This window comes from Malaclemys terrapin, chromosome 1, assembly GCF_027887155.1.
Source record: "Malaclemys terrapin pileata isolate rMalTer1 chromosome 1, rMalTer1.hap1, whole genome shotgun sequence".
NCBI classification, from domain to species: domain Eukaryota; kingdom Metazoa; phylum Chordata; order Testudines; family Emydidae; genus Malaclemys; species Malaclemys terrapin.
The window spans coordinates 64,157,718-64,229,806 of record NC_071505.1 but is presented as its reverse complement, the minus strand read 5'-3'; the positions used below and the strand labels follow the sequence as shown (position 1 = coordinate 64,229,806).

General features: G+C 42.5%; 1 protein-coding gene and 2 long non-coding RNA genes across 4 annotated transcripts; 1 reads left to right on the top strand and 2 right to left on the bottom strand.

Moving 5' to 3' along the window:
* Positions 1-33,432: 33,432 nt before the first annotated feature.
* On the bottom strand, positions 33,433-53,527 carry DYRK2 (dual specificity tyrosine phosphorylation regulated kinase 2). Its single transcript, XM_054025935.1, has 3 exons — positions 52,616-53,527; positions 51,806-51,942; positions 33,433-39,543 (listed from the first exon to the last, which is right to left on the bottom strand). The coding sequence occupies exons 1-3, from the start codon at positions 52,668-52,670 to the stop codon at positions 37,942-37,944; spliced, it is 1,794 nt and encodes a 597-aa protein (XP_053881910.1). The 5' UTR covers positions 52,671-53,527; the 3' UTR covers positions 33,433-37,941.
* On the bottom strand, positions 46,571-51,276 carry LOC128835987 (uncharacterized). Its single transcript, XR_008444724.1, has 2 exons — positions 51,215-51,276; positions 46,571-46,878 (listed from the first exon to the last, which is right to left on the bottom strand). It is a non-coding gene; the product is annotated as an uncharacterized LOC128835987 (long non-coding RNA).
* LOC128835982 (uncharacterized) lies at positions 51,889-56,178 on the top strand. 2 transcript variants are annotated; one of them, XR_008444722.1, is made up of 3 exons: positions 51,889-51,966; positions 53,853-53,970; positions 54,490-56,178. It is a non-coding gene; the product is annotated as an uncharacterized LOC128835982 (long non-coding RNA). The 2 variants fall into 2 exon arrangements; XR_008444721.1 differs by lacking the exon at positions 51,889-51,966 and adding an exon at positions 52,223-52,427.
* Positions 56,179-72,089: the final 15,911 nt, after the last annotated feature.

The window sequence follows — 72,089 nt, the reverse complement described above, 5'->3', positions numbered from 1 at the left end:
AACTGAGTATTGTTTTAAAAATGCTCATTCCACCAGGTCTTTCATGCCAAGCCAGATCTTTCATTCCCACTCATGGTCATGCATGTACAAAAATGACAAATGAAATCAGCAATTGTTTCTCCAACTCTTTGTTGGGCATAAGAGTGACTTTTTAAAGAGGGATTAAATAACTAAACAAAACCAGTCACAGTTCAATATTTGTATTTATGAATAAAAAAACAAACATTTAATTTCTGCATTATTTCCCCCTATTCCCACACCAATTAATGAACACACATCAGCACAATGAATGGTTTGTTCTCCAAAGTGTTCTATTTTTGGCATAGTTCTGATATGCTTGGCACTGCTCATACTAATTTAGAACTTGCTCATATGTTAACTGCTCTAACTAGCCATTACTCTTTTATTTCCTAAAAGTGAAATCCGAGACGTTACTAGTATTTCAGAGGGAGGATAGTGCTGCTTAAAAATTGTTACCAAAAAATTATAAGGTAATGAAAATATAGCACTCTTAGAAGAAGTCTCATACATTTGTCGAAGCTTCTTTAATCAGAAACAAACTTGTCATTGTAACCAATGAATTGGACAACTAATTGTTCATTTCTTTAGGCCTTTTGTGTTCTCCACACCCACTCATAAAAGGGTGACAAATGGGTGGAACTAGAACGGGGGTTGTGTTAGAAGGGAAACAGCAGCTCATTACCTGGCCCCAGAGTCCCTGGATGCCCTACAGATGACTATAGCGGATCAGAGGGCACTTCAGGGGGTAGAGCAAGAGAACAGCTGCCATAAGCCTCCTGGGGAAAAAAAACTCCACAGCCAAAAGCCATAGAAGGTTAATGCTGGGAGCATGGACAGCGAGTTCTATGGGCCTGTGGTGCCTGGGCACCAGGAATATTCCTGGCCTGGGGACAGGCTCCAGCAATGTTTGAGGCCGGGTCTCTCCCTTGGCCCCGCCTTCCGCACCCAGGTGCTCCACCCCTGCGATTTAAAACGGCCCAGGGAAACTCCATCCCAGAGCCTGCACCTCTCACCCCCTCCTGCATCCCCACCCCCTATCCCAGCCCGGAGTCTGCATCCAGCACCCAAACTCCGTCCCGGAGCCTGCTTCTCCACCCCTTCCCACACACCCTTTCCTGCCCCCCAACTCCCTCCCAGAGCCCACACCCAAACTCCATCGCAGAGGCTGCACCCTCACCCCCTTCCCACACACCCTCTCCTGCCCCCAAATGCCCTCCCAGAGCCTGCACCCCCACACCCTGCCCCAGCCCAGAGCCTGCACCCAGCACCCAAACTCCATCCAAGAGCTTGCACCCCAGACTGCCTCCCACACCCAAACTCCCTTCCAGAGCCTGCACCCCGTGCCCCTCCTGCACCACAATCCCCTGCCTCTGCCCAGGGCCTGCACCCCAGACCTCCTCCCCCCACCCAAACTCCCTCCCAGAGCCTTAGGCGGGGGGGGGGGGTGGAGTTCGGGGGAGGCAGGCTCTGGGCGTTCTGGGCACCACCAAAATTTCTACAAACATGCCGCCCCTGACTGGTAGGACTGCCATTAGGCTAGGTCTACACTACCTGCCTGAATCGGCGGGTAGAAATCGACCTCTCGGGGATCGATTTATCACGTCCCGTCGGGACGCGACAATCGATCCCCGAATCGGCGCTCTTACTCCACCAGTGGAGGTGGGAGTAAGTGCCGCCGACAGAAAGCCGCAGAAGTCGATTTTGCCGCCGTCCTCACAGCGGGGTAAGTCGGCTGCGATACGTCGAATTCAGCTACGCTATTTACGTAGCTGAATTTGCGTATCTTAAATCGACTCCCCCCTGTAGTGTAGATGTACCCTTAGTTAGCCCACTGCAACAGGAACTTGCGGGAGAATGGGCTCCAGTGCAGTTATGATTGGGGAGCTAATGGGAACTTGATTTGGTTAGAATTGTTCTACTCTGGGGGAGCCAGGAAGCTGGCAACAGAAGGGGCTGCAGGGAAGGAGTCTGCAGTCACTCCCTGGGAGAAAGGAGGCATGTCTAGGGCTAATGGCAAGTAGCCTCTGGTTACTCCTGGGAGGAAGGAGTGTGACTTGGCAAACCCAGAGAAGGGGGAGAGCCAGAGAGGCAGGCAAGGCTCAGGGGAAAAGCACCAAGATATGGGGTAGGTCAAATCTTGGCTGCTCATGAGAGGGCCCCTGAGCCAGGGCCCAGAATAGATGGTGGGCTCGGGTCCCCCTACCAGCCACTGACGGAATGGCACGAGTGGGACAGAGAACAGGAAAACAGCCTGATTCCAGTTGTCAAGAGGGACTTTGATACCCTGGAATTGGGGAACATGTATGGTGACCTAGCCGGAGTGCTGAGTCACGAAGAGGAAGCTTCAGTTCCTGGAGTGAGAGGGGTCCACGGGGTGAGAGGATGACAAGAGAGACACTCCCAGAGGAGGGCACAATGCCTGGCTGTAGCTAATTCCCAAAGTGGCCAATAGGAGGTGCCACCAGCAGTGAGTGCACCCCACGACATTTGGTGGAGAATGTGGGCACATAGTTGCCCCTATAGGGGAGGTTGAAAGACACTGGTAGACTGCGAAAAACTGTATGAGGCAGTTACCCCTGATATAAGGGGAGAGCAAAAGGCCACAGCAGGAAAGAAGAAAAGAAAAGACAATGGAGCAGCAGTATGTGGAAGCTTTTTTGCAGAGGGCACTTATACGTTCCCAGGCTGGACTACAGAGTCGCCACCCCTGCAGAGGAGGACTGACAAAAGCAGGGATGGATCCAGGCCCTGCTGGAGAACCAGCAGAGATGGGGGAAGCCTAGGTGTACCTGCAAAACTATTTGGCACAACTATGTGGCAGAACAGCAGCTCTATTTATTTAAGCTCCTGCGAGAACAAGTTAGTAGAGGCTGCAGGGAGCGAGACTGGAAAAGAGGTACCTGGGCCAGGAGGCCCGGTCAAAGCAGTGTTATGCCTGTGGACAATGAGGACACCTGAAAAAGGAGTGCTCCTACTAGGATAGGGGAGAGGAAGCCCAAATAGTCCATCATGTGGAGAGAACAGGAGAGGGAGGGGCGTGTTTTGCCTGTGGTCAGATGGGGCACCTAAGAAGGAAATGCCCATATATGAGCTTCAAGGTGAAGGCTAATCCAGGAGAGGTGGCTAGACAAGAGAATGTCAAAGCACAGCCTACTGAAAAGGCAAGGAAAAGCGTTTGTTGTAGGTGCCGTGAAGTCAGCCATATAATAAGGCACTGCCCTCTTAAGAAAGGGCAGGGCAGAAAAGGGGAAGACACAGATCCCAGGGAAATAGGAAAAAAGAAGGAGCTGTGTGGGGACCGAAGTATGCCAGAGACTGTCAGGGTAGACGTGGTGGTAATGATCATGGACCTGGCAGGTGGTCAACCCACACACCCTGTAGGGTAGTAAGGAAGTAACAGATAAGATGATTGAGACAGAGAGGGCCCAGACAGGCACAGGAACTAACACTGAAACAGAGCAAGCTACGGTGGGAACTCAGACCTTGAGTGAAAGGGTGCTTGGGGATCTTAAGGGGCAACTGAAGGAACTCCAGGGGAAGCTAGTAGCGGCAGAGCAAGCCCTGCGAACAGCTGAAGAAGACCTGGAGTTCCAAAGGGAAAAGTTTAGGGATGCCATGGAGGACTATCATAATCTGTCAAGTATCAAAGGGGTAGCCATGTTAGTCTGTATCCACAAAAACAACAAGGAGTCCAGTGGCACCTTAAAGACTAACCACTGGTTTTTTACCCATGAAAGCTTATGCCCAAATAAATCTGTTAGTCTGTAAGGTGCCACCGGACTCCTTGTTGTTTTATCATAATCTGTGTCTCCTGGTGGATGAAGTGGAACAAGAGAGGGATGATCTGCAGGCAGAGCCCAGGCAAATGCAGGGCAAGAGACATCCACTTCCCTGAGGGTTGCAGACTTGAGGGGGAGAATACATGATGGGGTATGTATTCATCCCACAATTCCTGACTGGAATCACTTTATAAACAAAGATACTTTTTCCCCTCTGCATTTAAGAGACTAAAGCAAATAACATACTAAAAATAGTAAGAGACTTTGTGATTCTGCTTTGTTGGGGTGTGTAGCGAAGAGGCATGGCTGGCCTCAGAGATTGACAATGTGGGACGTCCAGATGCCCCCAGGTGGGCAGAACCAGGAAGTCCACACTCTCCACGCTGGAAGCAGAGGGGCAGGAAAGGAATTGGAAGTATAAAAGGCAGGCCCTGTAGCTCAGTTGAGAAGCAGCTGCCAAAGGAGACGGACGCGTTCTCCCTACTGCGGATGCAGGAGCCCACAGAAGACTTCTGCTGTCCCGAAGAAGGCCCTGAGCTACCCAAACGGCCAGACACACCTGATGCTGAGGAGTTGCTGGGGCTGCCGCTTGCAATATACCCTGGGGAGATGGAGGACAACCCAAGGGGGAGTATAGGAAGCAGCCCAGAGCAACCGTCTGGATGTGGTGCTGCCAGAGACACGGTCAGCGTATTGCAGGTGGATTCCCCACTGGCAGACCACTCTGCCACTCTTAGGACCCTGGGCTGGGACACAGTGGAGTTGGGCAGGCCTGCGTCCCCCTGCCACCCCACCCCTGGAGTGACAGTACTCCCCCTCCTTAGGTCAGGAGGCCTGTGCTTCATGGGCACCCCTTGCCTGAACATCCTAGGCTGTTTGCTGCGTGTGCCACCCCTTGCCTGAGCCCCATAGACTGTGGTTGGTGCTCGCCCTTGGGGGGCCCCTCAACCACTTGATGCTCGACCCTGCCTGAGGGCTGGAGCACTAGACTGCAAGGTGCTCCGCCCTGCCTAAGGGCCTGGGCACCTGAACTGTGCACTTTTTTCCCCTACCTGAGAGCTGGAGCTCTAGACTCATTGGTGCTGCATCCTGCCTAAGGGCCTGGGCCCTTGAACTGTTCGCTGCTCTGCCCTGCCTGTGGGTTTGAGCCCTAGAGACAGCTAATTCCCCCCTTGTACAGACTGCCGTTCTAGGTGCGTGACAGAAAAGAGGCATGGCCACCCTCGGAGATTGACAATGAGGGATGGCCACGCAAGCCTACATGCCACGGGGTGTTATTGCATGTATCATGGTAAATGAGATATGTAATAGCCATGTATTACTGTTCTGGAATATTACATGCAATGTTGATCATTCCATGACATAACCTATAAGCCTAGATTGCAAAGGATTGTCAACAGTTTTTCTAGTTTCTACAGAAAGCTTTTATAGAATATTCGACCTCAGCAAAATGTGTGTTCTGAACACCTAATCCAGAAGGCTACAGGATTAGCAAATCATAAACCCAGAAGGAGCAAGCAATTTCTCAACATCCCATTTGAAAATGTCAGCAGCTGCACAGTTCATTACAATGGTAGTAAATCAGCACCAACTCCCAAACAGATTGACTACACATATCTATAGCCATCCAAAAAATAACCCATGTTAAATTGCATAAACTCCCATACAAATTATTTTGTTACATGAGCAGAGAGGGCATCAGACATGGAAGGTAAGTGAAGTTGTAATTTATTTAAATGTCCTCCTGCACACTGGATTCATCTACAAAAAGAGCAGTGTTCATGTGAACTGGAAGAGATCAACAAGTAGAAATGGACTATAAATAAAAGAAAACAAATGTTAACATTACAGCCTGGGAGCTAAAAGTCAGCCCTGGAACAAGTGGACACGAGTCTTTTCAAGTCAGTCAAATTACAGCAAATAGTCAACAGATCCCTGGAGTTCCACCTGTCCTGCCCTGCAAGGGATTTCTTGTCCCATAGAGTGAACTGCATTGAAAGACAATGAGCTCTTGCACCCCACACATGTGCGCGCACACGCACACATCCTGTAACAGGCTAGGAGGATTGCTAAAGTTACAGAATGGTAGTTTCACTGACCAAACTGAGTAAAATAAAATAAAAAAGTAAACAAATTGCATTTGGTCAAGAGGAATTTTCTGTTTACTACAATAGTTAAGGACCCAATTCTACAAAGACCTGCCATGTGCTTAACTTTACATCTACATATAGTCCCATTGAAGAGCCCCAGATCTTTCTCCATAGCCCTTCTACCCCTCCAATCATGGTGGATGCAACATTTTACCTGTCGCTCAAGTCTATATTTTGGCTTCAGCTTGGCCCTTTCTCTGGTCCATACACCCAAGCCATGTCTAAATCTTGCCATTTTTTCCTCCACATCTCCAAAACATCTTCCTCTCTGCCCACACTGCTGCAGTTTTGATCATCTCAAACAATTTCTGAAACCTCCCCGCTCAAGTCATTCAAAGACAATTTTCCAGCTTGTCACTCAGACCATATTACCCACCCAACTCCTTTAAGACCCTCCTTCAGCTCCCCATTTTCCACCACATCAAAACACAAACTTCTTGTCTCATGTCCTCACCATATGCCTTCCCTATCTGCTCTGTTTTCTTATTGTGAGGTTAGCTCCCACCATTGCTCCACCAAGGATACCAGCCTTAATCACCTGATTCTCCGTTTCTTCTGCAAGCACCTTGCGCTTTCTCCCATGCTATCCCTTGCAACTGGGAACATCCTAGTCAAAATCCATAAAAACACCACCACCCTTATCCTCCCCACAGCTCATCTTCGCTGTCATGCACACAGAAGATGGCAATCCTGATAATGGCTAGGCAAGCAGAGAGTAGTTATCACTGCCAAGAATTGCACACACTCCATTATTTCTCTCATCCTGTTTGCCTTCTCCACATTCCACCTCCCCCCAAGCCTGCTTGCTTGCCTTATCTACCTGCTAAATCTTGTTTTAGCTCTTTGATGCAGGGATTGTCATTTTCTATCCGACTGTTTAGCACTTAACACAATGCTAAGTTGGCTAACACACACAGTTGGTTGGTCTATAGACACTACCACAATCTACGTTTTTAAGTAAATTATCTATTACACTGCTCTACAGCCAAAATGCTTCTGAAATAAATGTAGTCAAACTTTACTAATTCTGGGTCACTGAGAACGAAAATGATGCTTAAAATTGTTGATTGGCTCTAGTTTTCAAGATATGCTATTGGGTCAGTATATACGACCCTTGACTTGGGAATGGCGGAGGATAAGTGAGTTATAAAGGGAAGTGATCTCAATTTAAACCAGAAATGACTAAAATACATCCTTGACTGGATCTATGAATAAATCTATGATTGGGTTTGGACAGTACTTGCTTTTTAGGCAAAACAATGAATGATGCAATCTGAAGCTGGTATTGCGTCATACACGATATGAATTGCATCGTGTTATTCCTAGGATGATGCAATCATAACGAAGCTTACATCACTCTGCTGAACAAATTGCCCTATATCAGCTCTAGAAATCATACAGTGTCGTGCTCTCTTATTTGTCAGTGTTTGATTTTGCAAAGGGACACATTTCTGTTTAGCCAAAGTGAGCAGAGATGCCTCGTACTTGTGTGAACAGTGCAGATAACTTCTGCTGTTTGTGGTGAAGTGACTTTTGCATCACAAAAGCGCAGTATAACCACTATGGTTAAGAAAGCCTATCACCTTTATTTTGGCTGCAAAATTGGAGATCAGGACAAGAGGTGGGCCCCACACATATCCTGCAACACTTGTGCAACAAATCTTCGCCAGTGGTTGAACAGGAAAAGGAAATCTATGCCTTTTGCAGTGCCAATAATTTGGAGAGAGCCAACAGATCATACCAGCAATTGTTACTTCTGCCTGGTGACTCCAGTTGGGAAAGGTGTGTCAAAGAAGAAAAAGTGGACTGTGCATTATCCAAACATTCCATCAGCTATACGCCCAGTACCCCATGGAGAAGGACTGCCGGTTCCTGATGCACCAGAATCATTCTCACTTGAGTCGGAAGAGGAAGAGGATTTCTCTTCTGGTCCTGAACCATCAATGTCACAGGACCCACATTTTCTCCCATCCTCCTCCTCTGAACCACACCTCATAACATAAGGTGAACTGAATGACCTTGTCAGGGATTTGGAACTACCCAAGAGTAAGGCAGAGCTGTTGGGCTCCAGACTACAGCAGTGGAATCTCCTGGCAGGTGATGTTAGGGTTTCCATGTTCCGTGACCGTCAAAAGGATCTTGTCCCATTCTTCTTCATGGAAGGTGATCTTGTAGCCTGCAACAACATCGATGGTGTGATGGCAGCCCTCAACATCGTTCACGATCCAGATGAGTGGAGACTGTTCATTGATTCATCGAAGACGAGTCTTAAAGCTGTTTTACTGCATAATGGCAATGTTTTGCCATCAATTCCAGTTGGTCATGCAGTCCATATGAAGGAAACCTATGACAACATGAAACAACTTTTGAGGTGCATAAACTATGACCAACATCAGTGGCAGCTTTGTGGCAATTTGAAGGTTGTTGCTCTCTTGCTTAGTCTGCAGACTGGATACACAAAGTACTGCTGTTTTCTCTGCAAATGGGATAGTCGTGCAAGAGATTCCCACTACATCAAGAAAGATTGGACACTCCGACAATCATTGGAGCCTGGGAGGAAAAGTGTTCAGCATCCACCGCTTGTTGAATCAAGGAAGATTTTGTTACCACCCTTACACATCAAGCTGGGTCTGATGAAGAACTTTGTCAAGGCCATTGACAAAACACAAGCAGCTTTCAAGTACCTCCGTGGAAAATTTCCAAGGTTAAGTGAAGCTAAGATAAAGGAAGGTGTCTTTGTTGGTCCTCAGATTTGTGAACTTCTTCGAGATGATGCATTTGCAAATTTTCTCGGAAACAACAAGGCAGACAACTACAGGTTGTTGGTGGAAAACCTCCTCAAGGCATACAAAAGCCTTGGTTGCAACATGTCACTAAAGATACATTTTTTGCACTCTCATCTAGATTTTTTTCCACCGAACTGCGGAGCAGTGAGCGACGAGCACGGCGAGTGATTTCACCAGGACATTGCAACAATGGAGAAACGCTATCGGGGCAAATGGAGCCCATCAATGCTTGCAGACTATTGCTGGACAGTGACAAGAGATGCTCCATTTAATGAATACAAGAGACAAGCCAAGAAGCGCCGAGTAGACACTGAATAGGGCTAAACTATGTACATAATAGTTTTTTGCCTTTTGTTTCATATTAAATTTTATTTATATAACACTTTTGCTGATTTTTAAAGTCTTACATAAACAGGACAGGTGAAACATTATCATGTAAAGCAACCATAAACACATGGAAAGACCTAGGTTTACAATTTATGATTAAAACTACTATCTACACAATATACATAGACATAAAATGTAAAAACTTAAATATCTTAGAAACAGTAGCCAATCAGTTGTTTTAATTGTCATATTTGAATTCAACACATCAAAATACATAATAAATAGCACATTTTATCTCGGAAGCAGACGACTTCTCAAAAATTGTAGACCAGTGTTATAGTTATAGATAACAGAATTTAGATAAAAGGGATTAGATCTAATTTTTTTCATTCTCTCTAACTTGCTAGTTGAGATGTTTTGTGGGTAGAATCAGTTCAAGGTAATGTCTTTAACAGGTGCCTGAGAAAGACTTCGGAATTTGGGATCATGATTTAGATTTCCACTTGTGAATAACGTATATAGAAATCCCTAGTAATAAATCTAAATGTCTATACAACACTGAACAGAAGTGATTTATAAAGATTTCTCATCAAAATTCACTGAGATCATGCATCAGTTTTATATTTATTTAAAAGAACCATGACCTTCACTCAAAGGCTTATTACATTTTGTATAGAAAATGAAACTGCATTAATTTTAGGGGGTTTATAACAGTTATAAAGATAAGTAATGTTAGGGTGCACTCAATTGTGATATGGCAGAACACAATAAAATGGTTAATACAGGGATTTCGCAAAGCATTCTACATTTTAATTGCATGGGAATGAAAGCATTTTAAAAACACAAAAATGAACAACTTGGGAACTTCTTCCCATAAGTACGTGAACCAGGAAGACTGCTTTACGAATTTTGAGCTTGCTAAATTACATTAAAAAAAGAAAACGAATGAAGGAATGGAAGGGCTAAGGATTTGATAATGGGATGTGTTGTGTAGTAATACTACAGTATATGGTGTACATTGCCCCAATATAGGTATACCTTGGTTGTCCTGAGACACCATAGAGAAGTCAAAACCTGAACGTGCGCGTCTGTGTGGATTAGCCAAACAATGCACACACTGCAGTGTTTCACTATACTTATAATTTCAACAAGCTATTTTATTTAAAATTTTAAATGTTGAAAGTTATTTCTGAAATATTCATCCATCATATAAAGTAATTCCATTTTTGTTGAACTGTATCTTTCAAAATCTGTTGCAGTTTTGCAGATACTGAGGTAGTTCACTGAAAATTCCCCTTCCTTTCCCCAAAAGGATCATAAGGATCTGGGTGGAGTGTGGGGGTCCTTCCATAGCTAAGGCACTAGATCTGCCAAAGTCAGGTGAACAATGGGAGTGGGGTGCCCAAGAGGTAGCTTCTGCCACCACTAAGCAGACTGGGACTTGACAGATTCTCCTTTGAACCTCTGCTACTGATGCTCAGCTGAGCAGAGTGGAGCTGGTGGGTTTTTTTCTGAACCCTCCTACTTGCATTCATCTGGAAGAGGGAGAGGGTGAGGATTTTGGCAGATTACCCAGCCACTCATCAGGGTAGCATGCCAGCCAGATTCCAGTTTTTATCTGACCCAGTTTAACTTTTCACCTTCAGGTAACCTGCAATTCAATCCAATCCAGATTGACCGTTGCCAAAAGTTATCACGAGGGGGCTGGCTCTTTGACAATCCATGTGAAATTAGTTCCTCACAGTTTATTCCCTAGTGGGTCTATGTCCATAGCACAACTGACACCTTTTCAGGTGGTTTCAATAAAGAGACCGTGTTGTATAGGCAGCATAAGTGAAGTGACTTTTTCTCCCCCAATCAATTATTTCAGTCCTGACCTAGAGAACCAGGCAATGTTGTTTGTGCAATACTTCTTGTGAACAGAGGACTTCAGTCTCCAGTGATATTCTCTATCCTCCCTTCCTATACATCATGCTGGTACCATTCATGAGCACTAATATCACTTTTAAAGTTTTAGAAGAAGCAAATCAAAAACATTTGGGAAAACAGTATGTTTGCCTCTCTTTCTTCGTTGCGTTCTTACGTTTACCATGAGGTAGGTTAAAAAAGGTAACATACAGCTGATAGAGAATTAGCTAGTTTTCTTCCCACACAAATGTATGATTACAAAACTAGGTTTGCACTGGAGATTCACTGGAATTTTCTAGTTTAACTGAGAACTAGGTTATGCCATTAGGCTCAGAGTGTAGCAAAGAGCTATGTTGTACTGTCCCATGCAGAGAATTCTTCCCAGAACTCCCAAGTATACAGATGCTGCAAACCCACTGAAACAATGCTTTGTTCCCCATGCAGCTGGCCACTTCTGATGACCAATGTGTGCAGATGGAAAAAATCCCTCACCTCATCTCCTCCCTTCTCCCCGGCCTTTGGGGAAGCCATCTGCCCCATGAAAATAGTGAGAGATCAGTCCCCGTATTTACAACTGCCATGGTGACAGTGCCTGTGAAATGCCCAGGGAGATTAGAGAGGTTACAAAAACAGAAAAGCCAATAATAATGGGGGATTTCAACTACCCCCATATTGACTGTCACCGCAGGATGGGATGCAAAGATTAGACACCATTAATGACTGCTTCTTGGAGCAGCTAGTCCTGGAATCCACAAGGAGAGAGGCAATTCTTGATTTAATCCAGTTGGCACACAGCATCTGGTACAAGAGATGAATATAGCTGAACCGCTTGGTAATAGTGACCATACGGTAATTAAATTTAACATCCTTGTGGGGAGGGGGGAGGAACCAAAGAAACCCACCTCAGTAGCATTTAACTACTAGAAAGGGGACTACACAAAAATGAGGAAGCAAGTTAAATGGAAATTAAAAGGAACAATCACAGGAGTGAAATGTCTGCAAGCTGCATGGAAACTACTTAAAACCCCCATAATAGAGGCTCAAATTAAATGCATATCCCAAATTTTAAAAAAAAAGTAAGAGGACCAAAAAAATGCCACCATGGATAAACAGCAGATTAATAGAGGTGGACAGAGGCAAGAAGGCATCCTTTAAAAACTGGAAGTAGTAACCTAATGAGGAAAATAGAAAAGAGCATAAACTCTTTGTGACAAGGGCCCTGCGTGCCAAGCTGGGTCGCTGCCGTTGGCCCCATATGGGGTTGGTATACCCAATCACCCAGTCGTCCAGATTCCCTGTTAAGCGGGTGATTACAGCACATGGGTTCTGGTCCCCTAAAGGGGTAAAAAAACCCGAATAATCTGTTTGCCCTGGACAGGCAAAAAAAAAAAAAAAAACAGTCCAGAGCCCTGCAGCCTCCTGGCTGGGGCAAACCGTAGCACTTGGGGTGTAGTAGGGGAACCTGGTCCCTCCCTCTCCACCAGGTCTGACCCAGGGCCCTATGAAGCCAGAGAACTCTCAGTCAGGGCCAGATTAACTTTTTGTTAGCCAGCGCCAAACATATTTGTGGGTCCCCATGGGGCAAGGTGCAGGGGGCTGGGATGATCAGCCTCCAGAGTGAAGGTCGGGCTGGTGGCAATGAGGCACAGCATGGCGGGAGCAGCCCCACTCTGTGCAGGAGGGCACTGTTTAAAAACCTGCAGCTGCCAGATGCACACTGGCCTGCCCAGCCTTGTGCTGCCAGCATGCCCCTTCCCCTTGAGGGTGGGCCTGCACCACACCGCCCCCCTGCCCAGTGCCCAACCCTTATGCCCAGTGCCTCCTCACCCAGAGACCTCCACCACAGATCTCTATGCCCAGCCCTCACCCCTCCCAGAGACCTCCCACACTGGCCTCCCACCACAACTGCACAGTACCCTGCACACCACACCGCTCACCCAGCACCTCCTGCCCATAGACCTCCCCACTGCCCACCACCTTCCTCACAGTTCCACCATCACAGCTGCACAGCACCCCAAATTCCTGAGGGGATTCTGCACCAAAATATTAAAAATTCTGTGCACAATATTTTAAAATTCTGCAAATATTATTTGTCAATAAATAAATGTGGAGGCTCCAACATGGCAGTGGGGAGCACAAGCCACTGATTGCATGGAGGTGGGAGCGGGACTGTGGCAGAGCAGGGGTGGGAAGAGGCGGGGCGGGGGCGGAGCAGGGGCAGCTTTCCTGGCGGGCTCAGCCAGCTGGGGAATTGGGCTGACTAGGGCCCCTTCTGACTCTGGGCCCGGCACCATGGCAGGTACTGACCAAGGTATCCACTTCTACCTCCCTTGGGTCACTTCCTACCACTAAGTGTATCCTGGGCGTCTCCTCAGCTGGTGGTGGCTTGGCTTTCCTGTCAGTCTCTGCAGTCAGCAAGCAGTGTAGTCTGGGTCTACCAGCTCTACTGCCTGGAGCGTCGCATGTATTTCTGCAGGGACCTGCAGTACACATCCTACTCCCTGCGCCGACCACCCGACTGAGCTGGGCTGCCTCCTTTTATCTGGCTCTTCTGCCTGGAGCATGCACTGTAGGGGAAGTGGGCGTGGCATCCTGGGCCCACAGTGATTGGTCCGCCCCTGTTGGTCCTCTGCGGGGTTGGTACACACAGTCACACTCTTGCAAGTCAAGTGTAAAAGTATAATTAGGCAGGCCAAAAAAGAATTTGAAGATCAACTAGCAAAAGACACAAACTAAACAGCAAACTTTTTTAAGTACATCAGAAGCAGGAAACCTGCCGAAGTCAGTGAGACTACTGGATTGAGGTGTCGAAGGAGCACTCAAGGAAGAAAAGGTCATTGCAGAGAACATCAATGAATTCTTTGCATCAGTCTTCAGTGTAGAGGATGTGAGGGAAATTCCAACACCTGAGCCATTCTTTTAAGCTGACAGCTCTGAGGGAAGATTGAGTTATCAATAGAGGAGGCTTTGGAACAAATGGATAAATTAAACAGTAATAAGTGACCAGGACCAGATGGTATTCACTCAAGAGTTCTGAAGGAACTCAAATGTGAAATTGTGAATTGTGGTATGTAACCTACTACTTCAATCAGCTTCTATACCAGATACAATCAGAGGGTTACAAGGGACTGAAAGGGTCATCTAATCTAACCCCCTGCCAAGATGCAGGATTTGTTGTGTCTAAACCATCCAAGACAGATGGCTATCCAGCCTCCTTTTGAAAATCTACAGTGAAGGAGCTTCCACAACCTCTGTAGGCAGTCTGTTCCATTTTCCTACTGTTCTTACAGTTAGGAAGTTTTTCCTGAGATTTAATCTAAATCTGCTATGCTGTAGTTTGAACCCATTGCCTCTTGTCCTGTCTTCTGTGGCAACAGAGAACAACTTTTCTCCATCTTTTTGTGGCAGCCTTTCAAATATTTGAATACCACTATCAGATCCCCCCTTAATCTCTTCTTTTCCAAACTAAACATAATCAGTTCCTTCAGCCTTTGCTTATATGGCTTGCATTTTATCCCTTTGATCATCTTTGTCACTCACCTCTGGATCGTTTCCAGTTTCTCTACATCCTTTCTATACATTGGTGACCAAAGCTGGACACAGTGCTCCAGCTGAGGCCAGCCAGTGCCAAGTAGAGCAGTACTATCATCACCTGTGACTTGCATGCTATGCCTCTGTTAATGCAACTTAAAATTGCATTTGCTTTTTTTTGCAATAGCATCGCATTGCTGACTCATGTTGAGGTTGTGATCCACCACAACTCCCAGATTCTTGTCAGCAGTGCTGCTGCCATGCCAGTTATCCCCTATTTTCTATTTGTGCATTTGTTTTTTCTTAAGTGTAGCACCTTACATTTGTCTTTGTTGAATTCATTCTGTTGTCTATAGCCCAGTTCTCCAATTTATCAAGATTCTTCTGAATATTAGCTCTATCCTCCAAAGTTAGGCAAACCCCCATAGCTTTGTGTCATCTGCAAATTTGATCAGTATGCTCTCAATACCTATATGCAGGTCATTAATAAAGATGTTAAACAACGCCGGACCCAGTGGAACCCCACTTGAGATCTCCCTCCAATCTGACATAATTTCATTAATAGTTTGTGTTTTTTTAACCAATTATGTATCCACTTAATGGTAGTTCCACCGAGCCCACATTTCTTCAGCTTACTTATCATAATGCATGTGGGACTGTGTCAAAAGCCTTGCTGAAGTCCAGGTATATTATATCCACTGCATTCCTCCTATCCACCAAACCAATTACCCTGTCAAAGAAGGAAATCAAGCAGGTTTGGAATGATTTGTTCTTAGTAAATCCATGCTGGCTACTAGTGATTACCCCATTCATCCTCCGGGTATTCGCAAATTGAATGTTTTATACATTGCTCTAGTAGCTTCCCAGGTATTGAAGTCAGGCTGACTGGTCTATAGTTCCACAGCTCCTCCTTTCCCCCCTTTTTAACGATGGGCACTAGCCCTTCTCAGTCTTCTGGGACCTCTTCTGTCATCCATGACAAATATTATTGCCAGTGGCGCTGAGATTTCTTCAGCTAATTCCTTCAGTACCTTCAAGTGAATATCATCCCCACTGACTTGAATTCATTCAAATTGGTCAGAAGATCTCGGATGTGTTCTTTACTTATCCCAATCTGCATTCCTTCCCCTGTATATTCCATGGTAACTTTGCTAGTTGTCCAGTCACATGTTATTTTTTGTGAGCAGACTGAAGCAAAGCAGGCATTGAGCAGCTCTGCCTTCCTATCATCTTCCATTACCAGCTCACCTTCTCCATTGAGCAGTGGATCACATCATCCCTGATCTTTCTTTTTTGCCTGACATATTTGAAGGACCCCTTCCTGTTATCTCTAACATTCCTTGCCAGCTATAACTCATTTATTGCCTTGGCTTTCTTGATTTTGTCCCTACATACTGGCACTATCCCCATGTATACTTCCTTGGTGACATGCCCCTGCTTCTTTATGCATCCCTTTTTGTTTTTAGATACCTAAAAAGCTAAAAAGCTCCTTGTGCCTTATGTGGGCCACAGGAGGAGCTGAGGAAAAGCTTCCTTGTGGCCTCTCTGAAATCCCTGATACAGTTGCATAATATCTGGACAAAATCTGTCCTCAAATTGTTATTCATTGGTACTATCTCTGGTTTGTATTTCTTAATGCAGCAGGTGCAATATTTTAAAGGATAGTGTGAACAATTCTACTGCAGACTTTCAGCAACTAAGATCTGCAAGCGTATCTGTTTACTGAATACTAATAATCTCTGTGGGTTAGACAGCTTGACTTTCTAATATCCGTGCTCATCCAGCGCTGATAATAGTAACTCCATTGGGAAAAGAGTCATCTCTACTAAATCTAAAAATCCGACTATTTCACCTTCTTTTCCTTATTACAAACTCAATTCCATATTTTAAAAGCCATCATCCATCTCTCAAGATATTTACCATATTCTGCTTTCATCAGCATGGTTTCTGAGCACTTGTGTCAAAGAGTTAGTCTGAAAAATAGAAAAAAAAGATACCAATTGAATTATGATCTAAGAAAAGGGGGGGAAACACATTGGTGGTGCATTGGATTGCTGAGGGGAACGGTAATGGGACAGACAGACTCTCCCCTTGAGATTGCCTTCTGAAATGAATGGCTGTTCAGTGGTTCAGGTGAAGTGAGTTTGATGGTGTGATGGAGTTTACAGACCCTTCTCTGCAACTAACAGAGTGATGGAGCAGTACTGGGCCAAAAAGGCCCTGGTCCTCCTGCAGAGCATGCTCCAAATGGAGGACTGGCTTAAAAGGGGAGTCTGACAAGTAAGCAGGGGGAGAGTGAAGGAGAGGCTGTCTGCAGGAAGAAAGCCAGTTAATGCTTCTGGGACAGAGAAGTCCATAGAGGAAGGGCCTGCCTGGATTGTGGGTAAGACCTGGCTGGGTAGCCAAGGACCAGACCCCTTTTTCTCTCCCCTTCTCCCTGACAAGGAGGAATAAATGGACACTGAAAATGGAGCTGAGAATCCCCTCCTGACTAGCTGAATAACTGAAACTGTTTGAGCAACCCTTTACTGAGAGGGAAGCAGAGTGCTGTGACCATGCCCAAAACTGAGGAGAGGACAGGGGAGGTCAGAAGTGGCCCAGGGGAGGCTGGTCTGGTTTATCAGCTAGAGGGAACTGAGACACTCCTCACCCCTTCAGCCTTGGGCACAGACCTGGTAGAGAAGGAAACCCAGGGTCCCCCAACCCTTCCCTCTACCCTTTGTCTGACCGGGACAACCTGGGGATCATGGAGGGATGACAGACCATAACTTGGCTGCCAGGCCCTCAAATTGTTCAGCAAGGCCACACCAGGACTTTGGGGATGATTAAGCCATAGCCTGCCCACTAGGCCTGCTGGTCCCTAAGTATAGGTGGTCTCAGCCAAGTTCCTGTTAGGTGGTTGTCCACCTCACAGTTGACACTTGGCACTATCAGTGAAAAGGCCAATAGTTGAACAGGCCAGGAAACTGATCTACTATCATCTCATTCTTAGAGGAAGATTGTTCAGAACAGGGTGAGTCTTCTTGGTCAGTTTTGTGGGGAAGCTTTCCCTGTCAATGGCTGGTTGGGCTGCACCTGTACTGGGGATAAATAGACTTTGTTCTCCAGGGCTGTCAAGCCAGCATTCCTTGTAAGAATTAAGTTAGTGACAACAGTTTTTTAAAAAAGAAAAGAAGTCCCATGAGCAAGGAATAGCTTTAAAATAGCAACATTTAAAAAGCAGGAGATTCAAATCTTTTGTATTACAACATCTATAAATTGCTCAAAGTCCAAGTTACATCACACACAGCCACGGCAGGGGAATCCAGTTACAAACAAGGTATTTCCAGAATTGTAATGCACACTTCCATTTTATAGTGCATATAGGATGTTTCTGGCTAAGAAGATACTATTACTATCCGAATAAGAACTAAGACAAGGCTAAACTAAAACAAGGATCTATTTGTAACATTGATGGGCCCAAAGATTTCTTTAGGAGAACTCACAACAAAGCGGAGGCCACATGAGTTGTCCTACTAGTCCTTGGCTTCCAGAAGCAAACCATATGAATTCTATAGTGCATTATTGATTTAGGCCAGATTTTTAAAAAATAAATCCATATTTAGGTGCCTAAATAAGGTGCCTGGTTTTTAAGTGCTGAATATCGGCACCTCTCTTTGGAGTCAATGGGTGCAGAAAAATGTTGAAAGTTCAACCACTTATTTAGGAGCCTAAAATGTTAGAAATTTTGTCATTGAGTGTTTAAGTAGGTGTCATCTACATGACATAACCTAATTCAGAGCCACTATGTCTTTCTAAATAAAATGCAATAAGAGCATAAACATGACAACTTGAAAACACTTAAGGGTTACATTTGCTTTCTATAACATAAGGCTGTCCTGAAACAAAGTGCATTTCTGTAAGAATTGTGCTGTGACCTTCCTGTGCCCTGGTTGTCCTGGAGATTGTCCATTTCCACAACTGATAAGAATAGAGAAGCAGTGCTCCACTTCATTTACATACAAGAACCTGAGTTTGACCTGGGAATTCTGAGAATAGAGAATTAGAAGTTTGCTTAGGAAGTGCTCCTGAAAAAGAAGAGTTCTGCAATCTATGCACAGAAGGAAAAGCAGCAGCTAAGGCTGGGAACTTAAAGACACACCTGGCATGTACCAAGGCATGTTTATCCAGGTATTTTAACTGGCAGAGAGAAACTATTTTGAGAAAATCTGGAAAGGCCCATTTATTTCAAAATGGACTGTTGCCAGCTCCTATGATTTTCTCATAAGTCTCATAATATTTGTTATTGTTTTGTTAAGTCTGAGCTCCTGGAGTCACGTGATTCCATACCCTGGTAGTTGCAAAGAAAACCTTGAAAACATGAAGCCTAAAGGCTCAACAATCAAGACAAATAAGAAAAACTCATTTCTATAGGTCTCAATTTTAAAGCCAGACTTATAGTTTTTGAACATTTGAGGTTGGCAATACTCCAATCACAGCCCCTATGCAGTCAATGAGTGTAGGTCTGCACAAATTAAACACATAGGATCCTGGCCTTAATGACAACATCACTACATCTGAAAAGAAAAAAGGAACTTTGGTCTTCGGTCTCTGCCAAATTCCAGCCCATGGCTAGGAAAGTTACCTCCAATAGATTTACCTTTAACTGTAGAGAGATGAGGATGTTCCTGTGTGTGTGGTATTACTGCATTTCTTCTCTTTTTAGGCTGTCCCCACCTTCCTTCCTGCATCTACACTTTACGCTTTCTCTGGATTATTTCTTTTTGTTTTATATTACTAGTTTTCCTTTATAGATTTTTTCTGTTTATTTTCCCCTGTCTTGTGTTACGGAAGACAGCACACTAAGGTTTTCCCTTTATCAGCCTTGGTTATTAAAAAACAAAGAAAATTAAAACAAACCACTAAAAATATTGAAGAATCCAATTTTAATATAAAAATACAAATTAAATTATATATACAATTAATAAAACATACAATTTACTCTAAGTGGGGATGGAGCAGTTCGCCTTCCATTTTAACTACTACTGCATTGGTACCTGGCCCAGTGGAGCTCTTACTAATCCTGCCCTTCCAAAGCAACTAATATTGAGGTAGAAACAGGGGGAGGTGGGGGTAGGCATACCCAGCACTCCCCAAGCACAATGACAACATCACTCAATGCTAGCATTGCGATGGATCCCTAAGGCCGATGGACAGGCAAAGTGATTCACATGACTGAGCACCTGAAGGATGATAACTAATTTGTATGTTCATAAATGGTGACACCAAAGAACATTTCTTTAGCCACAGAACAAATCCAGGACAGTCAGCAAGAGTGCACCAGCTGCCTACCAACCAACCATGCTTTTCAACCCCGTCTGGGGGGATCACTTCTAAGCATAAGAGGCAGTTCAGTCTATCCGTTTAGTCCCTACCTTCTTTATTCAACCTGCCAGTCTGTTCCAATAGCCCTGGCAGCTTTGCGAGGTGGGTGCCTAGGGTGACCAAATAGCAAGTGTGAAAAATTGGGACGGAGGTGGGGGGTAATGGGCGCCTATATAAGAAAAAGCTCCAAATATTGGGACAGTCCCTATAAAATCGGGACATCTGGTCACCCTATGGGTGCCATTAAGTAGGAGTTGGACTGAGACCATCAACTCATTTCACATAGGCCAAGTTACCTTTAGAGTAAAAGGACTTCAATATTCACTAGGAACTATCTTTACTGTATGACTCTAAATCCCATTATGAAGCGCCTAAGCTAGCCAACTCCCCTGATAATGGATATTCTATCATGTATACTTCTCTAGTTTTTAACTTCCATGTTACATGAAGATCTCTATTATACTGGATCAATAAGGATTCCTCAACCCATCCTGCCGTTACCATGTACGTTTTCAGATTAGTATAGACCATAATGAAATGGACACAATAAACAGATTCCCTGCATCATAATTCAATTAGGCCTTTCATCGAGTGAGTTTACGATTATCTCCTATGAGATGGGCTAAAATGATCTGGGCTAAAAGAGGGCACGCACCACGTAATGAGGCTTCCACTTTTCCATGATGTGCATTGTATTGTAAGAGGGAACACAAAGAAAGAAAGTTATGAGATTGAAGGCAGGTCTTTAGACACTTTATTTACAGAAGAAGCTGAAAGATGAGTGATATCAGGCAAAGTGCTACTTCACTAGATGAAAAGCAGACACAGCATATTACAGTAGAACCTCAGAGTCATGGACATCTCGGGAAGGGAGGTTGTTGGTAACTCTAAAATATTCGTAACTCTGAACAAAGTGCAGTTCGGGCTCTAGATCCGGCAGCTGACACTCCAGGCCAGACTCCAGCAGAAGCTGACCTCCTTCCTCAGGGCTGGCAGCTTCCTTACAGGCAGCTTTTTTCCCTGGGTTGGACCGAGTTTGGAAGCTTGTCCCCCTCCCAGCCAGGGGAAGGGGGGAGAGATGAAAACAGCGCATCCCCCACCCGGCCGGAGGGAAAGAGGGGTGAAACAAGAACAAGAAGCAATGGGTTTAAACTGCAGCAAGGGAGGTCTAGGTTGGACATTAGGAAAAAGTTCCTAACTGTCAGGGTGGTTAAACACTGGAATAAATTGCCTAGGGAGGTTGTGGAATCTCCATCTCTGGAGATATTTAAGAGTAGGTTAGATAAATGTCTATCAGGGATGGTCTAGACAGTATTTGGTCCTGCCATGCGGGCAGGGGACTGGACTCGATGACCTCTCGAGGTCCCTTCCAGTCCTAGAATCTATGAATCTATGAAAGTGGCGCAGATCCCAGTGCTGCTCTGCTGGCAGCCCCAGTGTCTTCACTTCCTAGCTGTAAGTGGCTGCATCATGTATGGGGGTGGGGGTGGGGTGGGGACAGTCAGCCCAGATGCAGTACAGGCACAGGGCAGTATTTGCTCCCCCGTCCCTCCCCCCCCCCCGTTGCTGCCTGATTGGTTACTTCCTGTTTCACAGGATGTCCAGTTGACCAGTCAATCCGTATTATCATTATCTTTGAGGTTCTACTGTACTTGGCATCTTTTAATAACACTATTCTCTCGGACAACATGGGTCACCTTGCCAAAGTTAAGTAAGTTTGTTGGCAATAGGTTACACCCCACTCCCAAATTATTCCTCTGAAGCCAGAATCAGTGCTGCCTATGGTTTTACAGCTAACAGATTGCCTTCTGGAAAACTCAGAGTTAAATTTCCCTCAGAGAAGTGTTTACAACAGTTACCAAGGAGATGTACTGCAAAAGATACTAAGTTAATATTTCTCTTGAGAATAAGGAACAGAGTGCTGTAAATAATTGAGCAACAGGACATCATGGTGGCAAATGAAATTCGGTGTACAGAATAATTAATAAAAAGAATCTAGCTCTTATATACTATTTTGTATCTTCTGCAAAGTCCACATGCCAAACTGCTCTAAAAAAGGTATTAGAACTAATAGTTATAGACTACCTTGTTCACTTAAAACAGTGTGTGAATATTTTGCATGAACCCTTAACAAATTTACCTAATTTCAAAAATGAAATGTTGAACAACACTGTGATAAGAATTTTAACATATAGGCTTTCACACAAGGCATCAGGCATATGCAGAATCTGCAACACAGTTAAATCATTTAGTAATCAAATCTCTAATAGGACATCTTATTAGCCCTTCCCTTATGGGAACTGCCGGTTAAGCATTTTAAATATACTATATCATTTTAGATAAATATGTAATAAGAGTGGAGAGTTATTAATGTATCATAAAAAAGGCCATTCCAGCAAGATCCGTTACCTTATTAGGCAGGAATATCAGTCTTGACGTTACAGTTATTTATATGATTTTCATTTAGTTCCAATTTTAAATGAAAGTTAAAATATAATTCGATTTAATTCACCCAGAGGGTGAAATGGTTCATTTAACAAAGGGCATTCTGGCTTTATTAAATGATAACAAAGGAAGCTAGGAGTCGCTGGTATTTTACAATACTATTCCAAGTCCCAGGAGATTTAAGTCAAATATGTTACATACATTTAAAGGAGTCAGTTCTAGAACCCCAGTAAATGAAACCATAAATTACACTTTAATACCTGGAAGTGCTGCCTTACTCAAATGGAATTTGTCACTCTCAAGATCAAAACAGAGAAAGTGATACTAAAGGGGCTTTATGGACAGCAATTCACAAGATTGCATCATTATATTATGCTTTAATCTGTCACATTGGCATCACCATTTAAAATAAAGAGCTACATAATGTATTTCACTCAAAGTGAAGTCTAGATATAAATAATTCGCTACACTTTAATCCTCAAATTCAGGGAAAATAATGTCAACTAAACTTGGCAAATACACGTGGAAAAGAAGCATCTACAAAAATTATTGAAACATTGAACACTCAATGTGATTGTCATGGGGCTTGCACATAAAAATCAAAATGAATATTCCTTTTTATCGCGATTCTACAGAAAAGATGTTTTAAAAGGCCTGCTCTCTAAGAACATTAGAAAAGTGAAACTGCTCTCCAGTAATGCACAAATACCATAAACCAGTGATTTGACTGGATAAATCACAAATAAAAGACGGTACCTGACAGCTCTCCATTTAACTACATAGGCAGTGAAAGCAGAGAGCCATGAAGAGTCTATTCTTATAAATGTTGGGCTTTTGATAAGTGTTCCCCTAACTGGACTCTAGACATAAGTGCTTTACTTCAAAGTCATTTCACTCCAGTCCTTCTGTAGGGACTGAGGTGGCTTGCTAATATTCTTATGCTGAAGCACTGAAAGGTTAAAAGACCTGCAGCATAGGTACACATATATTAGGTATATAACTGATCTATTATATTGTACAGCCAAGTATTGCTGATACATCTATACTATTTTAAACATGAATTTTCATGACCTTTAAAAATAAAGGCTGCTAATATACTTGTACTAATATATGTGGGGCCTAGTTTTTAGAGCTGGCCTCCAATTTTGTGCCTGAACTTCATTGTGGGCAAAAGAAATCTTAATGTAAATTCTAACACTGGAATGTTTAGGGTGAGATTTTCAAAAGCACTCAGCAACATTGGCCTAACTCTGCTCCCCTGACTTCAAATAACTACCCAGTTGTACCCACAAATCAGATAATTAGATTATGTAATTTGTGTGTACAATTAATTTTGCCCATTTCCTCCCACAACCACATGGAATGTGTAAGGGTATTGTTTCTGACATTCCATAACTTGTTCACCCAAATACATTCATCTTTAATAAGGACAGAATTTCCAAGTGTATAGTTTGTGTCACATAGAAATGAAGGCAGCTTTGGCCAATGTAAAATCTGTCACTGAAAAATAAAATAAGGGGTGATTTAATTCAAAATGTTTCCCTCCCTTTTTCTTAGTTGTCCTTTGATACTGTAAGACAGTAAACCTCCTTTAAAACATTGTTACAGTACCTATGGCTGACATCACTATTCTGCTAGATATGTTTCCATGGAAGAGGCATCCACAATTATTTATGTGCATTGAGTATAGTGTTTTAAATGGACTTGATTTTCAAGTGAGAATTGATTTTCAAGGGAAGGGGATTGGTTTGCTGGTTTCACTATGAAAACCTGGACAGAGGCAAGAGTGCAGGTAAACAGTCCTATCACGTCAAAATATTTGTTTATAACGAGATGGTTTCTCTTTTGGCTCTGGTGATTGTACTAGAACTGGCATGAGAAAAGCTATATTTTGTATCTTTAAAAAAACCCCGAGCTTTCCTTGTGCTTTTTCACACCCCATAATCTTCAACTTGTTTGGTGTTAAATCAATAATCGAAGAGGTTATTAATCCCATGATCAGTCAATATTCTGAGCACTTCTGTCCATCCATCTCAAGGCGGTATCCTTCTATTCACCTTTGGAAGCTGGTACATTACTATTAGCATGTCATTTTTCAATGCAACAGTTAACCTATATTTACAAAATAGTACAGTTCAGTTTGCGGTGGGATCAGAGAATGAAAGACCTCATTCTATATAAGTAGGTGCAAGTGGACAAGGTTTGAGTTGCTATAGGAAACATAAAGCTTAGCTCACTGACTTCTGAATTTAAAAGTCTTCTATGTACATCACTGCAGTTAAAATGGGTTTCCTTATCTCCCTCCACTCCAAGCCCTGCACAGAGGAGACTTGCCATGCATGCATTTCCCCTGGACTGCACAGAAATGAGGGGTGGAAAGGTATGTAAGTCACCTTCATGGTACTATTGTCCACAGAGGGACACTCCACAGGGAAACAAAAAGCTTCCCTGCATCAAAACAAGAAATTCATAGTGGGTTTTCTGAAGCAAGGGATTATTTCCCCATCCCCCACTAGTTTTTTACTTTATATTTCAAGCCTGTAATTATATCTATCCAGGTATTTATAAAGTCCTCATCATGATCATATATGAGCGAGTATATTAGTAAGTAAATTTTTCCTGAGAACAAGTGAAAACATGAAATAAAAGACCTCTGTGATATGGAAGTGTCAGTTTCTGGAAAACAATGATTCCACATCCCCAAGTTTAGACACTCTTAATACCTTAGTAATTGGGGAAAATATCTGGTACTAGAGAGTCTATAGTTAGCAGACAATAAAAAAAACAATCTGGATCAGCATAAAATAAGGGCTGCTATATGCACTGAAGCACACCATCCTTGGGAAGCTATTCTTGGGAATTAAAAGTAGACACAAGTCAGGCTTGTGGGCAGCCAGCATCGCCATAAATCAGTTTCCAGGTATCTAAATCTGGGTACACAAAATTAGAGGCCACTTTTGAACCTATGAACCTTGGTAGAAAATCATGCCCCTGCACATAAGTAACAAGCTTTTATAACAGTTTATTTCTAAGCCAACACTTCTTCACATATGTCAAAAGCACTTGTCCTCAGCAAAGACAAAATTCATGGACTAGTCAGAGCTTTCACATTATGTTAAATGCAAAACCTAAACAAGAAGTGTCAGAACAATTTGTTGTTGCATGGAAAAAATACTTATATGCTAAGAGAACTCAAACAGGACTTCATCAAAAACTTCATCTTTGGCCCAGAAACAAGAAAGAAGAACTTCGGTTTAATTGATATTTTCCCCCAGAAATGTTGAGCATCTGAAAGCGGGGGCCTAGAGTGTTGGCTCAAGAATTTCATTGTAACTGAAAGCTAGAGTCCAAAAGCCTTAACAAAACACTTCATTTTGATTTTTGATTCTCCCTGAAAAGAAACTGACTTGTTCCCAACTGAACATCTTGATTGCCACACATTCTCAATGGAGTTTTTTTTAAAAACATGACTTTTTTTTTCAGATCTAATTTTTATTTCCTGTCTCTCCATTGCCTTTACCCAGTTAATTCCCTTTTCCATTACAGCTAAGTGTCATTTTTTCCCTTTCATTTACTTTTCATTAGCTGATGTTCTACATCCACATAGCCTCTAAAAAACTAGCTTCTCCTTCAGAGTTAGCTTTCAAGCTGCCTTCCACTTCCTTCTGACCCCTACTCTAAAATGCACTTTTATAAATTATGAATATAGTCATCTCCCTGAGGAGTTAGCACTTGTGTCTTCTATACTGTCTGCCTGTCATGGGCTAATTCTGAGTTACATCAGCTGGACAGCAGCTGTTAGTAATCAAAACTTGTCCATTCTTTGCCTTTGGTTTCTGCATCGCCCAACACACGCAAGCTGATATATTTTACAAGTTTTATTCCCTTGCCTGTGCTGAGGTTAAGACTGGATTGACTATTTGTCAATTCAGTCCTGGTATGAAAGGCAAGCAATGAAAATTAGATAGCTTCTTCTGCTGATTGTAAGGGCTTGGATGGACGAATGCACATACCAAAACCAAAATCCCTCCCAGACAAAGACCTTAATAGCTTCATATCTAACCATAACTATGATACTTCATGTCATGTAGACATTAATACATTCTCTTAGCTCAGCTGGGTTTTATTCAAACAGCATTCTAGGCAAGCCAAAATATTGTAGCCTCTTAAGCCCTACAATAAAAATAAAGTAATAGTGGTGTATAAATATTTATCTAATACCATTGATAAACCCTGGTTTTCATTTCTTAGGTCACCCATCCCTAGTCCTCTACTCCCCAGTGGCAGGTGTAGCAGAACAGATGATTATGGGAGAAGAAGATTCCATTTGTGGATTTTTGCTTTCTACATTTGTAAATATCCTTCAAGATGTCAGCACAGTTAAGCATTTCTCACAAAAGGCATTATGGTTAAAACTTCTAACACTACTGAACAACAGTGAAATCTAAGCACAGTATAATGCTTTTCATGTTTGATGCCTCTAAATTACATTTCCTTTTATATGTTAGGTTTTTTGTCTGTATGTTTTATCTCCCAAAATTTATAAAAAAAAACAAGCTACAAGTAGATCTAAAATTGATTGGAAATAAGTTTTTTTTAAAAAACCTCAAAACAAAACATATAATATTTTCATGAAATGTTTCCTCCAATTTTAAACTACTCTGTCCATAACACTTTCCTGTCCCCTCCCTCCACAGATTAACATTTTCTTAGTTAGCATGGAACATTGAAACAATTGTTTGTAGGTAAGATTTTTTTTTTTTTTCATATTGAAGAGAAATGTGTGAAGAATCCAAACCCACTGTACTTTATTTTAAAATTTGCTGTACACCACAACAAAAAAGAAAAATTGTGGGATCTAATTGTGAGAATTCCTTCTTGGTCATCAGTTACCGGGCACATGATTTTGTGAGAAATCTGCATGATTTTAAAATACAAAGTTCTGGGGAATATGTGGTACTGTTGCTCAATATACCAAGTTTCACACCTTTGGAGATGTGGTTTCAAATTCTGGACGGAGGTCACATATGAAAGCGAGACCTAATTTAGTTCATACGCGACCCAATGGCTCTCATAAACAATAACCTTTTCTTGAGTGGTCGAGCAGTGGGAGTGGGCAGAGCCAAGAGTGCCAGCTTGCATCGCATATTGCATGAATTTAGAAATAAGCCCACACCATGAAGCTCAGCTTAGCTGTTCCCCCTCATAATCATTAAAAACTAAATTCACCAACAATTTTTAAAACACTCCGTATTTTCCGCATCTAGTTTATTGTTCGCAGCTACAATTTCTTTGGACTTCTGTAAGAGTATAAATACTGTATTCAGCTGCTGAGTTCAGGGAAGTGGGGTGTAACATGGCCAGCTACAACCATAACAGGGAAAGACTGTGTGGTCTCTCTCCGTAGCAGAGGGATCAAACATTTGTGAATGAAACAAAGCAGGTGCAGGGCCTTAGAAAACCAGATGCAGATTCTCCTTGCAACCCTCCCCCAGCACACATGCTGCTTGGTGTCCTTTTGAAGACAGAGAACCCTTTCTCTTCACCCTGACTTTGTAGGGGGTATGCACGCCTCAGCACAAACTCTGAAAAGTCTATCAAAGTTACAATGCCTGTAGAATTGATCATAAATCTTGTTTTTTAAAAGCCCAGAGTGAGACATTCACTGAGCTGCAGTCATTGGGCACCAAGCTGTCACACTTGGTCAGTGTCGGGGGGGAAATAAATGTTGGTCTGAAAAATGTGTGATTTCAAGAAATGTAAAAATGCATTAGCATACCTTGCTGATGACACTGGCTAGATTTGTTTGCTGCAAGCAATTCTCACTGAATATGTGAAGAGTGCTGCTGTTAGTTAATTTCTAATTATGTCATTTCAAATCAAAATATAGTTCCTCAACTATGGAAATGTGGATCACTTTATCTAAAGTACCTCACATGGAAAGAAAATGGAGCACTGCACCAGGACAAGGATAGGGGAGAGAAGGCTGCAAAATCCCATGTGAGGTGAGATTTTTGCTGCACCTCAAAGGTGTGTCTACGCTGCACCAGTGAGCAAATCCACCAGCCTGGGTAGACAACTTGTGCTAGCAGAGCTCACACTAGCATGCTAAAAATAGCACTGTGGACGTTTTGGCACCGTCAAAGATTCAGGCTAGTGTGGGTCTGTGCTCAGGTGTCTAGACCAAGCCTTCATCAGTGCTGAAATGTCTGCACAGATATTTTTAGCGCTGCCAACTCAAGTCCATCTAGCTAGGCTGGAAGGCTCCCTCCCAGCTGCAGTGTACACACACCTTAAGTGGCACAGGGCAAGGAGAGGTGGTGCTTAGTAGGCTTTGAGACACTGTTGCTTAATCCTGATTCTGGGATGCTGCTTGGGCCAGCGCAGACCCTGGAATACTTTAGATACCCCTGAAAGGTTAGTTAGGGTTTCCTGACCACAGCAGTTTATGGACAGAAATACTGCCCTAAATCCTAGCAGTCCTATGCATGGCAGCCCCTCTCCAGTCCTGAAATGTCCCTCCCACTCCACTCTGACATGCCCCCTATGCAGGGCCCCAAGCTGATCTGTGTAAGTGGACGCCTGCACTGATAGGAAGCCCCAGAGAAATCAGTGAGGCTCCATGTGGGATGCTGGTCGGGCTCTGCAGGTCCTGTATTGTGTACATACACACACACACACACGAGCCAATTGTTCCTGTTGGTATCAACAGGTTCTATGCTGGACAAAGCTGTGCAAATTGATTTCTATAATTATATCTAAAGTTTTGGAGACTGTATGGATTGTTTACAAAAAATTAAATGATTTTATTTTCTGTATTGCAGATGGCCCATTTTATCATGATGCTAAGACACAAATTTAGCTCTTAAAGGCCGTTTTGATTTTGAACCTGGGCTTTAAAAGCTCAGCACTGGCTTTGGTTATTGTTTCTTTGGTTAAAAAGTTTATAGACTCCTTTTGTATTCATGGACTCATGCTTAAACTATTAAGGAGTCATTAGTTGCCAAGTGGAAGAAGCTATTATGGACAAAATCTTTTCCCCAGATGATTAACAAAAATATTACCAATGTCTACTGTTGTGAATACTTTGGCCTTATAATTTTGCCCTCCTAGTAACTAGACACACTCTCCTTAGTACTTGGGAAGCCAAACTTATGTCTGTTCCAACCGGTGTAGTTTTCTTTGGCATGCAGCATAAATGTAATGATACTGTACTTATTCTGAAACGTCAAGGTGTCCTGCAATGGGAGGGGAGGAAAATGAGGTTGTGCTCATTTCTGCTTCAAGTGTTATAAAGAAAGCCTGTGGTTTTTTAAACAATAATAATACATTCCGCTTGCTTTTAGTGTTCATATTGTGTCTACCTGATTTCCCCCGCCCCCCAAACACACCCCACCTGGGAAGACACTCTGGATGACTGGAGAACTGGAAGGAATATGACATTAGAGCCAATGTGACTACTCATGTGAGACAAGCTAAGTACATGCACAAGAGTTTGCAGGATCCAGGCTTAAAGAGGAACCTCACATATTTTTATTTTTTTAAAGTGGTATTTCAATTTGGGTGGTTTACTTGCCATTTTTGCACATATTAGCTTGGGAAAATATGTTCTTGTTATTTTTGTCTTCTTATTCAAATTATTTGTTAAATAGACCCCAGGCCACTATGACTTCTTATCTTATGGTCAACAGCATCAATCAATAGAGATTTTCCAGATCTTCATTAGCGTACCTAAGGACAGACTTTGGCCCATAGCTTTTAGAATAAGGCTTGTTAACTGCTATGCTTTGTGGCATGGATACCTCTACCAGCTTGCAGCAAAATGTTTAGGGGTTAATGCTTCACACATAGGCCTTTGGGCCCCAATCCTACAATGCATTGCACAAGGGCTGACTCCTGTGCCCACACTGAGCCCTCTTGATGTCAATGGAGCCCTGCATGGACTAAGAGGTTCACACATGCACAACACTTTGTAGGAAAAGGGGACTTATTTTTAAAAAAATCTCAGCAGGAGAATCATTAGTTTTCTTTAAGCCAACCTTATTAATAAAAAAAGCTCATACTCACCACTTACATTGAGCTCATTTTACAATCATTCCATATAGCACTTCCATGCACCTCATACCTAATACAGTGGGTATTATTGTGCCTAGGTTACAGATAGGAAAGCCAAAGCAGAGTAGTTAAGGGACCTGCCTAAGATAACAAGGAAGCTAGTGTCAAAGCTGACAGTAATTCCTGACAGTCAGCTCTGTGGTCAGACTGTGAGACCCAACAGTTTATCAAAGGCACTTTTTACCATCACAGAGTGTATCCTGAACCTCCAGCAGGTGAGGTGATTTTGCCTTCCCTCATTTCAGTGGCCTCCACCTTTTTCCTCAAAGTTATAAATACATGCAGTCTCATAAACTGGTTCTTGGGCACCTCCTGCAGGGATCTGGACAATGAAAGATGTGGCCCAGAGGTTGGATTTGAATTTCTCCAAAATTTGGAGGTGTTTAGCTAGCAGATGTTAGTAATAACTTAGATATAGCCACCCATAAGGATCATCTTCTGTTTGTAGTCAGAACAAAACGTAATAAATATTATTTTTACAGTGCCCTCCATTCCGGATCTCAGAGTGCTTTAAATTTAGTGAAGACTCAAGCCTCACAATGTCCACACGAGGTCTGAAAGTATTTCTTAAAAACAACCCCTGCCCGCCATGTAAAGAGGGAAAATGGCACAAGGAATTTGAGTTTCCAAGAGTTACAGAAGAAGACTTCGATAGAGCCAGGAACAAAATCCAGATTCTCTGAATAAGTCCTGTGCTGAATCTCAAGATTTCCATTCCTCTCTACAATAGTCCCTATGAGACCTTGATTACACAGTACTTGAAACTAAAGGAATTATACTCTTCCTCCCGTAACTTCAAAATATTAAGCAGAAGATTGTGCTAACAGTATCATTACAGAAGTTGGTCCAATAAATATCTTACCTCACCCACCTTGTCTGTATCATGAATAACAATTACATTTTTAAAGGAAAGTTATAACAATGTTATGAAGTTTAGCATAAAAAAAAATCACACACTTTAAAATTATCCTTTAATTATTAGCGTAGGATTTAAAATGTCAAGCCTCAAAAGCAGAGCAGTAATGCTAATGTTAAAGACACTTTTAAACTGAAATAGTTGAGTCAGAAATCGTTTTCAAATATTTATCTTTATTTAAGGTTGATCCTATCTCAGCCGCATCTAGTAGTCTTACCTGATCCTGCAATGAAGCCATAAAGCGGAATTTGTTATACCACATTTATTTCCATAGGAAACACTGACCTCAAACACAACTGTCTGTTTTTCTCCTATCAATGTCTTTGTGCCTTTCCGCACACCTCACCCTCTGCACAGACAGCCCTCCCTGACCTGCTTGACCAGACCATTAGCCTTTCTTGTCATGTTTTGAAATAGGATAAGGGACAACTTTAAGCTGATTCCGAATATTGAAAAAAGGTCTTAAAACTTAGAGTCAAAATGGAATTTAAAAGGAAAGCAGCAGCAGCACACATTGACGAATGCTGTCCTGTAACATCATGAATATATGCTTCTTATATTCTTTATTTGGATCAATGTATAGGAAACCTAGAGAATTATAATCAGTACCAATAGTACACCACAGTTACCTGGCCACGGAAAGTATTGCAAAGATAGACGCAGCCATAGGAAATACGTACGTGTAACTCAGCTGCTGAAGTGCCATGCACATTTATACAGCTATATAATGACATTTTCCCCTCCTGTTCTTGCGACTTTACTGCTTGTATTGAAAATGCTGTTTAATATGTAGTAACATATTACATGAATAAGCAGAAGTAGCAGATACAGAGAGGAGTTTGCACAGAAGGATACAGGGCTGGGGGAAGGAAGAATAAAGGAAAGGCAATGCATTTACGAGGAAAAGGGAATCCTTTAAAATGAAATGCAGCATCTGTCCTGACTCCAAAAGAGCATGGAGATGGACCAAATGGTGAACTTCTACCTGTTATTTACAAAGATTTATTTTTACTCTTATACTATAAAATTGTATTGGAATTGGTTATGTGAATTTGGGAATATACACTTAATTTAATTGGCATTTAGATTTCTATGCATTCATTGTCCTATTGCAGAAATTACTTTAGTATGTTGCAGAAATACCCCAGCCACAGTGAGAAAAGGGTACTAAAAGTGCCATCCAATTCCACAGGCCCTCAATGTCAGTTTATTCTGTTATACCAGTGTCTTTCTTCAATGAAGTTACCCTGGATATACAAAGGTGTAGTTGAGAAGAGAATTTGGCCCATTAACTGTAATTGGGGACCCATATAATCTGGCATTGAAGAATAAAGTTATTCTGGATTAACACCAATTTAACTAAGAGCAGAATTTGGCCCCAAACACACATTTAGCACTGAGGAATACATCGGTCTCTCTGCAAAGACTGACAAATACACTCGTGCAGAGTCTCCAATATCTGTTTGTTGTCATGTTTACCAATCCCATAACTGAGTCTGACATTTATTTTTTACTGGAAGTTTTGAAAAAAAGAAAAAATAGATTTGTTTTCATAAAAGACTTATGACAATCACAGAAAACATTAAAATTAATTGCAAATAGTTTTTAAATGCAACTAAAGACCAAGTCCTGCCTTCTTTATACAGGCAAAACTTTCATCAAAGACATATTTTCTTTGGAGTGTGGCAACAACTTGACTTTAAAAATCATTTTAAAAATTATACTCCAGCTCTCGAGATGAATATTAGAAATTTCAAGCCAAAAGCTGCCTTTGGACAATATTTAAGGGCTGTGAAAAAAACAACAAAAATCAGGCTCCATTAATGTGCAGATACTGTATATAGGTCCCACTAAGCATTTAGGCCCAGATCCTCAAAGGTATTAAGGTGCCTAACTCAATCAGTGAGAGTTAGGCACCTAAATACCTTTGAGGATCTTGGCCTTAGGCCTTGTACTGCACTGCTGAAGATAAAGGGCACTTTGCCATTGACTTCAATGGGCACAGGAAAAGGCCTTTATTTGTCTAGGAAATGCCAGCATTCCAAGGGCTCCTTACGGTCAGACAAAACGCAAACTGCAGTAGAAAAAGGAAAAGTAGGACATAAAGTTTTATTCTGAAATGATCTCTGGCCACAACAATAAACTGTAACAAATATGCTTCAAAACAGTCTTACTCCTGTCATCAGCTGTACAATACATACAGTATCATAAAACTGGCCACTAGGATTAAAATCCACTACAACATATTTAATGTTAAGTGGCGACAGCAGCATCTCACAGAAAATTATACAAACATATATACACAGTCCACATTCAATCATTTTTCACGTTTTCAGTACACACAGTTGCAGCATATTACAGTCACGTGTCTAAGTCGTTGCTCAATACAAACCCAAGCTACTGCTTAGACGTAATTGTAGCAGTTGAGCCGAGTAATTACAATTTGTAGCAGAGATGTACAAGCCCCTACAAACAATAATTCACAAATGCTTTTTTTTTTATTTAAATGCTACCGCAGCATCAAGTTGGGCAATATTAAAATCTTTACTGACAGCAAGAATTAAAAAAAAAAGAAAGAAAGTCTCCTACTTGCCAGAAATATTCTTGATGGGGAAAAAAAAATGTTACAAAAATGGAGAGTATAAAATAATGCACACACGTTCCTAAAGATTCAAATATAGCCCAATGCTACTTATGTCTAAAGTGTTTTAACATTCTTATGGAGTCCTTTATCACTCCAAACCACCCACCAAGTTAAAAGTGGCTTAAGTGCCTTGCACCCAAATTGTAAAAATCCCTGGCCATCTTTATTAGAGCCAGGCACATATAAAAGGAATGCACTTTGGTTCATACCAAATGCCCTGGGATTAAATCACACTATAAAATTAAACAGTTTGAGGTAAATTTTTACAAATACAGTTGATTTCTGCTAGTGTTACCATAACAAAAACATATTAAAAAAATCAGTCTGATGTTAAGATACAACTAACCATGAAGTGCCATCTTTAACCCCTTAAGCAACATAGAAGTTACTACAATAACAGAATGTTTTATCCAACATAGTGTGATTGCCTTATGTTTTCTATTAAGGCCTTGAAAACGAACAGGATGTTTTAAGATAGATATAGCATTTAAAAATAGATTTCATCCTTATTATCTAGTATTCAAAGGGTTAAAGAGGCCAAGATGTCTGCCCTACAACATGGCATTTATAACAAAAGGCACATTGTTAACACCAAGAGCACAATTTATCCTGTGTTGTTAATCTACACATCTTGCATCACTCTGTTGTTCCAATACACTTAAGTGGTAATGAACACTCCAGTGGTGCATGAAACTGAGCCAAATGAGACTGCAACCAAAGACAAGACAACACTGTGCTATTACTAAATCTGAAAATAGCTCAGACATCTCTAGACAATGGTAACATGTGAGACTAAGCACTGTTTCCAAGCCACTTCTATCAGCCTAATTATCAGAGCCCTTATCATTAAATCACATCAAAGCAAGAGGCAATATCAGTTTCTTCCCCCCCCCCCTTTTTACATTTATAAATAAGCTACAATAACAAGAGCTATATCACTAAAATCCATAATATAGCTGCTCTTTTAAATGTAGAGGAAGTTTACTGTATTTGGGTTAAAAATAGCTCCGCACACTATATTTTGGCTTAAAAGTTTCCGGTAGCATTTATGAATAATGTCAATCACAAATGCATTATTGGCATTTAAAAAACCAGTTACATGAAAAATAAAATGTAGTGGTTTTAGTCTACTAATGACCCAAGAACATTATGCATATTTTCACCTTAAATTTACATTAAAGGCAAGAACAGGTTCCAATGTTTAATTTAAAAAATATATGGGGGGAAATAATTTTTTCTAACATAATGGAATTCCTGTTTTATCCCTTGCTGATTTCCTAAACAGCTGGGGGGTAGGAGCTTAACTGGTTTATTTTACATGTAAATAAATGTTTTTCCAGACCTAGAAATTACCAATTGTCAATCACCAGATATTTAGATTCCAGAAGCCACTGTTACCTATTTGTATTATATTTCATTTTTGAATATGATTCCATACATGTTTATATATTGCACTTCCACATATTGTATAAAATTGTTTACATTTAACACTTTCTAAATAATTTAAAATTTGACTAGAGGCAGGAAACTATAATTTTAAAAATATAGTAAGAAAAATTAGTTTATCAGTGTTCGAATGTTTAAAGTTATCAATCATCAATAAACACCAACCTTTATCAGGAATTAATTTTCAGGATTTCTTTGTGTACTGACTTTTTGGCAAATAGTTGTATTATATGTTTCCTGAGAATAGTGCCATTTCTTTTCCATACCCCGCCCCCAGAATCTTAAGTTAAATAAAACGTACGTTGCTTTCTTTTTAAATGAAAAATCTGAATGAATATGAATGAGAACTTAACCGGAAACTTTCTTGGCCTCTCTGGGGACCATGCTTTAAGTATTTTTAATAACTTTTACAAGTAATTTAATGCAATCGGTGCATATAAACATTGTTTTAATAAAGTTATTGAAGTTTTATGCAACCCACCCAAACTTCTTGTTCTGACATCCGCAAATCCTTCTAGATTATGTTCTACTTTCTTCAAAATTTCCTTTTCATGTACTTTATACATCCAAGGTAGATCACGGTCATTGCTTGTTACATAATACTGATTTTACAAACTGTTACTAGTGAAAACATATTACATGTGTCACCATTCTCATCCTAACTCTAGCGATCACTCATTGAAAAAGATTATCTTCCTTCTCTGAGTGCAGTTTTAAAAAAAAACAAAACAAAAAAACACACAAACACAAATCTACTTAAATTTCTACTGTTCCTTCAAAGTTCTCTTCAGCTACCATGCTAAAGATTAATTCAAACTACTTATCTTTTCCTTAATGTTTTTTCCCTTAGAGATGTAGTGCATCAGTTTCTTTCACTGATTAAGTTTATGTCTTCCAATCATTCCATTGAGGAAACAATTAACACTTGCAGATGCTCACAATTAACAATCTTCAGGTTAGTGGTTTTCTTGTCTGGTGTCTTGTTTTCTAAAAATTAATAGTTATCTTGAAGGAGCAAAACAACATTTGCCATTGTACACTGATTTGCTCTGAAGTTAAAATGTGCCAAAGAATTCATAATCCATCAGACAGATTATCTGGAAAAAAAATCTGTGAAATTTGTGTTGCATTAACAGTCTGGAAGATACAGTATGAAAATGACAGAGGAAACAGCTCTGAATGTGTGATATAGGGAGGGCTAGCTACACTTAAGCAGTGAGAGAAGAAAACATGAGAAAAAAAGGAAACCAAACATGAATATAGGTTGTACACCTAAAATTATGTGCAAAATATTTTGCTTTATATAATTTCATCTATAGAAAGTAGCTCATCTGTCATGTTAAGTTTTAGAGGAACACACGTATTCCCACCTTCATTTATCCTCCCACTGTCTGCTCATCTCTCTCTTTTATACATAGTATGAATGTCAATTTTAGTGCTGGACATGGCTTCTTCTTTTTTTTTTTGACTTACATTTGAACATTTGTTTTAATCATTAATGTTGTTTTTTCTTTTCAAAAAATCTATAGGATGTAGCTATATCATTGTTACAAAATATCATTTTTTCGAAGCTACTATATGGAAAATGAAAACATGCTATGGCCCCAATTCTGCAAACACTTCCACAGGTGCTTGACTGTACTCATGTGACTAGACCCACCGGCATCAAATTAAGCACTTGTGTAAGTGTTTGTAGGATCAGGACCTATATCTGTAAATGAATTCAGAGAAGGAAGAGTATTGCAAATCTAACCCAAGGACAGGGGTGAAAGTAAGATAAAAGATTTACCAGTACAGGGGCCTGGCTCTGGGCCCCCAGAAGGGCCAGGGCCTCAGGTGGAAGGGGCGGGACTGGAGGGGTCAGCCTCCCACAGACAGCTCTTCCACACTGCCTGGCCTGCACCACCCGGGGCTCCAGTGGCAATTTAAAGGGCCTGGAGCTCTGGCCGCTGCTGCAGTAGCGGAAGCCAGGAGCCCCTGGCCCTTTTAAATCACCAGGCTCTGGGGCAGCTGCCCCTTTTGCTCCCCCGTTGGCGGCCCGTGGGGGGGTGGGGGTGGGGCAAAATGGACAGTGATGTTAAAGCGCTTTAATGTCAGCTGTGTACGGGCCGGTACCCTGTACCGGCCCACTTTCACCTCTGCCCAAGGGAAAACTAATATGGACCATGCGGAAAAAAATGGTTAACACCTTTGACACTAAGCTGTAATGCATGACAGTTGTGTTGTAACCAGTGGCCTGCCACTGATGTTTATTACTGTACCACACTAATTACAGTAAGGCTAATTGTACTTTAGAAAACAAACACTTTTAAAAATAAGTATAAAAACTTAAAGCATTGTCCCCATATTTTTATAAAAACAAAATCAACATTTCTTACATTTAAAATGAGTGCTGAAAAGATACAAATGAATAAAGTTATTGAGCAAATAAAAATCTGAGCTACTATTTCTTACGAATAAGGCCCAGCAATGTAGAATTCTCGTATGACCAGCATTGGGTTATTCAAACTCAGCTAACGAGTTTTGGCAACACTGTTCTCTGCTGAATATTCCCATTGGCATCTGTCATCTGTGCCAAATTAGTCCTAAGTTTTGAAGCCGAACTTGATGTTGGAGGTAACTTGGAAATTGACGTTATAGCACCAGTGCTTTCTGTTATTCGTTTTGCCGATGTCTTCTCTCCAGTTGGAGGCTTTGGCAAACGTCTCCTAAGCCAGGGATGCCGTAAAGCCTGGCTGGGTGTCATACGTATAGCAGGATCCCACTCTAAACACTGTTTTAAGAAGTCAAGGAAGAGGGGATCATCACATCCCTTTAACGCGTTCCCCCACTCTCGGCTCTCTGGTGGGCCACGCAATTTTCCCCTTCGGGAGCGGCCACCATTGAGTATTATAGAACCATCAGACAACGTGGTAATGGTACAATAACGGGGATAACCTTTAGAGCTCACAAAATTTTTGGCTCGTTTGGATGAATCCAGTAGTTTTTGGGAGGGCATGCCCAGTAGCTCTATCATACAAGCCAGTTGGTCCCCTTCATCTTCTCCAGGTAAGAGCGGGTAACCTGTTAAAAGCTCTGCTAGAATGCAGCCCAAGCTCCACATATCGATAGGCATCCCATAACGAGCACCCAGGATCACTTCCGGAGCACGGTAGAAACGTGACTGAATGTAAGTATAGACACGTTGATGCTCATAACAACTAGAGCCAAAATCAATAACTTTAATACCACTTCTACCCTGTTGCTTCAACAGAATGTTCTCTGGTTTAAGGTCACAGTGAATGATTCTATTTTTGTGCAAAGCATCTAAGCACTGTAAAATAGAGTGGGCAAACTTACGGACCAATGGCAGGCTGAAGCCCTGAAATTTGTTTTTCTTTATTAGCTCGTAAAGATTCATGCTCAGCAACTCAAATGTCATGCAGATATGGCTGCGGAATGTAAAGTTTTCCAGCATGTGAATAACATTCATGTTGTTATCCTTATCCTGTTTCCTTAGGTGCTCCAGAATTCTAATTTCTTCTGCGGCTTGGCGGTGGAAACGTTTTTCATTTCTCACCATTTTTAACGCCACATGTTGATGGGTCTTGTGATCATAAGCCTTCACAACTTGCCCAAAACTTCCTTTCCCTATTACTTTCAGGACCTCATACCTGTATGCAATATGATCATGGGGTACTTGCACGTAAGACCCCTGGTCATCATCATAACCAGAATTGTTTGGACCTCCAATCACACCTGGCCGCTTCTTTGCATTTGGACCCAAAAAGTATATTTCAGGGTAATTGAAAATTTCATGATGCTCAAAGGTTGTTAGTTTTTGCATGTATTGCTTCATTGCTTGCTCTGGTGTCATAAAGGAGGCTTTCACCTTCCCTGTTCCATCTGTCGATTTTAAAGAACTGGAGCTCCCCTGTCGTCTATGAGCACTGTCTATCTGTCTGTCCGGTACCACTGACAATCCAGATTTGCTTACTGCTGCAAGCCCATTTGGTTGTGTTGTTAGAACTGTCCTCTTGTTGCTATTATCTTCAAACAGCTGTTGAACCTGAATCTGTCCGTGGCTACCAACATGCAGGTGCTCATTCATTGTGTGCTTATTGCCTCCAACCTAAAATTCAAAACAATATTTTTCCAATTAGAACATTCAGTTCCACACTTTTTTTAATGTTTCAAAATTCCTTCTTCTATCCCCCACCAGGCCGAATTTACTTAAATTAACCATTTTTCTAAAGCTACTTACAGCTAGATTAAACATATGACCAATATCCCATGATATCTTTCGTTACTGGTCACATTTTAAAGATCTTAGAATCTCTTATACTTCTAGACCAGGGGTAGGCAACCTATGGCATGCGTGCCGAAGGCAGCACGCGAGCTGATTTTCAGTGGCACTCGATCCGGGGGGCTCTGCATTTTATTTTAGTTTTAAATGAAGCTTCTTAAACATTTTAAAAACCTTATTTACTTTACATATAACAATAGTTTAGTTACAGAGGGTCCTGTGGCACCTTTAAGACTAACAGAAGTACTGGGAGCATAAGCTTTTGTGGGTAAGAACCTCACTTCTTCAGATGCAATAGTTTAGTTATATATTATAGACTAATAGAAAGAGACCTAAAAATGTTAAAACATATTACTGGCACGTGAAATCTTAAATTACAGTGAATAAATGAAGACTCGGCACACCGCTTCTGAAAGGTTGCCGACCCCTGTTCTAGACTTTCCTCACTGTCATGACCATTTCAATAAGAGGTTTGTAACAAGGCAAACAAATAAGAGGTTTGCAACAAGGCAAACAAGGGTATGGTACTATCATGGGCTAATAATTTCTTCAGAGAATCTGTAAGGCAACAGCCCAGTAATATCAAAAAATATGCTGGAGGGAAAATAAACTTGACTTCAGAGAATACAAAGTAGCAGTTTCAGTTGTGCTTGAGATTCACATCATCTGGAGGAACTTCTATTGATAAGGCACTTGTAGTTCCCCCACCTCTACAAATCGTTAAAAATCAGGATTTTAACTCCTTCCAAAATTTGGTGCGGGACAAAAGCTGTCACGTACAATTTTAAACTGAAGGGAATGAGTTTTGACATTTCAAAAGAAAAAAAATCTGGATGTTATGAAAGTGCAAGAGATTGAGTTTAACATTTATAGAGTCTATAGCCACAATTCCGCAATGCACTTACATCAACCGGACTTAAAGCACATGCTTAAGCAATTTGCCGAACTGAGTATTGTATTTGTATTACTATAGCACCTATCAGGATTGAGTGCTGGACACTGTACAAACACTAAACCATAAAAAAAAAAATCCATGCCTCAAAGAGCGTACAATCAAAATCTATTTTCCACTCTCTGTAATTAAAAAAATTAGGACTGGTTTTAGAAATTACGTTTTGTTTTTTTATAGATTGTATGATGGACTAAGCATGAATCTCAACCATTTTCAAACAATAAAATATGTGATCAGAGTTGTGAAAAGCAACTATTTACATAACAGAGAAACAAGAAATATATAAGCAAACCCTTGTTCCTAACACTGATATCTTTTTAATTTCTCATTTGCTCTATGTGGAGGATATTCTCTCTCGTAAAAAGGGCCTTAAACAATCTGTAAATACATTAATTTCAAGCTGTAAAGTAAAATGATTAAAATAAAAAATAACTTTCTGTAACTTTACAATTCAAATTCATCCTTAGAGTAACTCAACTGAAGTCAATGGAAGAATAAATTTGAGTCTTAGAGTAAAAGGGTAACAAAACTAAGTTTTAATGTAACTAATTAATTCAAATTACAATAATAAAAATGTAGTCAATGGAGTTACTTGTGGGATGAGCTTGGTTCTAAGGACCTGATTTTTAAGTGGTCTCAGAGCCCACAACTCCCAATGACTTCAAGTGAAGTTGTGGGATGCTCAGTACTTCTGACAAAGAGGCCTTAAGAACTGAAATGCATCTTCTTCATTCCTGCCTGTAATGACCTTGGATATATCAGTTATAACAACGTGGGGTCTGATTTTTCTACATTAATTTATTGGAAAAACTTGCAAGGATAAAATAGTGAAGCTAATGATATGCAACCCTAAGTGTTTAAGATTCATTTACAAATACGGGTTCTAAATCATTAACACAACCATATCAATCTTTGAAGTCAATTTCACAACTCCAATATCAAGACATGGGCTGTGAATGATACTCACTGATTCATTTAAAAAATATTAGTCAAACCAGAATGCCAGACTACCACTGTGATATTACTCATGTGGGACATAAACAAAATAAAGGCATTGTCTTTGGTTAGTTTTCCATTAATGTACTGGACAAAGATTACTGGGTGAATGTCTTGACAAAATCTTGTCAATAACAAACTTTCAGTTTTTACCAGTAACAGACACTAAAAAGTAGAACAGAGAGGAAAGATGGTTTTGCAGTTAAAGCAATGGACTGGGACTTTGGAGATCTTCCAGCTCTACCACAGATTTCCTTTAATCTCTTTGATGCCTCAATTCCGCATCTGTAAAATAGGAAGGAAATACTTCCTTTCTTCCACTCTTTGACTGCTTGTCTATTTAGAGTGTAAGCTACTCAGAGCATGGACTGTCTTTTACCACGTGTTTGTACACTGCACCAATAGACAAAATGGAATACCACTCTTGGTTGAGGCCTCTAAATTTTACTGTAATAGAAATAACTCATCATTCTTTCAGCTTGGTCTTACACAAATGTGTGAAGAATTCTCCTACCATCTCACTACCTGACTTATCGGCCTCAAAATTTATGCCAAATCACTAACTAAAAGTGCACTAACGTTAAAATGAAATTCAGAAATGACTAGAGTAAACTCTGATTTCAGGCAATGTTTTAACTGCAGAGGAAAGGGCTTCCCCAGGAGAAAATCCCCCATGTAGTGCACCGTTAGCATATTACATTATTTTATTAAGGGTTTTACTCTAATATGACAGACATTTCTTTGTAAAATCATTCGTTTCCCAAAAAGCAGACAACCTGGATGCAAGCTTTATGTTTTGATGATATTCTTTCAGTTTGCACATCTTAAGTTTTCATAATATGAAAATCTCTAGAGTTCCTGGGGATTCTTTCTGCTGAGTTTATTGTTTTTCTACATACATTGTGACTCAGATCTAATAACAGGTCTATTTATCTAATAACAGGTCTATTTTATTTCAAGATTGTAACTTGACTGCACATGTTTATTTGCAAAGCCATTTGGGCCTGGGCAATCAAATCTGACTGATCTTAAATGAAGTTTTACAACACACTGGCATTCAGAGCAAAGGAGCTTGTATCATTCAAGCATAGTGGAGAGATATAGAATATTGAACTAACTACCTCCCTTGCTTAAATTCTCAGAAACACCATGAATTAAACCACCAAGAAGACTTAACTGCCCTGTGAACCCTCCGGACAATTCCTCCAGGTCATGTTTGAAGAATATTGGTGTGGCAGGGTCTGAAATGCTGCTCTGTTCCTGAGCATGCTATACTTCTTTGGTGGGTAAAGAGAGGACTTCAGTCCACAGAGCTATCAGGAAGGCATATTTCACAAGCACTAAATTACTTAGAAGGTTTCTTGGGTTTGGGAGAGGGCTGCGGGGAAGGGTTCAGAATATGTAGAATTAAAAGACTGTATAAATAAGAATCACATAAAAATGTGGCATTAGTGCAAAGTGCAGGTTGCAAATACTAAAGCCAAGAAATCGAAGTAAAGATTTCTTCTGCAACATTAATTCAACCACATTTTATGATACACATTAACAACAAAACCAGAACATACTTAAGACAGGAGTAGAAAATACTACTTATGAGCAATGAGACTGAGATGGTGTTGAGGAAGAAACCATCTCTCTCAGAATTTCTTTAAGTGCTCAATGCCACAATCTAAACCTTGAATTCATTTTAGTTTTTTAATTTGATTCTCCTGGATTTAAGGACTATTTGGCTTATGCATTTTACAACTACTGTAGGTTTCACTACAGGATGTACATTCTTTGAACTGTAGTTATTTGTCTTATACCAGGAGTTAAAAAAACAAATCAATTTATCCACTCACCACCAGTAGTGAGTAGAAATTGTTTCCTAATGAAGCTTTCAGATAAGCTTTCCAAATCTTAAACAATATAGTTCTGCCTTCCTGAGCCTTTAGGCAGTTTCAGTGTTTCTCCTGCTGCACATAGGTTTTCTAAGCAGATGAATGAAACTACCAAGACTGCTCAGTTTTTTTTACTGCTTCTCATTGGATTCTAGATAGTATTTAAGCTGCTGCTGAGCAGTCATTCAGTTTTCACTCAGCTGCTTCTTGAGAATTTCAAAATGATTGGACTGAATCTTACGCTTTTATAGCGAGTTCAGCTGAACTCCGGTTGTGCTCCATTTTCAACAAAAAACTGTCCAACAATAAGAAATCAAACCTACAAAGACATTTTGAAAAGAAACATTGGACGTTTGCTGAAACTTATCCAGCTGGTGATGAGAGGAAAAAAGCAGTAGAGGAGCTCCGACGCAAAGCAGAGCAAACAAGATGTACGTTTGCTAAATGGATGAAGGCACCAAGTGGAACCACTACTGCTAGTTTCATGGCAGCTCAAGAAATTGTAAAACGAGGAAAACCATTCACAGATGGAGAATATGTAAAAGAATGTTTCATTAAAACATCCAAGCACCTCTTTGGCGATTTTAGAAACAAAGATGAAATAGTTAAGAAAATTAGAGAAATGCCATTATCTGCGAAGACTGTAAAGGACAGAACTATTAAGATGGCCGTAGACGTAATCAGCCAGTAGGTTAGTGACATTAGATCAGCACCAGGTTTTTCTATTGCCTGCGATGAGACGTGCGATGTGAATGACATCATTCAGGTTGCCTTACTCGGCAGATATGTTAATGATCAAGGTCCTCAAGAAGAGTTGATCACGTTATTGCCACTCAAAGGACAAACTCAGGACGAAGATATTGCATCTGCTGTCACTGAATGTCTGAAACAAAAAGATATTGACATCAACAGAATAATTCCTATTGCTACAGATGGAGCACCAAGCATGAAGGGGGCACACAAAGATTTGTTTTTTTTACTTAAAAAAAGTATGGAGCACGATGTAATTTCATTTCACTACATAATCCACCAGGAGGCACTGTGAGCACAAACATTTCCAGAGGACATCTCTAAAGTAATGGAAATGGTCGTGCAGATTGTTAACAAAATAATGGCAAGCGCTCTCAATCATGGGCAGTTTTGCGAGCTTCTTCAAGAAGTTAACAGCCAATATTCTGATCTTCTCATGTGTAACAAGATAAGATGGCTTTCCAGAGGTGCAGTCCTGATGAGGTTTGCATCATGTCTTGAGGAAATTAGGGTGTTCCTCCAAGAAAAGGGCCTTAAATATGCAGCACTAACGGATCCTCACTGGCTGCAGAAATTCAATTTCATGGTGGATTTAACTTCTCATTTAAACGTGTTGAATCGGAAGCTACAGGGAAAAGGAAATACTGCAAATTCGGTTTTGGAAGAAGTTCTTCCATTTGAACGAAAACTGCCTTTGTTTGTAAGGGACATTTTGATGGGCATGTTAGTGCATTTCCCAACACTGAAGCAATACAAACAAACAAATGACTGTGACATTGACGTTAGGTTCCTTGCAGAAACAGTCATCAAAATGCAGGTTGCATTTGCTGACCAATTTCACGAATTCAGAAGGGAAAAGTCCACTTTGTCATTTCTGTTGAAACCGCTTGAAGCTGACACTTCTGCATTGAATTTTTTAGAATTTGCAGGAATCGACTGAGCGCAATTTGAACTTGAATTAATGGACTTGCAAGACAAGGATTTATGGAATTCAAAATTGAAAGATCTTGTCCCTGAACTTGAAAATCTGGAAAGGCAGAAATCCACCCTGGGGCTACAACCCAAGTGGTCTGAAATGGACGATCTTAAATGGCAAGACAGATTATATTCAACGTTTGGAATTGTCTACCGGATACATACAGTCAGCTGAAGAAGTACGAATTTGGGCTTCTCTCAGTCTTCAGTTCAATGTATGTCTGTGAACAAGTGTTTTCCAACATGAATTTCATCAAAAACAAACTGAGGAACCAAATGCAAGATGTTAGTCTTGAGTCCAGCTTGAAAATGAAAATAACGGCATATTCACCGAACATTGAGCAACTCTCTAAAGATGTCCAACAGCAGAAGTCACATTAAAAGTATTGGTGACTAGTAATAGCTTTAATATGTTTGTTTATTATTAGTTGATAAATTCTAACTCTACAAGTAGCTTTGCGTGTGATGCGGCTCTCGAAATATTTTGATCAAAGACAAAAACAAAAAAATGGCTCTTCTTCTTTGAAAGGTTGCCGAACCCTGGCCTAGCAGGTATAATTCTCTGGATAGTAGGTGCTGGATATTTTTTTCAAGATCAGACTTGTAGAACTTACAGGCTTCCCTAGTGAAGCTTGTAAGTTCAATGAACCACACTTAATGGGCCTGTGGAGCTATAAGGGGCTATACACTTCGTAGTCCAGCAGTGAACTGCTTGTTGCACTCACAATCATTTCATCTGACAGTGTAATCCTGAGAGGTTTATAAACTCCTTCTGCTTCTGCAGATGAGTTTGTAAATTCCTGTAACCAAACAGCTACCGAGCTATACATCTGCATATACCTGTGCAGCATATACATCTTAATAGTATGTTTTCCTACACACATTTTCAAAGTCATAACTTTTTTTATAGGACATTTCTTCTCACACTTATCAAAGCACACAGTGTTCACTAAACATTTATCTACATATCATGCCTGAAGTTGAAAAATTCCTCTGCTTGAGTTATTTGGGAATATAAATTACAAAAGAGAAAAAAATAAAAGTAAAAATGTTTTCTCTCTTTACCATTTCATAATTCTAAATTGGCTGCTGCAAACCTTTATTTGTTCATGTTATGGAAATGGGTAGGATGGGGTACAAAACATCCACATATCCCCTTCAAATAGAGACCCATCACGGAAAAATTCAGCCCAAAATAAATGTATGTTTCTTAAATGTATCAATGTGTGAGGACAAGAGGTTTGGACAAGAGGTTTCAAGGGAAACTGTTCTACCACAAACTGTTCTACCACAACTATACTAGTTGTAAAATACTTTAATAGTATAAATTGTGTCCAGTGTTTAAAACCAAATGGGACTGATTAGCAATCGGTTATACATGTGTGGACGATACCCAGTCAATACATAAATCTATTTTAGGATTTTCTATTCGGCCCATCACGGTAGGATCAGGTATAAGCCTTCTCCATAGTAGTCCATAAATCTTCCTGGCATTTTCACTTGCTAATTGCATTTCCTAGTAGCAATGTGGTGCTCTATGTAGTCAACACAGAGGGAATTATTTTTCATCTTCAGTTGTTAATCTCACTTGGTCTCAGGCGCTGTACCCTATAAAACCATGCAAAGGAAATAGTTGTGCTATAATTATTTACAATGAATTAATTCCACCAAAGCCCAAACAACAGTTTATGTTGTCATCAGAACCTCAAAATGATAAAGTGAATCATATTAAACAAGCGATATGATGGGCTGACAAAGGCTCTGATTGTAGAGATGATATCAAGTAGAACCAGGATTTGTCAATCTGATGTTGCAAAAATAGGTGTGTGGGGGGGGACATTTTGTAAAAGCAATAAAATACTTTTAGAAAGACTGTTACACAACATACTCTTCTCTCTAGGTTAGGTCAAGGCACTTGGCTTTCAGCCTTTTTGCTCATAACACACCAGAGACATATGGGTATCAGGTGTAGCACACTTCAGTGCTCATTTAGCTGCTTGCAACACAAGTATGCATATGTATGAATGCCTTTTTTTTTTTTTTTGATAGATGGATTCAAGTGCTTCTGTGCTTCATAACTTCTAAAAATATCTCCTTATTAGCCAATATTATACCAATTTAGCAGCATTATTGAAATGCTTTTGATTATTATCATGTGTTTTACAGATCTAAGACAAAGTGTCTGCCCTGAAGAGCTTGCACTTAGTATTAGATATATTTAAAGCACACACAATTTTCATAGCATGGACCCATCTTAATAAAGAGACTGTCTTACGAATGTTTCTCTTCTCATTCATGATTGTACAGACATTTCCACTGAAATTCACATAACATGAGCAATTGTGGCAATGAGAGTAACTGATTATATGGAAAAGTAAAAGTAGGACAGTAATGTATTTTCAGCTGTCTTAATGAGATTTAGCAAGGACAGTTAGCAGCATGTGACCAATCAGCTCTTCATGGACCCACAGTTTGGGAACCTCTGTTATACTGTGATTTAAGTTAAATGTTAGGATTATGAGTTGAGGCAAAAGAATAGGGCGTAGATGGAAGATGTTCAGTAATGGAAAGCTAACTAGAAAGAGGGAAATTTGAGGAGAGTCATGAAGAAGGAGAACAAAGTTGCTTGATGCATTGTAGAAGGAAGGTCAATCCAGTCCTCGGTACTGGGAGAAGGAGACAAAGAATTGCAGTAATACAGGAGAAGCTGGCAGAGTGGAGTGTACAAGAGTGGGTGCAACAGGTAATAAAAGCACAGATGTAGATGGGGGCAGAGGGCAGAGATAAGAAGCTGGTAGATGGACCCTGTAGGACACAAAGGGTTGAATTAGTTCGAAATGAATATATAAGGTCATGTAAGGTTCAGTCTGTTGGCAGTAATAGGAAGGCCTTGAAAGAATATAGCCTAATTGGAAAAACTGGACCTGAAAGGTAACTGATAAGATAATTGTGGCCTTTTCTTCCTTCTATGAGGCATAATAAATAATACGGAAGGATTGTGTGTGTTGAACCAGCAATAACTCCAAACTGGCCACAACCTGGTTTTTAGCTAAGTTAGAAACAATGACATCACTTGTTTGATAAAGGGTGAACTCTTTAAGGGTTCATTGATAATAGCAGCCTGATCAAGTTGGAGCTGACCAGAATGGGTCCAAGCACCCCTAAGGTTAGCCCTTTTGTGAGTATTATGATCAAATGCTCATAAATGCTTGTTATTGTACGGATGTATTAAACTGCATTTAATTTAGGCTTTTTAGACATGTTTAGAGCAATTGTAGAACTACTATTCAGCCATTAGATTTAATAAAGGAATTTATGGTGAAACTGGCATTGTGGCAGTATTCTATATTAATAATTCCAACAGACTCACAGAGGGGTGGGGATTTACATGATGAGGGCAGCAGGTAAGGAAGATTATCTTTGTTGCAGCATGTTGATTGGATACAACAGTGGAGAGATGAGAGACTGAAGAGAAAAAGTTACAGTAGTTTAGGCGAGAAAGGAAGGATTTTGAAAGTAAGGAATAGAGAGGAAAGGGCAGATTTTGGAAAAGAGAAGGACAAAGAGGAATCAGTGATGCTCCCATGTTTTTGAGCCTAACTGACCAGAAAGACAGTGCCAGTATCAGTGGAAATGGAGAAGGAAAGAATTAGGAGGAAGCCACGCACTCTTTATAAACAAAACAAAAAACAAAAAAAAACGCACCTCTACCTGGTGCATACACAGCAGCCTGTCTGGTTAGCAACACAGATTGCCATGATTACACAACCTCTGTCCTCATCTTCACACCTCTACTTCTCTGACCATGATCCCCCAAGAAGCTATACTACAGCAACAATTAAATTGTTGACCAACAAGGTGGGAGACAGAATTTTGACAGGAGTTGGACCTAGATTACTTAACTCATTCCTGTAAGAGGTAAGCATGACAATGGACCTCTTCACTTTCAGAATTAAATGCAAAACTCATTTCTTCCTTTGATAAAGTCTTCATATACACAACACACTCAAACCCAGTAAACTAGCCAAGCTACTTCTCCTACAGTCTGGGAAGGCAAAAGGGAGAGATTGTTATTTTTATTTTTAGTTACTTGGGAGGCACTCAGACACTGTTGTGATGGGGGCCATTTAAGTAAACAGATAGAGGGAGGGAGAACAGTTCAGATAGAAAGATGAGAAGTTCCATTTTAGACATGACGGATTTGAGGAAACAGTGGAACATAAAATTAAAGGGATTTTAGTCAGTCAGTGTTAACTAGGTCACTGGGACTACTGTTCCTAGAATGATCATTTAACAGACATATCCAAATGGGTTTTAAAGTTACAATCCACTATTCTAATGTCACATCTGATTCTTACTATAAAAAGTTATGTTAGCATCTTCTACCAACCACAAAATAACAACCTACAAAATTCAAAGAGACAGCCTGCAATATTTCTAAAACAGTATTCAAGGCTAAATATGTTGTGTGTGGTAGAACCTATATCCCAAAAGCACAGATTCTAAAATCAGAAGTTATAAGGACCCGAAAACTAACAATACCGGTGCTTGGCCACCCTTGTGCATTAAAACCCCCCACCAGATTGGGGGTCTGTACTGTCAAGACTATGTCCCAACTCTGTAAGTAGAACTATGCAAGTGGATCACTATATGCTCATGCAGAGCCCCAATTAAGTCCAGGGGGCTCTACAAGAATGGACACACGAGTCTTCACAATCATTACTTATGTTTTTTGTTATTATATCTTATGTTCTGTTCTTAAAAGGAAATTTTAAAAACTGCCTCTAATTCTTTTTAACTCAATCAGCACTTCAACTCATTCACATATGTGTAACTCAGAATAAAATTTGGCATTTGTATTTGTGGTCACATACTGTATTTTATGTGTATAGTGATATTGATTTTGCGTTTGCAGACACAATTTGTAGATGATCACACATTCTTTTTCAGTGCACCCTAAATGTATTATTTCATTAAAAAAGACTATTCTTATTGTAAATGGCCGATGCTTTTAACACAAAAGCATAGAAAGTCAGTGCAACCGTAATATCCAAATGCAGTTTCACCTTCCATCAGCCCATAATCACATTATAGTTTAAAGCTCTGCCATATGTTTACCAAGATAGCATGTGAGCATCCAATAAAGTAATCATTAGCTCAAAGCAAAATATTCTAGCAATGTTTTTTAAATGATACATTTTTCACCCATTTAAAATCTATGCAATAAAAACATGAGATATTTAGTGCGAATATATAATCAGATAGCCCTGCCTATCCACTCAGTCACACATTAAGGAGAGATATGCCCTCTTGCATCCATAAATAGTGCTACACTTGTGAATTTCCATTCCAACGGGATTAGCTAGAACTGGAAGATAAGAGACCTGAAAAATATAAATCTCCTTCAGGTCAGGCGGCACATGCTTCTTTAGGTACTGTGCTGCAGCAGCTGTGTCAGTCTTTCCTCCACTTACTGCCCCTGAATTCAGTAATAGTTGTTACCCTGGGAAAGAGCTATCAGTCTGAGGGCAGGTCTTCACTGGGGGGGGGAGTCGATTTAAGATACGCAAATTCAGCTACGTGAATAGCGTAGCTGAATTCGACCTATCGGAGCCGACTTACCCCGCTGTGAGGACGGCGGCAAAATCGACCTCCGCGGCTTCCTGTCGACGGCGCTTACTCCCACCTCCGCTGGTGGAGTAAGAGCGTCGATTCGGGGATCGATTGTCACGTCCCGACGAGACGCGATAATTCGATCCCCGAGAGATCGATTTCTACCTGCCAATTCAGGCGGGTAGTGTAGACCTAGCCTGAGCTAATCAGACAAATGAGGAAAGAGCAGATTTCATTTCCCACCATAGGTAAAGGCCGTCCTCTAATGACAGTGACTAACCTCATTTTCAAAACAATGTCATTTCATGGGAACACATGTACCAGCACAGACCTTCCATGAAAATCCATGCAAGGTGCCAGCTTCAAAACCAGTCACGCAACATTTAACCAGACCCTTTAAAATGAAATGAGCAGTGTTTATGCATTATTCATTTTACAGATAACAACCTGGTAAACCCTCCTCCTCCTCACCTCCCCCACCCTTACCCCTTCACAAAGGACTCATGGAGGCCAGGGATTCTATCCCAACCATGCAAAGTTCCAAGTGACTCAAAAAAGTACCCTCAGCCCCATTAGCATACCTGTTGAAACCAGGCTGGTAATAGGAATAATGAGACATGATGAGACAGGCAGGATAATTAATAGGGATCCTACTGGCTTCTGTCCTTTCTAGTCTCATTCACAGCTCTCTGGCAGACGGGCTGGCTGGCAGCCTGACTGCACCTAGCACATTTATTTCTATTAATACGAAGGGGGGGCGGCTGGTGGGAAGTTATTGTATTTTGAGAATGAACATGCTCTGGCGCTGCAAATCCCCAGGCATCACGGGGAGGATGGGGAGGGTCCTATGGCCTGCACAGGGTCGCTGCAAATAGATCAAGCCAGGCCTTTGCCCCCTGCCCCCACCATTCCCGGCTCTCACCGTGTGGGCGGTGTTGCTGGACCTAAGCGGCGGCAAGGCGATGGGTGATGGCGGGCCGGTCCCAGCTCCCGTCCGGGATCCCCCGGCTCCGATGCCCGGGGAAGACTGCAGCTGGCGGCCACTTTCCCCTCCCCTGCCTGCAGAGGAAGAGAGAGCAGACGGTGAGCGAGGAGAGGAGCCCGGTGGGGCGGACTTGGCTGACAGCACGGAGGCTGGGAAAGGAGGGGAAGCCTCCTGCCACCGCCAGACTCTGTTTTGCAGACGCTGAAAGCCCTGGGAAGCGGCCCGCAAACGTGGCACAGCGGAGGGAGCAGGAAGGACCGGGATCGGGCCCCGCGTGTGCTCGGAGCTTGTCAGCCAAGCGCAGCCCTGCGGCCGCGATGGACCCCGCCGCCGGGCACATGCCAAGGGGCAGCGCAGCCTGGATGGGCGCCGCCCGCGCCGTCTGGCCGAGAACCCCCCCCCCCCCCACGCAGCCAATCCGATTTCCGCCGCTTCCCTTCTTCCAGATCCCCCCTCCCCACCACGGGGATCCCGAGCCTGCGGGGGGAAGGAGGAGGGCGGCGAGACGGGCTCGGATCCGCGCCCCTCCGGGGGTGAGCGGCAGCCCTTGGGCGAAGAGGTAACACTGCCCAGTGCTGGCTTCCCTCCGTGCCCCGGCCCAGGGCAAATCATTGTTCCGCCGCCCCGCGCCGCTGGGGCCGGGAGGGCAGCGGGCTGAGCCCTTTCCCCCGGCTCCCGAGCAAAGGCCGCGTGTCCCGGCTGGCCGGGCGGGCTGCTCCCGGGCTCTGCGCCCTGCCTTCTCCTTACCCGCCGGGTAGGCAGCTCCCGCAGCCGCGCTCGCCGAGGCTTTCCTGGCTAACATGGCCGCTGGAGAGGTGGCAGAGGGAAAGGCATGTCACGGCTGCTCCGCTCCGCTCCTCCTCGGCCTCTCCGGGCGGCGGCGGCGGCTGCCTTCCCTCTCCGATCAGCTCCCCTCCGGCCCACGCTCCGCTGCATCCCCCCGGCCCGGGCCCGCCGGACAGACCGCAGCCCCGCTAGCCTCCTTCTCCTCCGCCAGCAGCGACGCCGCCGCCGCCGCCCCTGCCCAGGCACATCAGCTCCCCGATCCCCTCACATAGATCACAGCGAGATCGGGGGAAGGCGGCCGGCCAGGACCCTCCTCCCCCTGCACACACGGAGCGATAGGAACAAACAGCTCCGGAGGGGCAATCTCCGCCCCCAGCCGCTTCTCCTCCCCGCCCTCCAAACCCCCACTCCCTCTTCGCCCGCCTGGCCCCAAACACCGCCACTTTCACTTTCAGAAGCTAAGAGCCACACGGGCACGCCCCGAAATTCCCAGCAACCCCAAAGGGGAACCACTCCCCGCCCCCATCCCTCCCTCCCTCCGCTCCTTCCCTTGCTCCCCAAGGGCCTGGGCTGGGCGGCTGCGGTGACCATCTCCTGCCTCCTAGTTTGTGCAGGTCTCCCCGGGGGAGGCAGAGCTCTCCTGACATGAGCTGCAAGCCAGCGGCTGTTGGCCGCAGCTCGCCATGCAAAAATTAGCAACCCTTTCCCCAATGCCAGAGAGAGACTTCCTGCCTGGGGCAAGAAAGGAAAGGTCTGGCTCCCTCCCTTCCTCTTCTCTATCTGGCAGTGGAGGAAGGGGTGTACCTAATCCAAAGAAATAATTTCCTTCCCCCTTTCTCCACTTGCCTGACTGAGGGCAGTCAATTCTGTGACACTCACAAAGGGTGACAGCTACAAACTATTTTCCCCCTTCTCCCCCCCCCCCCAAAAAAAAACCATTCTCAATCACCTGCATTTGGATGATGAGCAGAACCCATCATCTGGGCTCAAACCTTGAGAGCGTCAAGGTGGTCAGGGCACCAATGGGGAGAGGACAGAGATGGCAAATAGAAGTGGATGGGGTTGGGAAGAACTGAAACAATGTTGGGATGACAGTGGTACCAACTATGATTAGGAGGTTTATGTCATGGAGGTCATGGAAGTCACAGAATCAGGGATCTGTGACTTCCAGAGACCTCCATGACATTCTCTGCTTCAGCCACAGGGGCTGCAAGACTCTGGAGCTGACAGCCAGTGGAGGAGCTCTGGCAGGGTTCCAGCGACAGGTGACAGCAGCGACAAGCGACAAGAGACCCCCTGCAAAGTTCCAGCAACAGGTGATAGACTTCTGAGGGGGCCCTCCTCACATTTCCAGAGATGTGCAACAGCTCCAGATGGGGAGGGGAGGGGGGCAGGAGCCTGGGGCAAGCAGCTGGGTTATCCCGTTTTCTCTTTGGTAAATATGGTCACCCTGCAGCTCCTAGACACTGTGGGTGTAGGGGGGGGGGGGCCTGCAGCTTCCAGCTGCTGCAGGCAGAGGGGGATCCCCACAGCTCCCCGCCACCACTGTGGTGGGGGAAACCATGGAGTTGCAGCAGCAAAAGTCACAGACAGGTCACAGCTTTCGTGAATTTTTGTTTATTGCCCATGACCTGTTCATGACTTTTACTAAAAATCATGACAAAATCTTAGCCTTAACTATGAGACCTCAGAAAACACTGAAGCAAAACTAGAAGAACAAAGGAGAAGGGTCTGGAGGAAAAATAAACTGAAACAGAGTCCTACTTCTATGGCAGTTATATTTTAAAAAAACCTAAATAAAGTTGTATAAATGCTGGTGTCTAACTACCATTTAGGACTCCAATTGTGCCAAAAAGTGGAAACATTTATACAAGCAATGAAACTGCACATCAGCAGCACCCAAGATGACAGTCACCATGGGAACATTATCATTTCTCATAAAACGCACTGATAGCACAGCAGTTCAAGGAATGGTCACGAGAAGTGCAGGATTACTATATATGGAGAGAGAGAAGTGTGAGCAAGATAAATATTGAGGTGAAAAAGTAGCTAGTTTAAATTCAATCCAGATAAGAAAGAAATTATGCTGATATGAGGAAAACAAGGAACTAGCAGGAGCTCTGGTCTTACCTTTATGGAAGATGTCTGCCCTGATTGCCATGATGAGATACAGCCTTGTGCTCCTTCTGGGCTCACTGGATCTCCAAAACACCCGAATAGCAGAAATATGGCTTTTTCCAGTTTCAGCAAGCTAGGAGCCTGCACTCTTTCCTATCAGGTGATCAATACCAGTGCCACTTTAAGGCTTGCCTACTGCAATTTGTTCAGCATTGGACTACTATGAAGGCTACATAGAAAAGTCAGCTGGTTCCTTATGCAGTGAACAGCCATTTAGATAAGTCCGACCAACAAGAGCACATCACATTGGTGCTTGATCCTCCCATCTGGCTCCCTATGCAATTCTACATCCATTTCAAGGTTTTAGTGCTAATCTTCAAATATTTCAATGGGCTGGGGCCTAGATATCTCAAAGATTCTGTGCAACCCAGCTTGACAGCTGAGATCAATGGGCACACTGTGGCTGATGGTGTCTTCAGTGAAACTGGAGATCAGAACAAGCCTGTCATAGAACACGGTGCCAAACACTTCTACATATGCCTTACTGCAATGATGACAGCTTTTTTTCCAGGAAAAGAAACAAGAATGAATATTCCCCTTAGAAAAATGGTGGTGAGATCACGGAGAGCAGGAGTGTGTTATCTTTGTGGACGAAATTTTGCATATCTTGTGTATTTGATGGCTGCATGCTAGATTATGGTGATGGTACTTTAGGAATGACAGGTAGAGAGACAATTCTTCAGAGGTGCTGAGCACTTGTAATTTACATTAACTGCAACAGCATCTCTGCGGATTTGGCCTATAGAGAGGGAGGAGGAGGATGAAACAGTTACAAATGACACTGTAAGTGGCAACACTCAACAACAACCTCCACAAGCATAGGCACACATATTTGGAAGGAAATGTGAAGCATAAAAGAAGTCAATAAAAGAGCCAAGCTGAGGCTTTTGAACAGCACACAAGAGAGCATGGGGGGACAGCATAACCCAGTGACGAGGGTCACAGCTAAAAGGCAAAGCAAGGACCTCTCTTCATTCCTTATATACAGATACCTGGATATCCATCCAGCTGTGTGGCCACATTTGCCCCTTTCTGTTGCCGGGCAGCTGCTTTTGCTATCGAGTTCTGTGGACACTGCAGTGCAGCAAACATTTGCTGTTCCTTCCAAACCAATGTTGAAAATGCTGGCGTGGACAGGATCAGCCAAGTTCAACACCCATCATAGTAAAGTATACTAGACCCTGGCTGGAAGAGACTGATACAATACTGAGAGATTAGAAGGAAAAGCTAATCAGAGTTTTCTTAACCCTATCTCTTGTTCCCATACAGTCCATTGCCTTAATAATGAAAGAGTAATGTTCCCGTCATCCCATGTATACTAGTGTGTTGTTGTGTGGTCATGAGCAGTAAATTATTTACAAGGAATTTAGAAAAAATAGCATTGAAGCATTTGTTTTTAAAACAGATATATGAAGATCCTGGTCTCAGATAATCTTGCCGCTCTGGGACTTACAGTGCTCAAGCTCCACTGCAGATGAGAATGCAGACAGCTGAATGGGAGGCAGACACTATTGGCGCACAAGGGCTCAGCACAAGGGGTGGCCCCAGATTCATTATTAAGGGAAGTAGGAGCAAAGGTCACTGACTGGGAGGGAAGTGGGGCAAGAAGGCCACTGGCTGCAGAAGAAGAGGAGAAAGGTAGCTGGCTGCCTGGGAAGTTGGGCAAATTGACCACTGGCTGTTACAGTTAAAGTCTTAATCTGGTAAACCGGTACACAATCTCTCCAAATGCTTGGCCACTATTAGTCTAAATCACAAATGATTAAATAATAAAATACAGCTAAAATTCTATCTTAAAACCACAAAACCAAGATAAGCTAGAATCAGGAAAGTCGGCCTCTTGTATATGGTTATTGCTGATTAGATGGTACATAAAAAATGCCATTATAGAATTCTCCACCAATGTCCCAGTACAGCAGGGAGAGATACAGAGCCTGATTGTCTGTTACATTATAGACCATTTGATCCTCTCCTGTGGCACTATGGGGTTATAAAACTCATTGATCTGACTATTGAGGAATTCCCTCCTAACAAGAGAATCTGCCTGTGGCACAAAGGTGGAGTGATAGCGCTCTGCCACCCGCAGTGTAGGCTGCTTGGGTGGGAAGCAGGGACATTGCTGTGTTCTGACTATTCTCAGCTGTCATAACAGCCCATTCTGGCCATAGCCAGCCAAGCATAAAGTAAGGCTACTGTAACTTATACTGGGGGCTGAGCCCAGAATTGGGGAAGTACAAAAGTGGCTCAAATCTTCCTTTACTACTAACCCTGCCCTCCCTGCGCATGCCGAGTAGAGCTTGGGGAGAACAGAGAATCTGGACTGAATTTCAATGCTAGATCTGAATTGCCTTAAGACCCACTCCTGATGCCATTGAAATGTCTGGGAATTTTCTTTGGAAGCAGGATCAGGCCCATCCTTTCTGAGTCGTGTACATTCAAATCCGTAGTCCACCTTTCTTTCCAACATCTTATTTTCCCAACACAAAGTCCATTGCAGCCAGGGTTAAGATTATATTTCAACACAATTTTGAAAAATGGGGTTGTTTTTTGTTGATATAGGGGGAATGTATAGCATCAGACAGGAAAGTATTGTATTTGGAGCGCCATTGCCAGAGAACTGCAGAAAGTGTGTTAGGAAGCCCCGGAGGGAATATAGTACCAAGTCATTTGCAAGGTTCAAATATCTGCTGGCACTCATAAACTACTCCAGCTACGCTCCACTCCAGCTACACTACATTCTCACAGTTTATGGTGTTTTCAGCTTGCACTCTGAACACATAAGCTGCCACTTTTATTATAGCATTAAGATACAAGGTTTTTTTTATTGGTCTATGAATATACCCCTAAAGGCATGCTCTGAGGTACTGTATGAGACTGCAGGCCGAATGGTAATTTCATCCTTATATTATTAAAGCTATTTTGTGAAGCAATTAAGCTTCCAGTATACTTGCATCTTAGGACAGGTCCACCATCCATTACTGGAAATGCTTTGCCTCCTCCCTAGGTTACTCCAACATTTCTAAGTCTCTGTTTGCAGATTTGCTGTATCGTTTCTGGAGTCTTATAGCATTAATGTTCAGTTTCACACGATATGTCTACACTGCAACTAAGGCCTTGGCTACACTTACCAGCTAGTTCGACGGCTGGAAATCGAAGTTCTGGGTTCGACTTATCGCGTCTAGTCTGGACGCGATAAGTCGAACCCGGAAGTGCTTGCCGTCGACTGCGGTACTCCAGCTCGGCGAGAGGAGTACCGCAGAGTCGACGGGGGAGCCTGCCTGCCGAGTGTGGACCAAGGTAAGTTCGAACTAAGGTACTTCGACTTCAGCTACGTTATTCACGTAGCTGAAGTTGCGTACCTTAGTTCGAATTAGGGGGGTAGTGTAGACCAAGCCTAAGAGCAAGCCTCCCAGTATGGGTCCACAGACTTGTGTTAGCAGGGCTCCTGCTAGCATGCTAAAATTAGCTCTGTAGACACTGGTGCTTGGGCTCTGCAAGCACAAAAGGAGGGGGTTTCAGAGCCCCAGTTCCAGACTGAGTCCCAATGTCAAAGCACCATCTATACAGCTATTTTTAGCATACTAGCATGAGCCCTGCTAGCACAGGTCTGTGGACCCAGGATGGGAGGTTTGCTCCCAGACTCAGTGTAGACATACCCTGTGTTCATTCTCATTTGGTTTTGTACAGATTGTTGAGGAAACTGCTCTGCCTCAAATCTCCCTCCATTGCTCTTTGTCATTTCTTTTTCCATGTTGTCTTCTCAAACAATTTTAGATTTATCCTTTTAACATCTGTTATTGCCTAAATTCTCAGCATGGGTAATTTGGAGACAACTGCTCCTGTTTCCTTCTCAGTTACACCCTTGTAAATGAGGATCAACTTCACTGGAGTCAAGGAAGTAGCACTAGTGTAAAACTAGTGTCAGTGAGAGCGGAAGAGAATCAGGTCCAAATATATTTTAACACTTGTAATGAATTAATGTGTTATATAAGGTCAGTCCATTGCCTTTCTCAACCCACCAAACATGGAAAATGCAGCAGAGTCCTGGTCAATCATGAAGTAGGAATAGGAACAACTTTGGTTGCTTTTCATCATTCTTTCCCCATCTTCCTTTCCCTCAGCATGAGTTTTGTTTTCTTAGTTGCCATCTGTATGTGATTTATATTAATATGTATCAATATGCATGAACAAGCAACTTCTCTGGATCAAATGTAGGGAAGAGGAACGGAAGAGCGAGCAGAAGGAGGTGAAGGATAACAAATAGAAGCAGATGAAGGGGCAAAGGGAAAATGAAGGGAAAGAAGGGATGGAGGAAGAAAGAATGAGTGAAAAGGATAAAGCTTTAAGGAGATGATAAAAGGAATGAAGAGAGGGAACAGGTAAAGGAGATGGAGAGATTTTATTTTCTCACCCTGCAGGTCCTATCACCCCTTCTTGTGGAAAAATTTTTTTATTTGTATGAGGAGACAAATCCATAAATTTCTCATTATAGAGCTTCCTCCAAATTCTTCTGTCAGAAAAGGCAGAAGGGGGTTGCTTCCCTGCAGAATAAGAAGGATTACAAACTCCAGGGATCTTCCAGGGTCCAAAGGAAGCCATGGAAATCCATACAGAGCTCAGGCTCTATGCTGGCTGTCTCCTGCCACTATTGCTGTCTCCCTGCTCCTCTGAAGCAATGCTGAAACAGTGACTTCTAGCCACAGCTGCCTCTTTACCTCCTCTTAAAATAACATTCCATAGCATAAAGTCTGTTGGTTCTTCTCAATAGTTGATACAGCCTTCATCTGCATGAACTCCTGAGATGTACTGCAGGACTGAAGGGAATGATACCCATCATCCTGGTCCTTCTTCTTGTGCCCCATTCCCATGCATGAACACTGGATCCACAACACTTCCTCTACATGCCCAGGGGCAGAGATGGCCTTATAAAGTGGCTCTCTTTCATTCCCAGTCACGTAAACAAGGGCAGAGCTCAGGGGTATGCTCAGGCTCTTAGGTGTGGTTGAAAATGACTGGTTCTTAATCTCACCCTCATATTGACTTTTACTAAAACTTGAATCTGAAATAATCTAAGTAGGATAATAATCAGTTGGTATAGTCAGAGTTTTTAACAGATTCTTTCAGTGAAAAATCACCAGCTTGTTATATATAGCCTGTTTTCCCCTGTACTAGTTTCCTCTCTCCAACCATATTGAAAGCCAGTTTAGAAACTCTGTGCAATATCTCTTGCAACTGATGTGTGGGCGAATCAGTTTCTAGGGCTTTGTTTCCAAACCAGCTGTTCACACAAAGGTAGGGCTCCTCCCAGCAAAAGAAACTCTTGTAATCTTTACTCCTCCCACCTTATGTGTAAGTATGACAATCCTTCACAGGGAAGGAGAGGGAAAGGGGAGTTCTCTTCCACTGCAATATTTTGTAGAGATTGGGGCTTAATTCTGTATGGTGCTGCATGTCCTCAGCTCCCTTTGAAGTCCCTGAGGGAACTCATTACCTCACAGGATGCACTAAAACTGTTAAATTACAAATCTAGGCCACTTATGATAAACCTCATTTAAATGATCATTCTACAAGTAAGACATAATTAAATTGTGTCAGAGACCCGCAGTATCCAAAAGGAACTCACTCCTACCAAATTCTTTCCTCAGACAGGATGTCTCTGGGGAGAATTTATTAATCATAAAAGGAAAATGATTCATTACAACTAAGGAATGAACTGTGTGTCCCAAGGCCCACTATCATTCACTGATGTGATCTGCTGCCAGGATTTACATGCAGGCTTCTGAGTTAATCTGTGAACTAAGCGCTGAAAATCAAAATTAACAGGTTCATGCTAGGAAACACCTTTTTCATTAAAATATATTCAAGGCTCATGTTAGGGCAACAGGAAAGGAATCATCCTGATGTATTGGGCTAAATTATGCCTCCCTCTGGTATATCTGAAGGGGAGAAAGAGTATTGGGAACTCCTCAAACCTCTACTTTGTGCACTTGTCAGCGTGCAATGCATATCTGGAATGGCTCGAAGCACTGTTAGGGTGGCTGGCTCAGAAACACTAGAGGGCATTTCTCACTGAAGCAAGATCATGGTCCTGGCTCCACCCCCTGTGTAGTCATGCTGTAGGAAATGCTGGCTAAACCTGTTGTATGGGTGTAGCAAGGGGATCTCTTAGCCATGTTCCTCCAGAGCTCTGAACGTATTATGCCATTCAGAGGCATAAAATCTTTATTTGGCAATATGCCGTTTTACCCTCTTCAGTGCAGCTCAGGATTGTAAGAGCCATAAATAAGACCACTGTTTTAAGTGAAGAGGGTCAGACCGAGATTTGGGTGAGAAGAAAGGTGTGTGTGTGCAGGTGTCTGTGTGTTAAATTGCAGGTACAATTTTTTTGTGACAGAGTGAAAATTAAAGTAGAAGGTTTTAAGTCACTATAATTTGTACTCATTTTCCTAAGTTGATGTGTACCTACATGCTCAAACAAACTGCTTGCAATCAATCCATAGAGGAGGAAAAATTGCAAAAATAAATACATGAAATTTAAAAATCACTAAATAATAAATTAATGCAAGGGAATTCTTCTCACAGACATTCTGCAAACAGAAAAAGAGAATAAGGTTCTCATCCAAGAAACACAAGCATGTGTGTGCAACTGTACAATTCCATTGATTTCAACAGAACTAAGCACATACTTAAAGTTACACCTAAGCTTAAGAGTTTACAAGATCTGGACCTTGGTTCATTGAACAAATTATTTGCTCAGTTCTAATTTTAACTTTGCTTTCTAAACTGTAGAAAGGAGGAAGCATTGGCTAGTGATCAGAATCTATTAGCTGGGATTTAGACGATATCAGAAGAAAATGGGTTCTATCTGCCATTCTGCCATTAACTTGCTTTGTCATCTTAGGCACTTATGGCCTAATTTTCAGAGGTGCTGAAGTCAATGGGAATTGTGAGTACACAGCACTTCTGAAAATCAGGCCAATAACCTGGCTGCACCTCAGTTTACCCAGCTGCAAAATCAGTATAAAAATATTATTTACCTACTCGCCAGAGATATTGCGAGGCTTATTAATATATGTCTTTAGAATATTTTGAGGCCCTAAGATGAAAGGCACAATATGAGTATTATATTTATTGTTCCTTTTTGTTTGAAACAGCCTATCATGTGGTGTACAGCCCATGAATTCTTGTCTTTTCTTCCCCTTGTAAAGAACTGTATTAAGAATACTGCCTCACGCAAGCAATGCGTAATGTCTCTGTCAGTCAAAGGTGTTGGAATGTGATAAGTATATTTATATGTAGTTTAACTTTAGTACATGGAGGTTAATGATCCTTTATCTATCTCTCTGATTAGAAAGCACAATGATGACTAGGTGGTAAATAGCTCAGACGCAGGAAAGGCACACAATAGGCACTAGGAATGCTAAGAAAAAGGAAATTATGGAGAGCCAGGTAGAAAGAGGGAGGAAGAAGGGAAACTAAGGGGTGAAAAGATAGTCACCTTTTATCTGCTGGCATGCACTTTCCTTTTACCTGTGACCCCTGTCTTTTTCTCTCTTCCTTCAGTTGGTATTATCTCCACCTGTGCCCTCCTGTTTTGTGTAAATTCGTTGTCTCTCTCTGTCTCCTGGTGCTTTCTATTCTATATTTTCTCTCTTTGCTTTGTCTCTTGGCCCTTTTCAGTCCTTTGTCTTTCTGCATATCTCTCAGTGCCCACATAACAATGTGGGAGATTAATAGAATGCACAAAGAATATCTTCTCTACCTTGTGTTTTATGACACAGCATTTCCAATATCAGTAACTTACAGCAATAAAAGGAAGATAACAAGGACTCAGTGAACCTTGCAAGGTCTGGTTTATAGGGGTTCATGAATTGGAATGTGGGGGTTCCCTGGCATGGGTTAGCTGCTGCTAATATGCTGAGAAGTTTGGACGTTTTTCTTGAGCCCGTCCTAGTTCACCTGGAGGTATGTGTTCTAAAGGACCTGAATCTCCAGGAAACTGCATCCCACAGGGATGAGTGGAGAGCTCACTACCACCCAGGAGGTCCCTCATCCAGGCCTTGGGACTCCCAAGTCTTACCTTTGCCGTCATCTGGTGAGGCCAATGGCCTGATCCCCTCCATCTCTTGATGGGCTGTTCCTAGCCCGCCATGCCTTATGCCTGGGGACTCCATGATGTATCAGGTGACTGATTTCTCCATTTTCTAGCTTTGGGGACCTTCTAGCATTAGTCACTTTCCTTCAGAATCCACACAGCCTTCAGAGCCATCAGGAAGCAGCCTGTCTTTCCTGTACAGACAGTCAAAAACAGGAAGCACTCCCTCTCCTGCAGCAGTCAGCTCCTAAACTAACTGTAAGAGCAATGCAGCACCTAACAATGAGCAGATAACTCTAAGGGAAGCCCTAGTAGGTAGCTCTACTTGCACCTCCCATTCATCTAGGGAGTAACAGCAATTGGAGGAGTGTTACCTCTCTCGCTTGCTCACTACTGGAGGAGGGTCAGTCTGATTTCTAACACCCCAGAAGAGTCTCTGGATGTGAGGGAACAATGGACCATACTAGACAACTGCCATCAAATCTAGAGAAAGCAGCTACCTGATGCCCTCTGAAGATTCAGGAGAGGGGGCTTAGGAATGAGCAGAGGAATCAAGACACTAGTGCCTTGAAGATAACAAAACTATGGTTTGGAATGAGGGCCCAGGGCCTCGGGTGGGTGGTAGGGTGCTGTACTGTGTAAATAGCATAAGGCAGCTCCACCAAATGTTCATGGAGGGTAGGACTAGCATTCAAACCCATTCTGGATTCCAGGTGTATTCAGGGTTCTGATGAGAATAATTTATACATTATGTAGGATAATATAAAAGTGCTTCCCTGACAAGCTGCTTGGGGCATTGTATGGCACAATCAGGGTTGGCCCTAGGTGTTCTGCCACCCAGGGCTGAAAACTGTGCCCTCCTCATCCCTACCTGAAGTGGTGACCATGAAAACAAAACAAAACAAAACAAAATGGCCGTCCCCTCTCCTCATGTTGATTTGGCACCCTTCCCAGAATTTAGTGCCCAGAGCAACTGCTCTGTTCACCCATTCCTAAGGCCAGCCCTGGGCATAACAAAATGTAGGTAACAATGTAAAAACTGAGCAGACAGGTCTAAAACAAAATGCTGGGACTTCAGAAAGTTTTGATTCAAAATGTGAGGCATCACTGGTAAAAAAGAACTTCTTTTTGGACTGTCTTTCTCAGCTGTAATTCTCTTTTTTTGGTGTTAAGTGTCTCTCCCAACCCCTCCATCCCAGTCTCCCCTCCAATTCCCGCTTTGCCTTCCCTGGCTGCTCCACTCTATTTGCTGGAATCAGTCTGCATATGTTGTGTTGGTTCTGCAGCGATCAGTATTCTGGTAAATTTCACTCTGCAGCTACTTCCCAGGGAATGAAGCATCAAAGGAGAGCAATGCAGGAAGCAGAGATGTGTAGAGAACTGCATCATAGAGTGGACAAGTTGTATATGAATCAGTCTCTCCATGTGGTTCGCATCTAGTATGGTGGAATGCTGACTGATTTTTACAGTATAACTATTGAGAGTGACATAATTGGACCTAGCCGGCCATGTGCATATGATACCAGTGCTCCATAATCTGAACTGACTGCCTTTGGGTTTCTGGGTGATGTCTGAAGTATTATCTTTGTCTTTGAAAGGGGGCTGCTAGTAGGGAATTGTCTGAGGGGAGCCCTATGGCTTTGCAACTCATTTTCCTGCCTGGTCTGAAATGAATCATATAATAATAATAGCTTTTATACAGCACTTTTCATCACTAGATCTCAAAGTGTTTACAAAGGAGATCAGTATCATTATCCCCATTCTACAGATGGGGAAACTGTGGCATGGAGCAGGGATGTGATTTACACAAGTCATTCAGCAAACCAGTGGGCTTCGGGGCATGCTGAAAACCACATTGTTTCCCCTCAACATTTGATGAGGTCAGGAAAGTATAATTGCTGAAGAGGAAGACTGTTTTTAACTTTGAATTTGAATGGCTCATTAGTTAGGGGTTATATGGGCCAGAGCTGAATCGTTTATAATGGAGTTGTTTTTTTATACGTATTCACGGGCACCTAACGCTCTTTTTAGTGTGTATAAATCAAAACAAATAAATGTGTACTGTTTGGAGCCAAATTCAGGGCTGAGATGTGAGGTGATGTACATTAGACTTCCTTCTAGTCAGTTTGACCCATTTACCAATGTGTGAGTGAGTGTAAAGAAGCCTACGCTGGTGAAATGTACATCCCGAGGAAAAGGAGAGAGCTGAGAATGTGTACGGTAAAGAAGGGGCTGGCCTGCTTTAACTTATACTGCCTCACACCCTAACATTAGCCACTTTTCTTGCTGTATTCATTTTGCTGGTGTCCTGGCATTACACCAGCTTAAACTCTACTGCACTAAGTGAGCCAAATTCAGAGGTGATCTGCGAGAGGGGGGTGCACATGACATGTCTGGGAGAGTAAGTTGGGGTACCACACTGGGGAGACTAGGAGAAGGTATCTGTTTCACCTAGACTCACCCCACCCCGTCTCTAAAAACCCTACCGAAGTACAAAAATAAAACCAGTCCCAATTCCCCATACAAATTCCCCTTGCCTCTGAAATGTGTATCTTCACTTCAACAAAGATAGTGAAAACCCTGCCAGAGCTTCTGTGCAGGTTCCTGGCTTTCCAAATGAGTGTCAACGACAAACAAAGGAAACGACTCTGAAGTTCAGAGCAGCAACATTTGTTATTGTAGTAGTGCTTGGTAATGGCACGGTTGCTAAGAGTCTGCAGCCCATGTTACTAACTCTTTGTTTTGGAACTCACAATAGAGCTAGTTGATACTGTATCATGTAGAAAGCTACGGCCTGTACATTTCGTACATCTGCACATATTGTAATTATATATGATAACTTATTTATAGACCCCTGTGCAGTGCTTATCACTGTAGCATCTGAGTGGCTCACACACATGCCTGGGTGGCGGGTAACTAATGCTACATGTTGTGACATAGGAACAAGGCCCTGATTGTTGGCTTCACCACAGCTGTGTTCAGGGCAGGATCTGAGAGGTCCTGATTAGAGGCAGCTTTATGCTGCTTTTACACGCCTGCTCTCGCTGCCCAATTCCAGGGCGGGCCAGGCAGTACTTGACTTCAGCAAAAATTAGAACAACTCGAAGGCCATGTCTGCACTAGCAAACTTACAGCAGCACAGCTGTACTGATGCAGCTGCGCCACTGTAAGATCGCTCATGTAGCTGCTCTTTGCCAGCGGGAGAGAGCTCTCCTGTCGACATAATAAAACTACCTCCACGAGCAGCGATAATGATGTCAGCAGGAGAAGCCCTCCCGCCAAGATGGTGCTGTCCACTCCGGCACTTCTGTCAGTGTAACTTATGTCGCTCAGGTGGAGTGTTTTTTCACATTCCTGAGCAACATAGGTTATACTGAGAAAAGTGGTAGTGTACACATGGCCCTAAGCAGCTCTCACTGTGGCATTATACCACAATGGGAATCCCCTGTTGGCTCTTTAAGCTAGTCGTACAAGAGAAAAAAAGGAAGGTAGTGTGGGCTAGTGGATAAAGAAATGGCGTAGTAGTCGGGAACTTGGGTTCTAGGCCTGTCTCTGATACTGATATGACCTTGCCTAAGCCACTTCATTTTCTCTCTCTGCCTTTGGATTCTGGTGATGAGCATGGTATAAGAACCAATAGAGAATATAATAGCTATTGGCAAGGATTAAGGTGATACTGCTGAACGTGAAATCTTATATTTTTTAAACCTCTCATTGAAAAAATCTAAAATATGTAGCCCGGTAGCATCACCCATTTACTTGTATGTAACACAGACAGGACAAAATACCATACTCCAAATCAAACTAAGGCTGCGCTAGTAAAAAATAAAATAAAGGGAGGGCGAGACAATTCTGTGAAAATGTTAAGTTATTTCTGTTTTGAAATGGAGCAATTTTTAGATTTCTTAATATTTTTCATGAACTACATTTATGAAGAGTTTTGAACTGTCAAATTTTCAGGGTTTCCCCCTTTTTCCCCCACTTACTCATTTTCATTCTTTCTTTCTTTTAATTTTTCTTTCTGCTCCCCAATTTTTGCAAAGTTAGAACATCTGCTCTATGATGTTTCATGCTTCCTTTGCCAACCTGAAACTCTTCCAAAGTTGAGGAGTTTTGAAAAGTTAGTTGGGGGCAGGGGGAGCACAAAACAAAACCCAGACATCATTCATTCTGTTGCATTCAGTGGCAATAAGCAATAAAGGAGAAAAGAAACGGAAAAACAAAACAGAAAAACCACAAATGAACAAACAAAAAACACATATAGTTAAAGCAATACAAAACTGCATGTAGACCAGTCCTATTAGTTTTAGATTATTTTTTCTCCAGGTATAACTTGCATTTTTTAAAACCAGATTTATTTCTTCTCCTTTGGCCTGATTCCACACAATTTTACAGCGCTTCTATTCTGGTGCAATTCCACTGACATCAGAGGAGCTATACCAACATAAACTCAATGTACTGCAGTGGCGGATCTGGCTCTGTACTTGCTGTAATGAGAGCTGGAATTCTGTTTAATGGAAAATGTCAGGTGCCAATAGTTCAGAGCTTACATTGTACATAGTATGTTGTACAGGGTACAGAGACAAGTAGTGCCATCTCTCAGGGCTCGACTATGTACAGAGTTATCCTGGTTTCAATTAAGATATGATTATAAATGGATTTAGTTAAGCCAATGCAAAACGCTGCAGGGGCACTCTCACTTCAGTTTCAACCACACTTATTTGGGTTTAATTTGAGGCCATGCCTACACTACCAGCTGTGGTTGATGCAAGTAACGTCAGCATAAAGCCACCCCAGTAGTATGTTGCTCCTGTGTGTGCACACTCGGGTGCTGACATCTGCACTACATGTACTCACGAGGAAAGTTTGTGTCAATGCACACAGTGGTGCACGCTGGGTAGGTGTCCCAGTGTGCCACTTGCTACCTTCTGGCACACTATCCTTTGGGAAATTTTGGCAATACATGGAGGGGCACAAGGGTGACTGGGAACATGGGGTCAAGTTCCCATCATACAACTTTCTCCATCCCATAATGCCATCCATATCCTATCATTTTGTTTTTTTTAAATCCCACAAAATCGCATGGCACTTTTCACTGTCCGCCATCTCTGACAGAAGCATGAAGCCCACAGAGCTCTGCGCTATTCTGATGAACACTGCAAACACAGGTTGAAAAATCCTCTGATATTTGCAGAGCTGCAGGAAGAACCACGACAACTGGGGGCACGACAATTTCACCAAGGCCAGGCTGCTGAGGGTCATAGCTTAAACCCATTCAAGGTTGTTGGTGGCATTCATGGAGCAGCTGCAGATGATGGAGCACCACTTCTAGGCCCAAGAAATAAGCACTGACTGGTGGGATCACATCATAGTCAGACATGCCAAACCCGTGGGGGGAAAAAACGCAGAAATTGGGCTTGTTTTTGGCTTAAGAGTTGCTTGTTGGCTAGTTTTTGGCTTGTAGCTTGTTGCTTCTTCTTTTTTTTTTTTTTTTTTGATTGGCTCCCAGCAAGCGGGGGGCGGGGGGGCAAGCTTGGGCAAGCAGGGGCAAGAGGAGGAGAGAGTCAGGAGTGCACAGCGGGCCCACCGCAGTCCCAGACTGCACACCGGGGGGATCTAGTCACATAGAGAGTTGGGGTTCTTAGGGATTGGCTTGTTTTGGCCTTGTTTTGAAATGGGATTAGCTTGATTTTTGGCTTATTGTGAAAGTCGGGGGTGCTTATTTACTGAGTGAAAGTTGGCAACTGTGATCATAACACAGGTTAGGGATGACAAGCGGTGGCTGCAGAACTTTTGGATGTGAAAGGCCATGTTCCTGGATCTGTGTGCTGTGCTCATTCCAGCCATCCAGTGCAAGGACCGCAGAATGAGAGCTGGACTGACAGTGGAGAACTGAGTGGCAATTGCACCATGGAAACTTGCATCTCTGGTTTGCTACTGGTCAGTGGCCAATCAATCTGGAGTTGGAAAGTCCACAGTGGGGGCCTTTACATAAGAACAACATCAGAACGGCCATACTGGGTCAGACCAAAGGTCCATCAAGCCCAGTATCCTGTCCAGGTGGTGGTCACCTCAGGCACCTCTCCACAAGTGGCAACATGTCCCTGCTGCTCCTCGGCGGAGGCACAGCCCCACGGCTCTGCACACTGCCTCCGCCCGCAGGCTCCACCCCTGCAGCTCCCATTGGCCATGGTTCCCAGCCAATGGGAGCTGCAGAGCCAGTGCTTGGGGCGGGGACAGCGCACGGAGCCCCCATGGCCATTCCTCTGCCTTGGAGCAGCAGGGACATGTCGCCGCTTCCGGGAAGCCAGGTAGGGAGCCTGCCAGCCCTGCGCCAACTGGACTATAAACTGGACTTTCAAGGAAGATCAGAAATGCCGGTTCATAGAGCTTTTCGGCTGGTAAAGTGCCGGATAACACAGTATGACGGGTTGGATCACAGAAACCCCCTTGGGAACTGCCAACTGATGTGCCAAGACTACTTCTGCCCCTGCTTTCCTTGCCAGCCTGGAACTCCAGCACCCTGTCTTGTTGAGCCAGGCACGCCAGTCGGCTCCAACACAGACCCAGGGTCTGAACCACGTGCCCCAAACCTGCAGACTTAACTGAAAGCAGCTTACAGAATTGTTCTTGTCTTTAACACTCAGATGCCCAACTCCCAATGGGGTCCAAACCCCAAATAAATCTGTTTTATCCTGTATAAAGCTTATATAGGGTAAACTCATAAATTGTTTGCCCTCCATAACACTGATAGAGAAGTATGCACAGCTGTTTGCCCCCTCCCCCCAGGTATTAATACATATTCTGGGTTAATTAATAAGTAAAAAGTGATTTTATTAAATACAGGAAGTAGGATTTAAGTAGTTCCAAATAGTAACAGACAGAACAAAGTGAATTACCAAGCAAAATAAAATAGAACACACAAGCCTATGTCTAAGAAAACTGAATACAGATAAAAATCTCACCCAGTAAGCTTCCTTTTACAGTCAAGTCTCCCTCTAGTCTGGGTCCAGCAATCACTCACACACACCCTGTAGTTACTGTCCTTTGTTCCAGTTTCTTTCAAGTATCCTTGGGGGTGGAGAGGCTATCTCTTTAGCCAGCTGAAGACAAAATGGAGGGGTCTCCTAAGGGTTTAAGTAGACTTTTTCTTCTGGGTGGAGACCCCCTCCTCTCTCCTATGCAAAGTCCAGCTCCAAGATGGAGTTTTGGAGTGACATGGGCAAGTCACATGTCCATGCATGACTCAGTTTTTACAGGCAGCAGCCATTGCTTACCTGCTACCTTGAACATCCTCATGTAGATTTCTTATGTGGATTAGAGCCACATAAAGCCACTCTGGCTTTCTGGCCACCCCAAGCAAAAAAGAAAAAAAAACATGGCGGGAGGGAGTGGGGGGGAGATAGAAGGGGGGCGGCCAGAGCTTCAGTGGGTTGGCAGGGAGGGAAGGACGCGGGCTGCCCTGCCGGGCTTGCTGCAGGGCGCTCCCGTCCTCCATGCGCTGCCCCCCTACAGGGCGGCCAGAGCGGAACAACAACAACAACAACAAAAGCGTCCGTGCCGCCCTAGGATTGGGGGGAATGCCGCCTCCTACAAGCTGCCGCCCCAAGCACCAGCTTGCTTGGCTGGTGCCTGGAGCTGGCCCTGATTAGAGCCTCCCAAGATCCATTGTCCCGTAAGTGCTTCTTGATTGGGCACTTAATTTGCACATTCCTTTCTCAAGAAGCTGACCAAATGCTTTACAAAGGCTACTTAGAAATCAAGCAAGTATACAGTCAATATTTCTAACTTCAAGTACAAAAATGATACATGCATACAAATAAGAGGAATGTATTCAGTAGATCATAACCTTTACACAGATATGTTACATGGAATATGTAGCATAAAACATATTCTGGTTATATCATATATATACATTCATAAGCATATTCCCATGAAGCCTTATGGGGTGCACCGTCACACACAGCTTTTACTGTAGTTAAGTCCAAAGCTGACTGCGAAGAGTTACAAAGGGATCTCACAAAACTGGGTGACTAGGCAAGAAAATGGCAGATGAAATTCAATGTTGATAAATGCAAAGTAATGCACATTGGAAAACATAATCCCAACTGTACATATAAAATGATGAGGTGTAAACTAGCTGTTACCACTCAAGAAAGATCTTACAATCATGGTGATAGTTCTCTGAAAACATCTTCTCAATGTACAGCCACAGTTCAAAAAGTGAACAGAATGTAAGGAACCATTAGGAAAGGGATAGATAATAAGATAGAAAATATGATAATGCCTCTATATAAATCCATTATAAGCCCACAACTCAAATGCTGTATGCAGTTCTGTTCACCTCAACTCAAAAAAGATATATTAGAATTGGAAAAGATACAGAGAAGGGCAACAAAAGTGATTAGGGGTATGGAACAGCTTCAGTACAAGGAAAGGTTAAAATGACTTGGACTTTTCAGCTTAGAAAAGAGACGACTAAGGAGGGATATGATAGAGGTCTATAAAATCATTACTGCTGTGGAGAAATGAATAAGGAAGTGTTATTTACTCCTTCACATAACACAAGAGCCAGGTGTCATCCAATTACATTAATAGGCAGCAGGTTTTCAATAAACAAAACAAAACACTTCTTCACACAACACACAGTCAACCTGTGGAACTCGTTGCCAGGGGATGTTGTGAAAGCCAAAACTGTAACTGGGTTCAAAAAAGAACTAGATAAGTCCATAGAGGATAGGTCCATCAGTTGCTATTAGCCAAAACGGTCAAGGATCAACCCCATGCTCTGAGTGTCCTAGCCTCTGTTTGCCAGAAGCTGGGAGTGGACAACAAGGGATGGATCGCTTGATGATTACCTGTTCTAATCATTCCCTCTGAAGCATCGGGGATTGTCCACTGTCAGAAGACAGGATACTGGGCTAGATGGACCATTGGTCTGACCCAGTATGGTTTTGGTTTTGGTTTTATGCAACAAATAAAATTTCAGCCCCTATTTCATGAATATGATTGCAGGGCAATGGAACTGAGTACTGGTACTATTTGTGATAACCATGGTGATTTTAGCTGATATCTCACTCCTGAAGGTCATAAAGGCTCAGAGAACATAGCTCCTGCTGGTGTCCCAAAGCCACCGGGGCCATATGCCCCTAACCTATTTAC

Coding starts and splice junctions, on each gene's coding strand:
- DYRK2 (XM_054025935.1), bottom strand. CDS start 52,670: ATGTTAGCCAGGAAAGCCTCGGCGAGCGCGGCTGCGGGAGCTGCCTAC. Junction 51,943..52,615: donor GGGAGCTGCCTACCCGGCGG/GTAAGGAGAAGG, acceptor CTTCCTCTGCAG/GCAGGGGAGGGGAAAGTGGC. Junction 39,544..51,805: donor CCAGCAACACCGCCCACACG/GTGAGAGCCGGG, acceptor TTTGAATTTTAG/GTTGGAGGCAATAAGCACAC.